The sequence below is a fragment of the Pteronotus mesoamericanus genome, unplaced genomic scaffold, assembly GCF_021234165.1.
Source record: "Pteronotus mesoamericanus isolate MK-2021 breed Mesoamerican mustached bat unplaced genomic scaffold, CSHL_Meso_final contig_73, whole genome shotgun sequence".
Taxonomy (NCBI): domain Eukaryota; kingdom Metazoa; phylum Chordata; class Mammalia; order Chiroptera; family Mormoopidae; genus Pteronotus; species Pteronotus mesoamericanus.
In genome coordinates this window covers 42,717-114,805 of record NW_026555245.1, presented here as the reverse complement: position 1 = coordinate 114,805, position 72,089 = coordinate 42,717, and the positions used below count along the sequence as shown (strand labels likewise).

Sequence of the window (72,089 nt, the reverse complement as noted above, 5' to 3'; positions counted from 1 at the left end):
TTTAGTATATTTCTTGCCTATTTCTATTTTTTTTAAAAAGCTTTAAAAAAAAAAGCTTTTTGGTATTCTTTGCCCATTTATTGGTTAAAGGTTTATAGAACATTTTTCCTAAAAAATACCAAAAAAACCCAAGAAACAAAAAACCTGTTAACCATGTTTTAGATATGTTGCAAATACTTTTCTATTCTATTCCTTGTCCTTTAACTTTTTTAATATGTATATTACTATATTTTAAATGTTTAATATAGTCATATTGTCAACATTTACTTTATAGCTTCTGGGTTTGAATATTTTACTTCAGGTCATGAAAAATATTAATTCTATTTTCTTCTAAAACTCCTTAGATTCTACATATTGATTTTTAACTCACTTGAATATTTCTTGTAAAATGTGTGAAATAAGGCTCTATATTTGTTTTATTTCAAGTAATAGTGGTACATGGATCTTATTTGTTGAATAAGCCTCATTTTAACCATTGATTTGAAATATCAACTTAATCATACATATATTAATCAGATATATGTTTGTCTCTAGAATGTTCATTATATTTCATTGATCTACTTGATTATATCTGTGCTGGTGTCATGTTAGTTTAATTGCTCAGACTTTATAATGGTTTTAAATTTTTTTAAATATTTTTTAATTAACTTTGACATTTAAAAAATAAATAAAATCAATCTACATTTAAGAAAGAAAGAAAGAGAGATGGAACTCCTACCTTTTGTGACAACATGGATGGAAGTGGAGAATATTAAGCTAAGTGAAATAAGCCAGTTGATGAAAGACAGTTACCATATGATCTCACCTATAAGTGGACTCTATTCAACAAAATAAACTAATGAACAAAATAAACCACAGGCAAGGAAACATGGAGCAGACTGAAAGTGACCAGAGGGGAGGGGGAAAGAGGACAATGGTGGAAAGAAGGGGAAGGGACTAGACAAAGAATATGTATGAATGACCCATGGACATGGACAACAGAGTGGGAATTGACTATAGGAGCGGGGGGTGGGGGTGGGATGAGTGGAGGGGATAAAGGGGGGAAAATGTAGACAACAGTAATAGAATTAACAGGATTTATAAATAAAATAATAATAATAAAAAGATCACATTGAAAAACTGGACTTCAACAATACCCTAAACTTCTGCCCTTTGAAAGACATTGTTAAGAAAATAGAAAGCTAAACCACAGGCTAGGAAAAATATTTGCAAATCGGATATTTGACAAAAGACTTATATCCAGAATATATAAAGAAATCTCCAAACTGAAATTTGAATCAAAGGTAAATGGAGTTGCAGAAGAAATAGCTGACCATGGATGACACTGTCACCATCTACAGACCCTAGGTATGCAGCAAGAAGAATGAAGTAAAGATGAACTTTATAAACATAAATGGAAAGGAGTGATCAGAGGAAGTGATACTGGCAAAATCCTTTAAAGTTTTCACATTAAAGAAACTTTCATATTGAAAGTGCCAAAGACAAAATATTGGAAGTGGATCCAAACTTATAAAGGAATATGGTAATTTACAAAGGACCAGAAAAAAAGTTCACTCACTATCCTAAGTTACATTATAAGAAGGCAAGCCCTATTCAAACCATTTCTGGTAAGTTTTTTTTGGTAGAAAATGTTTAATGAAATCTTACCAAGACAGTCCAGAGGGTGTATGAGAGCATTATCTCCACTGTTGTACTGTGCAACTTTCTTAAAAGGATAGTTTTTCAAAGAGAAATATATATTTTCCGTGTGTTATGGGAGAAACTCCCAGAAACTTGGTTCTTCTCGCCAATGCAGTGAAGAATTACAGATCAATGAGCCTATTATCCTGCAAGCAGGGTTTATGGGTGATAAGTTCTCACGGAAGAGAACTGGCCTTGCCGAGGTGGGGGAAAAAGGCAAGAGCAAGGGTGGCAAGGGCAGGAGTGGCAAGAGCAAGGGTGGCAAGGGCAGGGTTGGCAAGAATAGGGGAGAGGTCCTTTGTTCTGAGGTCTTATACACTTGACAGGATTGGGGAGGGTGAAGAAGTTAGACATTGATTAACAAATAAAAGGTGGCGCTAGCTTTCCAGGATGAGGCTTCTTCCTTTAAGCACTATGGGCCCTTTTTGGCCTTTCAGGGCTTAGGAGAAAAGCACAGTTTCAAGGCTTTCTTTCCCAGATAATGGAAAAGGTATATAGAATTTCAAGGACTACTGAGTCAGTGGATGGGACATCCCTACTTCTCCCTGCCTTGGTATCTATCCTACCTTGCTATCTTGCTTGCTTACTTCTTGCTATCTTAACTTTTGACATCCTTACTTCTACTTTCTATCTATCCTACTTAACACATGTACAGGGACAATACTATTGCAAAAAGAAACATCACATTTTCATATATAAATTACCCTATAACTTTGAAGATTTTTCAACATCACTGAATAGTTTGATTAAATGCTAAGCGAAATAAGCCAGGGGGCGAAAGACAAATACCATATGATCTCACCTATAAGCGGAACCTAACCAACAATGCAAACATGCAAGGAAAATATGACCAGCAACACTGAAAGGAAAAGAAATCAACAGAGACAAGAGGGAAGGGGGGCAGGGAAAGGGAAGGGAAGGGGAAAGTCAAGGAACATATAGCAAGGACTCATGGACAAAACCAAAGGGGAAGAGCTGAGGGAGGGAAGGTGGGAGGGGGCAAGGGAAAGAGATGGGGAGGAGGCAGAGACAAATGTATTTAAAAAGTAAATAAATTTAAAAAAAAAAGAAAAAAAGAAAATCAATAAACAAAACTAAAAATAAAAAAAAATACATGAAAATGTACTGACTGTATATGTTGTAAAAGTGCGATTTAAAAAAGTGTGATCAGTAATAAACCATGTATACACATTCTTAAGAGAAAAAAAAAACTCAGATGTTTTTGAATACTAGAGTATTCATGAAGAAAATCATGGGGGATTTTTCATTTAATGAAGTTATAGTAGTGTTCACACCTATGAAATTATTCTTCAGTGTTGAAGAAAAATATATAAAACACACCCTCCACAATGTCTCCAGGAAAGATCAATCTGTATGCCTTCAGATATTAGTTAAGAATTTAGAGATGAAGGAAAGGAAAATTTATAGTGATCGGTAAGTTTTCTTACAAAACAAAACACTTTAAGTCTCAATTTTTCCAATTACAGTAAATATTAGTTTTACTACTTTATTCTTTCCCCTACTCATTATTACTGAAAAGAGAGTTTTAAATGTTATGACAAAAAAGTTTAAAGGTCACTAAGTAATTATAATTTTTCCCATTGATTATTAAGATCACTTTGCATAGTTTCAGCTTTGCACAGTCCTTTTCATGGCCCCACATTACTGCCACGTAAGGTAAGAACTACCGGTGCTAGGCATTTAATTATCTTAAGAATCACTTTATAATGATTAGACCAGTAGTTTCATGTTGTGCTCTCAAAATCCTGGGTTCTAGTAAAGTGTTTCAGGACTTCCAAATATTTCATAAATGTCTTAATTTCGGGCTTTTTTTTTTTTTAATGTGCGTTGTGTTGCAGTGTGTGTGTCTTATGTGGAAGATAGTGACCCTGGTACTCATGCGTGTGTGGCCACAGTGTGTACTCTCCTTAGTGACTGACTGTGACTCTGGAACTCATGTGTGGTGCCTCATTGTGTGCTCTTTTGAGTGACAGCCTGTTAAGCTAGAACTCACATGTGTGCTATCACTGCAGGGTGACCTTTTATCCCCCCATATATTTTTTCTTTGTTTTTTTCTTTTTAAATATTTTTATTGTTGAATTAAAGTTGTCCCCATTTTCCCCCATTACTCTCCCTGGCCTTGCCCATCCCCCTAATTTTGTTTTTAAAATGTTTATTTTTAAAAGGTACTTTAACTATTTTTTTATTTTTTAAAGATTTTTATTTATTTATTTTTAGACAGAGGTGAAGGGAAGGAGAAAGAGAATGACAGAAACATCTATGTGTGAGAGATACATTGATTGGTTGCCTCTCCCCACCTGCATACCCCTCCTCTCAACAAAAGCACTTCCTTTTATTTCATCTTTTCTGGAGGGAGTTTCCCATTTATCATATGTTCCTTCTTTAGGTGGAGCATATTGGTGGAATGGTTACAGGGGAATATGACTGGATTTAGGAAACACGATCAAGGTTAGGATGTATGTGAAAAAAATTTTACATTAGTTTATTATCAAAATATCATCTCCATTTAAACTATCTGGTTATTGTCTGTCTCCACCACAAGATACAAGCTCCAAGAGGGGTGAGATTCCCTTATCTGTTTTCTATATTGCTAATCTCCAGAACCTAGCACAGAATCTGTTACTTAATATTTGTGAAAAGAATGAAGAAATAATATAAGCAAACCAATAAATTAATGATTTGTGTTACTGGCCCTGGGATCCAATGGGAGATTTTGAGCACAGAATGGAAGCAATCAAATTTGCAGTTTATTAAATATCTTTGTTATGGATTGAATGTTTGTGTCCCTCCTCACCCCCCATTCAAATGTTGAAACCCTAACCCCAATGTGATGGTATTAGGAAGTGGGGCCTTTGGGAGGTAATCAAGATTACACAGAGTCTTGAGGATGGAGCCCTCATAAATGGGATTAGGGTTCCTACAAGAGCCTTGGGATAGCTTGCTTCCCCCTCTCTGCTTTTTGCCAGAGGTTACAGCAAAAAGACAGCTCTCTATGAACCAGGAAATGGGTCCTCACCCAACACTAAATCTATGGCCTTGATCTTGGACTTCTCAGCCTCCAGAACTGTAAGAAATAAATTTTTATTGTTCATAAACCACCCAGTCTATGGTATTTTGTTATAGAAGCCAAAACATACTCTAAAACAAGCTTCAAGCTGTCATGGTCATCATAAGCAGCATTATGTATTATCCCAAGTGATAACTATTAAATTTATTCTCAAGCATACATACTGCAGTGGGAGAACTCACAACTGTAAATATTCAAATCCATAAGAAGAGCTGAGGAAACATCACAAGCCTAAGACTGCCTCCCCTCCTTTATATCCTCTCTTTTTACCCCCACCCTCCTTTTCCTAATGCAGAGGCACTTTTGTCATCTTAGGAATGGTTCTAAGAATTTCAGTTGAGATCTGGATACCAAGCCTATTCTAATGTGTTATCTGCACTTCATGTTTAATTTGTTTATAATATTATAAATTTTTTTAGAAAAAGAATTATTTTTTTAATCCTCATCCAAGGATATGTTTATTGATTCTTACTCCTATATTTCTACTGTTATGATCGTAATACCATTTTGGTACTTCTCCTTTGCATGTAAAATTAGCATTTCCATGTAAAATAAAAAATTGTTGGTAATCTCCTTAATGTGCCTAAAACAGCAATTTTTAGAATTGATTTTAGAAGACAGGGAATGGGGAGACACACACACACACACACACACACACACACACACACACACACACAGAAAGACAGCAATTTTCAGCCAGTGTGCTGCAAGAGGCACATGACAAGAACTTTTTAAAACATGCGATACCTGACTGTTTAGTCAGGGGCACCAACCTTTTCCGTTGGATTGTCAAATTTAAAAATGCAACAGCCAACACAACAATAGCCATCGGGTGTGAGTGAATCAAAATTATACCTATTTTTTGCTGCGTAGTATTCCATTGTGTATATGTACCATAGAACTACTAAACTTTGCAACAGCATGGATGGAACTGGAGAGCATTATGCTAAGCGAAATAAGCCAGGGTGCAAAAGACAAATACCATATGATCTCACCTATAAGTAGAACCTAACCAACAATACAAAGATGCAAGGAAAATAAGACCAGCAACACTGAAAGGAAAAGAAATCAACAGAGACAAGAGGGAAGGAGGGAGGGGGGCGGGGAAAAGGAAGGGAAGGGGAAAGTCAAGGAACATATAGCAAGGACTCATGGACAACACCAAAGGGGAAGAGCTGAGGGAGGGAAGGAGGGAGAGGGTAAGGGAAAGTGGTGGGGGGAGGCAGAGACAAATATATTTGAAAAAATAAATTAAAATAAAATTTAAAAAAATTATACCTTTTTTTTTTTTTTGCAGATTGGGAAAAAATATATTTTGGGATATGGTGCAGAATTTTAGTAATTGGTTTATGTGTGCCACGAGATGAAAAAGGTTGAAAATCACTGGTCTAGAGACTTAGTCTAAACCTGAAATCTAAGTTCTCAGTATGTGACATATGCCATTTGTTTGTGCACATTTCTCAGTGTACTTAAGTGCTGCAGTTAGCAAAGGCTTGGGTCTCTTCATGTCAGAGGATGACCTAGTTGACTTTTCCTTTGGTAAAAGAGAAGGAACCCGAGATTAGAAACACCATCTGGAAGTTTTCTCCTGAAATGGTTTAACATCTCTTGTTCCTTAGTCTTATAGGATTTTCCAACAGAATGGCAGAATCTGGAGGCCTTCTCATTAGAGGAGGTGCCAGGAATTCTGTGGGCCTAGTGTCCAGAATAAAGAAAGCTTGAGGGTTATGTGACAAGTGCTCACCTCTAGAGCAAAATCAAGGGAGCATCTCAGGAAAGGGGCTAAAAGGAAGCAGAAGAGACCCAAACACATTTCCATGAAGATCAAGGACATTTAATCCTATTTATGAAGATTTCTAGTGATTGAGTGACTGTTATTTTTATTTTATGGAATCTTGCCAAGAAACTAACATTATTTTTTAATATATATTTTATTGATTATACTATTGCAGTGTCCCATTTTTTTTCTCCTCTTTATTCCCCTCCACCCTGCACTGGCTCACTCCTGAGCATTCTGCACCCTTACTTCATGTCCATGGGCTATACATATAAGTTGTTTGGCTTCTCCATTTCCTATACTATTCTTAACCTCCCCCTGCCTATTTTGTACCTACTATTTACGCCACTTATTCCCTGTACCTTTTACTTTATTCTTCCCCTTCCTCCACCCCTCTGTTTTACTGTTCATAGTTTTTGATCTTTTTTCTTAGATAAATCCCTTGACATTTCATATAATAAGGGCTTGGTGATGATGAACTCCTTTAACTTTTCCTTATCTGGGAAGAACTTTATCTGCCCTTCCATTCTAAATGATAGTTTTGCTGAATAAAGTAATCTTGGATGTAGGTCCTTGCTTTTCATGACTTTGAAAACTTCTTGCCAGCCCCTTCTTGCCCGCAAGGTTTCTTTTGAGAAATCAGCTGATAGTCTTATGGGAACTACTTTGTAGGTAACTTCTCCTTTTCTCTTGCTGCTTTTAAGATTCTCTCATTATCTTTCATCTTGGGTAACTTAATTATGATGTGCCTTAGTGTATACTTCCTTGGGTCCAACTTCTTTGGGACTCTCTTAGTTTCCTGGATCTCCTGGAAGTCTATTTCCTTGGCCAGATTGGAGAAGTTTTCCTTCATTATTTTTTCAAATAAGTTTTCAATTTCTTGCTCTTCCTGTTCTTCTTCTGGCACCCCTATGATTCAAACATTGGGTCATTTAAAATTCCCAGAGGTTCTTAAGTCTGTCCTCATTTTTTTGAATTCTTGTTTCTTCATTCTCTTCTGGCTAAATGTTTATCTCTTCCTTCTGCTCCAAATCATTGATTTGAGTACAGTTTTCCTTCCCTTTACTGTTGGTTCCCTGTATATTTTTCTTTATTTCACTTTGCATAGCCTTCACTCTTTCCTTCATTTTGCAACCATACTCAACCAATTCAGTGAGCATCCTGATTACCAGTGTTTTGAACTGTACATCTGATAAGTTCACTATCTGGTCATCGCTTAGCTCTATTTTTGGAGCTTTGATCTGTTCTTTCACTTGGGCCATATTTCTTTGCCTTGGTGCTCCCGTCACATTTTAAGGGGCAGAGACTTAGGTTTTCGCCAGGGTGGGGCAACCCAGGTCACTGAGTTGTGATGCTGTGGGTGGGGGAGGGGTCCGAGAGGGAGCAATGCGGCTTGCTCAACTCTTGGGTGGCTTTCAGTCACTTTCCCTGATACCCACAAACAAATTGGGCCATTCTAGTGCTGATTTCTCAGATGGGTGGGTTTGTGTACATTCTAGGACCCTGTGGGTCTCTCCAATGGACTCTACTGTGAGGCTGGAAGTTTCTCCTGCTGCCACAATCCCCATAGGTTTTTACCTCCAGAGGTTTTGAGGGTTTCTTTTCCCACACTGGAACCCTGGATTGGGTGATCTGTCTCACTCCCCAGCTGTTCCTCCTGGTTTATCCACATGCAAATGTGGGACTGCATGGTCTGCCATTCACAGCCTCACCTGCATAGTCCTCCAGCTGCCACCTTGCTTCAAGGCCTCTCTGCCCCCAGTGGCCTGTCTCTGCCCCTCCTATCACTCTGGATGAATGTTTCTTCTTTAACTCCTTGGTTGCTGGACTTCCATGCAGTTCGATTTTCTGGCAGTTCTTGTTATATTTTGTTTTTAAATTTGTTGTTGTCCTTCTTTTGGTTGTATTCAAAGTATATCTACCTATGCCTCCATCTTGGCCAGAAGTCCCAAGGAACTAACATTTTAACCAGGACAGACTTTTAAGACAGAGTCAGGGACTGGAGAGGAACTTCCCAGATGACTTTATTGACATCTCTTTCAATTGTATAATTCTAACTGTTATAATCTAAAAATTGTTTGTAAACTCCTTTCAATGTCTGAAGAGTGAGGAATAATTTAGGGAACTTCATCCCAAGTTAGATGTATGAAGAAGGAATCCCCAAAAACCAGAATTATCTTCTGGACAGCAGGCCCCTTGTAGTACAGGCTTCCCCAACTAGGTGAGTCTAGGAATCCATCTGTATCAGCGTACCATCTGGCATTGTTGTGAGAGGCTGCATTCAGCTTCAGTGAATTTTTTTTGAATACTCTTTCAACATGTTTGCCCATTTCATGATGGGTGATTTAAGAGCGCACCTGCCCACACCGCAATGGGTGTTCAGCAGTTTTTGACAAAAAAACAACAACAACAAACCTTGCATGACCCCTGTGGCCCACCCTCCCTATTCATCGGATCTCACCCTGAGCAACTTTTTTTTTATTTCCCTGGATGAAAAATGTCCTCAAAGGGAAATGTTTGTCAATGTGGAGGAGGAGAAACAAAAAACAGCAGCACTAAAAGGCATCAAAATCAATGAGTTCAAAAACTGTTTTGAGCAGTGGAAAAAAGTCTCAATTAGTGTATTGCATTAAATGGAGAGTACTTTGAAGGTGACTGAAGTTTAAACATGTAAAAATAAATACACAATTTTTAATAAATAAATCCTGGGTTTTGGGGGGGGCCCCCGCTTGTATCTAGGTAAGAATCCAGCCTAAGAGGATACAGGCTATAGCTGGAAGAGAGAACAAAGAGCCAAACCTATTGACTGTAGAACTCAAAATTACCTGTGTCAGGGTTACCTTGGGAGGGACTCTGGCTTGCATCTCAACCCACAGCCCCAACATAAAAAGTGAAGGTCTTTATTTTGGGGTGGTAGGGGGAGCTATTTCTCTAGAAACCATCTGAGGTTAAGAACACAACAATGAGAACCCAGGGCTCCCCTCTATTAGGGTGGTTGATGATGTAGCCTGTGAAAGAATTCACAAAGAGAAGAAAATGCAGAGAAAATTCACAAAGAGAAGAAAATGTAGAGAATAAAGTTTTTATTCACTCTCCTAGAAAGGAGAGGGGCACGGTATGGAGAGATACACCAGCCTTGAGTGGTTGGAGCTTTGAGCTTTTATTGGATTATAATTGGATTAAAAAAGTATGGAGGGGTTGTTATTGTGTGACCCCTGGGCTGTTGGGGCTGTTGTAACATGAGGCTGCAGTTTGTTCCAATGTTATCTTCTGCCCGTGGCTGTAGGGAGAGGTTAGCTCTGTTCTTGCTTACAGTAATTTCTAGCTCTGGGGGCAAGCTCAGAAGAGTAAAATGGTGGTCACGTTTAACAAGGTCACAGTCCTCCTCAGCAAATGGTGCCACAATAGCAAATGGGACTCGCTTTATCCTTTCACTCTCTATCTCTGAAAACTTCTCTCAGATTTTCAGGCACCGGGAATGTCCCAGGGATTTATTTAATCCTGTTTCAAGACAGATAAAGAGCTTCCCAGACAAGAAAAAGCTAAAGGAGTTAGTTCATCAACACCAAACCAGTATTACATGAAATGTTAAAGGGTCTTCTTTAAGAAGAAGAAGAATATCAAAAACATGAACAATAAAATGGCAATAATTACATATCTATCAACGACTGAATCTAAAAAACAAAATAACCAAACAAGAAGAACAGAAACAGAATCATAGATACAGAGTACGTTTTGATGGTTGCCAGATGGGAGGGGGATTTGGGTGGGGATGGGCAAAAAAGGTAAAGGGATTAAGAAGTACAAATTGGTTGTTACAGAATATTCATGGGAATGTAAAGTACAGCATAGGAAATATAGTAACCAAATACTAGGTATGCATGACCCGTGGACATGAACAATGTTGTGGGGATTTGCTGAGGGAGTGGGGAGGTTTGGGTGGAGGGAACAAAGGGGGAAAAGTGGGACAACTAATAGCATAAATAATCCTGTTTCAGTCTACTATTCTTTACCTGCTCTTTTCAGCATGGCCAATAGTCCTCTCCCTTCATATCATCCCTTCCAAGCAGGCCCTGGGCTATGAAGTTCAGAGTGTCTTTATGTGACATTTTCTCCTACTGCTGCCATCCCACTGAACGGTCTGCCCCTCGAAGCCATGCTGAAATGTCAGGGAACTGAGCCCATTTTTTTCTATACTGTAGCAGCATGGGAAAATGCTTGGTAAATGGTGAATAAACTATGTACAAATACATACTAACACAATTTAGAAGGAATGATATTTAATGAAATCATGAATAATTTTCCCATCTTTTAAATTTTCAGTGTAGTGGTGTTATAATTTTTATTATAATAAATAATATTCCATATAATGAATTCATACATCTATCTTAAGATATAACATACAACTATATATTTAAATATTTTTATTAAAAGTGAATAGCTTATAAGTTTATATTTATTTCTATAAAAATACTGTTTTTATATGAAAATTCAGAAAAAAATTCCCCACACATTTTCTAAATGTACCCTAATCGTGCATCTGTCATTTCTGTCCCACTGGAATGTATGTCCCTCCACCAAGATAATGTGAGTCCTCCCCCTGCTTCCAGAATATAAGATTCATGAGAGCAGAGATTCATGAGAGCGGGACTTCCTTTTTTGTTTACCACTGTATGCCTAGCTCCAAGAACAATGCCTGACAAATAGTAGTCAATAAATCCTGCTGAATAAGTGAATGTACATCTGCATCTTTATCCAAAGACAGGAAGACTTAAAGCAATCAAATGAAAGCAAGAAGAATGCATATGTTACATGGGTCTTATTATAGTATAAATAATGGATAACATTTATAAAGCATTTATTAAGTAAATATGCTAGGCACTATGCTAAGCATTTGATATGTAAAAATAAGACATAGACACTATTATTAATTTTATTTTTTAAAAATATGTAGGAAATTGAATTTTTGAGAGGTTATTACACACATACATATGATACCTTTTTTAATTTAGCAGAGCACCGAACCATCTCCATGAGTTATTCATCATAATTAAATTATAGAGTAAGACAATGTTCAAGTTCTCATTATTTGCCTCTTCAAAGTCACACAGTGAGTATAAAGAACTACAATAAGGATTTTGATTCCTTAATCCTAGTATGTATCCAAAACAGCTCAAATTTCCTCCCAGAAGGAGGAAATACAAACATCTGCAGTAATGTTGCCTATGTCACAAGGTTCTGGTGGGGAAGAGTTAATAAGTGATTACAGAATTCTTTGTAAATACAAAGTGCTGTAGAAATGCAAAACATCTACAACAACAGTAATTAATTTTAATCACTATCTCTTTTCTGTGTGCAGCTGTCTCTCAAAATTCACTTTGGGAGTTTAATGACCCCATTTCAACAAATAAAGTAACCTCCCTCTTTCTCAGACCCTACTAACAAGCTGCCTCTCATTCCCCACCAGCTACTGAAGCTCTTCCCTTCCTCCCCCTACACACTTTCTACTCCCAGATGATTAACAAAGACTGAATGCTGACATTAATAAGAAAAATATTCAGATTGAGCCTTTCAAAATTCCCAAATTTCAAATAAAATTGGGCACATAGGAGAAATGAACAGACATTTCAAAATAGAATTCCCTTCCCTCCCCTACACAGGAAGGAAATTTTTCCTCCCTCTGAGTTCCAGTTATGCTCAGATAACTATGCTAAAATACCAGGTTGACAAATTAGTGTTTATTTGACAATATGAGGCTCATAATAAGCACTAATGACAATGAACATTTCAACATTCATTTATGTCTATGGTTTCTTGAGTAATTACAACAGAAACCATATGGCCCCAAAACTGAAAATATTTACTATCTGGCCCTTTATAGAAGTAGTTTGCAAACACCTGATGGGCTGAGTCCTGAGTTCTGGGGCACTCCAATATAGTAAGAAATATGACATAAGAACTTAGAAAAGGACCAGTTCATAATATGGGCAGAAAACCAGGGGAATGTGGTGTCTCAAAGGCAAGTGAAAATCATTTTTAAGGTAGGAGGGAATGATCAAAAAGCAAGATGGGGACTGAGTTGAATGTGAGATTTCATAACCTGAAGGTTATTGTGGACCTTCACAAGAGCATTCTCAGTGGAATGGTAGGAATGAAAGTCTCTTTGAGGTGGTGGGTTCATGAAATAATGCAAAGAGAGGCAGTGGAGTCAAACAAGTTTTGCTAGAAAGGAGAACAGAGAAAAGAGCCATAAACTGAAAAAGATTATAGAAAACAGTGTGTTGGTCTTGTGGTTGTTCATGATTGTGTGCTAATGAGAACATGGAAATGATCCAGGAGAGATAAGCATGATGATGAAGATGGATGAGCAGAAGAGGTTAGATTATGATACAGATACACTATGGAAGCTGCGTCCCTACTGGTAAGAGAGAGAATTTCAGTAGTGCCAAGTGATTCCCTGTGTAGAGCACCTAGGATAAATAAAATCAGAACAATTTAAGGCAGGCCCTGAAGTAGAAAGCTTGCTCCAGTAAGACGTAGTGGTTTTCACCTAATAGAGGCCCACCAAGGGCTAGGAAGGATAGAACTTGGATGAGCTGCCCAGGGGTGGAACACCTCCTGCAGACTCTGAAAATAAAGCTGACTTGCAAGCCATGATGCCTACAAGATTCATGGCACTCTCTAGACTGGTTGCTCTTTTGTTATCCTTTACTAATGTCTTAGTCAGATATTCCAGCTTTTCATGGAGAATCTCAGAAAAGCCCTGAGTCCACATGAGAATCAATGTTACAAAGAGTACTGCCTCCTTGTGGCCAGTGTGGTGAGGGAAACCACGATCAGGGAATGGTAAAGGAATCCCACAGGCAGTGCCTGCGTTCCAAAGCTAGACAGCCCTTGATTTTCATGTCTGTGTCAACCTCAGAAATTTTATGTTTTATTTAAGAAGAGGAAACCTTACAAAAATCAAAGAAGCTTTTGTGTGAAGGAAGGATATGTTCTAATAAGATAATGGGTATAATGGCATATAATTTCTCTTATAAAACTAAACTCTCACGGTTTAACTCTCCAGGAAGACTCTCTAGGCAGGAAGTGGAAGCTCAGCAAAGCTGCTCCAACCCTCTCCCCTGAGTATCTCCTTCCCTGGAGAAACTCTTACCTCAAGAATTGTTACAGACCCCAGGAGTACAATGCCGTTCCTTTTTAACATTATGCTACAATTGTAGTCAAAACCTCCTCCTGCTTTTGCAGGGTAAAGACAAGATTAGAATATTCAGAAGCTTTTCCAGGAGACTAAGAGGAGAATGAAGCAAGGAAACAGGAAAACAGAAATATGAAATCTAGGCACACAGGCTTTGAAGTCAAGTAATCCTGAATTTAAATTGTGGCTCTGACACCTATTGCTGTATACGCTTGTGCAGATTAATTAACCTCTCTGAAGCATAGCTTCTTCATCTGTAAAATAGGTAAATTTATACCTACCTATGTTAGTTCAGGTCCTCCAAGAAGTAAACAGCAAGATCGGATTAGATTGCAAGAAACTGGGGGAAATGCCTATGAAAAAAATGGGGAGGGAGCTGGAGAAGGTTGACATCTGTCAGACAGTGATGCACATCTGACCCATGAGAAGGGGAGGGGGAAAGAAGGAAGTAGAAGGGGGAAAGCCTTAAAATTCCATGAAGCTTTCAGAAAGTTTCTGCAAAGCCAATGTATAATCCTCAAGCCAAAAGCAGCAGTCAGAGGAGTCCTCTGTCTCACAGAAGTGGGCCTGCCATAACATCCTGTTGTATACTGTCACTGGCTGGAAACAGACCATGGGAAACATGGCCGTGGAACAAATGCAGTATTGTATTTAGAACACAGTAGCTGGGGGCATCAGCCAGTTTTGCTCCCCGCAGTAGGAGATCTGAGAGGCACATTCTCATGGTCACACCCACCTTCTCCACAGGGTTTGGGGAGCAGCTTCTCCAAGGTTACCAGGGTCCTCTCGCTCTCTGAGAAAGAGCCAGTTTAGTGGAATAACTACAGCTTTCATGACTGCTGTTGATTTCAAGCCTACAACTGGTACTCATAATCTGACTTCTCTATTCTAAAGGCCCCTCACTGTCATTTATCACCTTGGCTGGTCTTGGTGGCTCACTTGGTAATGTCACCCAAGTCTTCATTCCTGAAGAGTCTGGTAATTTACTCTTGGTAATCATACCCTTCTCAGGCTGGAGTTGCTGCCTGTGTCCATTCAAGGGGAAAAGGGAATACCAAGAGATGTCTAACTGCATCGCAAAGATTACATACCTACTTCCTTTCTTCCCTGTCCCCCTTGTATAAAAATTAACTTCATCTTCTCCTGATGACCAGGGCCAATGACCTTTGCCAATATTGTGAATCCTCTTCTCTAGGCCTGTCCCTGAACACACGGAGTTTAAAATGTCCTGGTGGCAGCCATAGGTTATAGTTCAGAGGGATCATTGCTATATCCCCTGGCAAGAGTATACCTTCTTTGGGGATCAGGACCTCCAACTCTGCAAAGCCTAGCATGGCAGAGACAATGACTCCACTGGGTCATTGTAACAGTAAGTGGGGTTACTCCTGCTTGTACCCCTTTTTTCACAGATCCATGTATTCTTCCCATTGGGGACTTAGCACCATATAAAGTTCTCTCTATATACCAAGTGGGGAAAAGTAGGTTTATAGTTGCCCATATGGAAAATAATACAATAATTAATAAATAATAATACAGAATAAACTCTGTTTTGCATACCTACAACTATAAACCTATTTTTGTCCACCTCTGTATATGGCATCCTGAAGTATGTTGCCCTGTCTTTTCACAGTTACAACCGAGCTGGCACTTTACTTGTGCCTTTAAAAGTTTGTTCCAACATTTTCTGAGGCTAGTGGCCCCTGGGTGATACAGTATGTGATATGGCCAGTGAACCTATGGTCATGAGCCCACTTCACACATTCTTCAAATGGTCCCATGTTTCAATGCTATACTGTGTGAGAATCCTTGACTATAGGTCAGGCATTCCACAAGCCTCTAATAAATAGTGATGCTGGCTGAGGTACTCTGGGTAGGAAATGCAAACCTATACCCAAAATAAGTCATCTATCCCTGTGAGGATGAACCACTGGCACTTCCCTGTGGAAAAGGCCCATTGTAGTTGACTTGCCACCAAGTAGCTGGTTGGATCCTCAAGAAAGAGGAGTCCCCATCAAGGGCTCAGCATTGGTCTTCATTGCTGACAGATTGAATATTCAGGGGCAGTGGTAAGAATTCCAAGTGCCTGCATTATGATTCCCCAACTAGAGCTTAGTATAAGCTCCATACCGCATCTTTTCCTGCTATGAACACTTCCAACCCCATACAGTCCTCTGGATCCTATTGATAGAGCTCTTTTCTTTTCCAGGTCTCACTCAGAGGTGGAATCTCCTTCCATGTCATATGAGCCAGAACAATGATCGTAGGGAGAGAACATACTGCTTTCAGAACCTGAATACTACTACTGGCATTGTGCTTCCATATTTATAGCAGGAATACAAGATGCAGAAATTTGTTCTTTACTTTGGCGAGCTATCCCAAAGTAAACTCCTGACCACTGGACTCCTAAAAACCTATCTGAAATGGCAGGGCCTGAATCTTTGTGGGGTTTATCTTCCACTCTCTGGAACACATCAACATGATATCAATGAAATGGATCAATGTGATGGTTCTGTGGGATGCCCACGCAGTCCAGATCTCATCACACTATATTGTGACAGTGGGCAGGAAAGTTACCATTGCCATGAGGCCAAACTGTAAATGAAGATTATTGGCCATCCATGTGAATACAAATTGTTCATGATCTTCTTTCCTAACTGGAATTGAAAAGAATGCTTTTCATTTTGAGGTGACTTATGGTCAAGATGGTAGCAAGGTAAACATGGCTCACCTCATCACACAACCACATCAAAATTGCAATTAAAATATAGAACAACCATCACCCAGAACAGCTTTCTCCTCGATAAAAAGGCAGGCAGAGCCAAAGAGCCACCAGGCAGGTGCCACATCTGAGGCTCCATCAACCTGGCTAACACTGTTTTCCTTGCCCTGGGGGTTCCCTGAGTTTCTGTCCCACACACTTATAGCTGTTAACAGCTGTTACTTATAGCTGTAGCTTTTCCACTTGAATGGCTGGCCTTGGCTCCCAACTTCCTAAATTCTATCAAACAAGGAACAGCTGGCCTCAGTGAGTCCCCAACCCCCCATCCCTCCTGCTAAGTGGACCCCAGCATGGCACCAGAAGCAGCCAGCCTAGATTCACAATTTGGTTTTGCCTGGGAATTTCCAAGCCTAGTACAAGTAGCAGCTATCTCAAATTGCTCTATAGCTCAGGCAGGATGGCCCCAGGCGAAACACAGGTGGGGGTTGACTATGGTCTGTACCACCCAGTAAACCCCATGACCTGCATACCTAGTGGACAGCCACGGACCATGTCAAAGCACCACCAAGCTTCCCCTGTACAGCTGATCCTCCACAGAGGGCAGAAGTTGGAGGTCAGTGGTCATAGCAAATCCTTGCAACTGACTGGCTGGGTAAATCCCTCGCATTGACCTGCACAGCAACCAAGGCTCAACTGCAAGAGGAGGCTATACTGAGCCCACATGAAGGGCACACCTCAAGTGCCCTGCTTGGGTGATAAGGGAGGCTGTGCCATTGTATGCTACAGGACACTTACTACATTAGGCCATGCTACCAAGATAAGGAGTCATAGCAGCTCTACCTAATACATAGAACCAAACACAGGGAGGCTGCTAAAATGAAGACACAAAGAAACATAGCTTAAATGAAAAAATGATCAAAACTCAGAAAAAGAGCTAAAAGAAATGGAGATAAGCAATCTATCAAATGCAAAGTTCAAAACACTAGTTATAAGGATGCTCAGTAAACTTAGTGAGGACGTCAGCAGCATAAAAAAGACCCAGTCAGAAACAAAGGATACACTCATTGAAATAAAGAACAATTTACAAAGAATCAACAGTACAGTGGATGAAGCTCAGAATCAAATCAATGATTTGGAACATAAGGAAGCGAAAAACAAACAATCAGAACAACTAGAAGAAAAAAGAATCCAAAAAGTTAGGATAGTGTAAGCAGGTTCTGGGACAACTTCAAGCATTCCAACATTCACATCATATAGGTGTGAGAAGGAGAAGAGAAAGAGCAAGAAATTGTAACTCTATGTGAAAAAATAGTGAAAGAAAACTTCCTTAATTTGGTGAAGGAAATAGACATGCAAGTCCAGGAAGCACAGAGAGTCCCAATTGTGATGGATGTGCGTAAAGAGGCCTACTCCAAGACTTGTCATAATGAAAATGCCAAAGGTTAAAGATAAATAGAAGAGCTTAAAAGCAGCAAGAGACAAGCAGTTAGGTACCTACAGGGGAGTTCCCATAAGACTATCTATCACCTGATTTCTCAAAAGAAACTCTGCAAGCTAGAAGGGACTGGCAAGAAATATTCAAAGTCATGAAAAGCAGGGACCTACAGCCAAGATTGTTCTACCTAGCCAAGCTATCATTTAGAATCAAAGAGCAATAAAGAGCTTCCCAGACAAGAAATAACTAAAGGAGTTCATCATCATCAAACCATTATTACATGCAATGTTAAAGGGACTTATTTAAGAAAAAGAAGATGATCAAAAACTATGAACAATAAAATAGCAATGAATACATATCCATCAACAATTGAATTTAGAAAACAAACTAAGCAAATAAGAACAGAGAGAGAATCATGGATATAGAGAGCATTTTCATGGTTGCCAGATGGGAGGGGTGTGTCAGGGAATGGGTGACAAGTTGAGTGGATTAAGAATTACAAATAGGTAGTTACAGAATAGCCATGGGGATGTAAAGTACACTATAGGAAATGGAGTAGCTGGTGGAGGGGGGCAACCGGGGAAGAATTGGGACAACTGTAATAGCATAATCAATAAAATATAATTTAAAAAATTTAAAAAAGAAAAAGAAGGAATATTACATAAAAGATAGAGCAATGTTTGTGAAATTTGGATTCCAGAATTGAACAATTTTGTAACCATAGGGAGGGTAATAATTAACATTTATTAAATGTATACTGTATGCTAAGCTTTATACTGAGGGCTTTATATGCGTTATTTTATTTAACCACCATTTCACACATGAGGAGAAGACTGAGACTCAGGGATATTAAGAAACCATAACCAAAGGTACATTATCATATCAATTAAATGCACTTTTGGGATCTGAATCTAGATCTCTCTGATTCCAGAACTCGTGCCCTCTACCAATGTATTTCTTTATATGGCCTCTCTTGAGGTAAATTGGTGCTTATTATGTGAGGCTAAATGCTTTAAAATCACATGTAATTTCACTAAATTTTATAATTACTCACTGGAGTTCTGGAAAACTATTGAATAAATATGAATATCTGTTTTTCAGACAAAATTCAGCAAAAGAAACCATCAACAAAATGAAAAGACAACCCACTGAATAGGAGAACATATTTGCCAATGCATCTGATAAGGAGTTAATATCCAAAATTTATAAAGAATTTATTAAACTCAACACCAAAAAAACAAACAATCCATTCAAAAAATGGGCAAAGGACCTGAATAGACACTTCTCTAAAGAGGACATACAGATGGCCAAGAGATATATATATGAACATGAGACATATGAAACATAGAGACATATGAATGTCACTAATCATCAGAGGTGCAAATTAAAACCACAATGAGCTATCACCTCACACCTGTCACAGTGACTATCATTAATAAATCAACAAACAACAAGCTTTGGAGAGGATATGGAGAAAAAGGAATCCTCATGCAGTGTTGGTGGGAATGTAGATTGGTGTAGTCGCTAGGGAAAGCAATATGGAGTTACTTCAAAAAAGTAAAACTGGAACTTCTTTATGACCCAGAAATTCCACTTCTGGAAATACATCTGAATAAACTCAAAACATTGATTCAAAAGCATATATGCACCCCTATGTTCATTGCAGCGTTATTTACAATAGCCAGGATTTGGAAGCAGCCCAAGTGCCCATCAGTAGATGAGTGGGTAAGGAAACTGTGGTATTGGGTTGGCCAAAAAGTTAATTCACTCTTTTTCCATAGCTGGCTCCAATAGCACTTAGTTATCTTTAATTTTTTGAAACAATTCTGTTAGATTGAGTTGTGACAGATGTCATATGAGTGTGCATTTAAAAAAACATATCGAAATTGGTGGATTTTTGTGTAGCCGTTTTAATATTGAAGATGGAAGAAAATATGCAGCATTTTTGGCATATTATGCTTATTTAAAGAAAGGTAAAAACACAACTGACATGAAAAAAAGATTTGCTCTAATGTGTCAAAAGTGGTTGGCAAAGATTCATGTTGGAGATTTCTCACTGAATGACGTGCCATGGTCAGGTAGACCAGTTGAAGTGGACAGCAATCAAATTGAAATATTAATTGAGAGCAATCAATGTTCTACCATGCGGGAGATAGCCAACATACTCAAAATATCCAAATCAATAAAGTTATTGGTAAAAATGAAAAATGTGTCTTTTATTTTACACACTTTTTGGCCAACAAATACATTTACATGATGGAATACTACCTGGCCATAAAAAAGAAGGAAATCTTACCTTTTGGGACAGCATAGAAAGACCTGGAGAGTATTATGCTAAGTGAAATAAGCCAGTCAGAAAAAGACAATTACCATATGATTTCACTTATATTGTGGAATCTAATGAATAAAATAAACTAACAAAATAGAAACAGACTCATAGATACAGAGAACAGACTGAGAGCTGTCAGAGGGGGGAAGGTAGGAGGTTGAGTTGAAAAGGTGAAGAGATTAAGAAAATAAACATGAAAAAAATAAAACAACAACAAAAACCCTCATAGACAACAGTATGGTGATTACTAGAGGGAAACATGGGTTGGGGGAGGTAATAAAGCATAAAGTGGGGGATAAATGGTGATGGAAGGAAACTTGACTTGGGGGGGTAAACACAATACAATATATAAATTATGTATTATAAAATTGTACCCCTAAAACACATGATTTTATCAATAAATGGCACCCCAATAAATTCAATTTTTAAAATTGCTAGCTATATTTAATAACTTTGAGGGCTAGAATATGGAGCTTCCACTTTCTCTTAAGTCTAATATTGATGATTTTACATTGACAATGAAACCTATTTGATATAAATGGTAAATCTGGTATAGAAGAAGACAAAAATCTGTACTTATTCTCTGGGGGATCCTCTTTTTCATCAGAATCCCCACCCAAAAGCCTGGAAAATAGTTCCACTTTCCCTGCCTTTTGCAGTCAGTTTTGTCCAACGTATGTAAAGGAAATTTACACAAAATAAAAAATCCAGAAGCCAAATAAGGTCCCCAACAGGCAGAGTAGGATAAGGAAAAGGCTCTTTACTTTCTTCTCTGTCTCCAACATACTTAGTATAAGTCCTCATTGTAATTTATTATCTCAGTGACAGATATCTTCCATGTGAGAACCCATTAGACATGTGGGAAACTTTTGCTGAATATGGTGTGCTCACCAATTCCTTCTAATGTGAAAGTTTATCAGGCTGTTAAATTTTGGTAGGATATATCGCAGAATTCCCATTGCCTTCCAGAACTGCCCAGTATGGTTCCAATGCCACCAGCCTCTCCACTGAATTTACTTTTGCCAAGTTCCCAGCAACACCCATGTTCACTAATTCAACAAGCACTTTTTAATGCTCACCTTTCTAGAATTCAGCAACAATTCTTGAGTTGGTCACCTCTTGCTCTGTTTTTCTTCTGCCTTTCTCTGTCTTCCTTCTGGTTTCATCCTCTCCCAAGACTTTCTTCTTTCTGTCCAGTTACTCCTTCAGTCTCTTCCCAAGACTTTTCTTTTTTGTGGCCCTTTAAGACAATTTGTCCATGGTTTCTTTCAATGTTCGGTCTACACACTCAGCCTTGATGATTTCAACACTATCCAGCACTTCAAGAACTATCCTGATGACTCCCAAATCTATACCTCTCCAGTCCTGACCTCTCTCAGGAACTCCCAACCCATATATTCTTCATCTCCATCTGGATGTCCCACAGTTATTTCAAAACTAACATAGCATAAATGAACTCATCTTCACACCAGTACCTTAACCTTCTGTATATATCTCTATTAATGTCTTCATGGTCCACAGTCATCTCACTCTTGCCTCAAGAACTCATTCCAGAATCTTTCTTCACTTATCTTTTACTCATTCTTCTTGTTTCAGCTTGGACATAATTTTCCTCAGGAGCTTTTTGCCAACCCCACAAGTCCATGTAATTCTGTATGTTCATACAACACTTCAAACTTCCCCTCTCATAGCACTTAAGACAATATAATATTGTAATTGCCAAGTTATTTGTCTGTATGTTTCAGATACCCCAAGCAGAGACCTTATCTAAATTGTTCATTGGTATATTCACAATGTATAACACAATCCCTGACACTATAGCCACTCATTAAATATTTGTTGATGTGAACAAAGGAATAACTATAGTCTTCAGCAAGATTCAACAGTTCAAGAATGTTCACAGTTAATCCTGGCCAGGTGACTCCGTTGATTGAGCATCATCCTGTACACCTAAAGTGGCACATTCAACTCTCTGTCAGGGCACATATTTAGGTTGCAGACTCATTCCCCACTTAGTGCACAAATGAGAGGCAACCAATCAATATTTCTCTCACATCTATGTTTCTCTCTCCCTCTATCTTCTTCTCTCCCCGTCTTCCTCTCTTTCTAAAATCAATAAACATATCTTCATATGAGGATAAAAAAATGTTTACAATTCAAAATGCACTGTGCCTATCATATGCCATTTTACTTCCTAAATGGTTTATTGGATATGTTCCCTTATCTCTAATGATATTGTCTTAGCTCAGATTCTAGTCATTTCTTCATTGGACTACTGCAAAATTTACTAACTCAAACCGCAACCCCCTCTGCTCTATTCTCCACAGTGCTTACAGAACACTCTTTCTTAAATCAAATTAGAGCCCTGGCCTGATGGCTCAGTTGGTTGGAGCATCATCCCATGCACCAAAAAGTGGTGGGTTTGAGTCCTGGTCAGGGCACATACCTAGGCTGTGGGTCCAATCCCCATTCAGGGCACATACAGGAGGCAAATGATCAATGTTCTCTCTCACATAAATGTTTGTGTGTTTCTCTCTCTTCTCTTCTCTCTCTCTCTTCCCCTCATCAATGGGTGTGTTCCCAGGTGAGGATTAAAAATTAAAAACTAAAATAAAATTAGAAAAACAAATTATATCATACCATTTCCAAGCTTAAATACTTCAGTGGATTCACTATAGCCTGTAGAATAGTCCAAAACTTAAGCTTGGTGTAACAGAAACCTCCATCCTTTGGCTCCTGCTTACCTATTCTCCAGCCATATCACTCACCACTCTCAGGCTCCTGCCTCATCAGGATGCTAGTCCCTTCACACAGACACTATCCTCAACAGTCTACTCTGACTCACTCATATTTTCTTCAACAAAATGTTTATTGATCACTTGACATGTGCCAGGCAATGTTCTAGGTACTGGTGATGACATAGCGAATAAAAAGATAAAAACCCTTAACCTTCTAGTAAATGAATTCTCTCTCTACTCAAATGGCACCTTCAGCAGGATGTCTTTCTTTAGTATCTCTGCAGAACCATAAGAATATTTTTATGATATTTTATCATAACATGCTGTAGTTGTTGATGTAGTTGAATACAAGGGTGTATCTATGTTTTATGAGCCATCTAGGCTCATTTATGGCATTTGGTTTTGTGTGTGTGAGGGGGTATCCTTAAGAAAAAATATTACTAAAATTGCTAAGCCCTCTCCAGGGCCTTAGAAGGAGCTGTGCAAGTCACTTCATAGAACCTCCACTCCTACTTATCTGTCTTTCCCTCTTGACTGTGCACTTTTCTATACACCCACTCTATAGTCACATTCATGCCAGCTCAGAGTCCTTTATCCCAAGCCTATTATCATTGTTTACTGCTTTCCCAGAAAGGCTAATACATAAAAAACATCTTGCCTAGGAGCTATGTCTACCTGTTTTCTCTTAGGGGTGACAATGCCCTGGAGCTTGCTCCTGAGCTAGTGGATCGCTAATTCTAGCACTTCATTCTAATTCTTGCATGCTTTACTTGCAGTAGGAATCCTCTCAAAGGGCCACTCACTGCCTCTCCAGGGCCTTCCAGATACTTCAATTAGTTTTCAGTCTATTTCCATAAGGCATAGGACCTCTTAAATCAGATTGAGAACATGTATAAGAGTGCTCCAAACAATCACCAAAGGATTTCAAATTGCTTACAACAGGGGCTCTCATGTACACAGAAGGCAGACCCAGAGTCCAGACTTAGAAAAACTTTCTAGCTTCTTCACTCAGCCTCCACAAGACATTAAGGCTATCTAAATCTGCAATATTCCTGGTCCAAAAATCACTTTGTCTTCTTCTTCTATAAGTATATATTATATTGGTCCAAATATTTCCTGAGCTGCCCAGAATCAGAGAATCAAAAAAATTTAGAGTAATAAGGGACCTAGAGTAAAATAAATTAAAAATATATAGCCACTTCCAGTCAAGATAGTGACATAGGTAAACCCATCTCATCTCCTCATACAACCACATCAAAATTACAACTACACTACAGAACAACCATCATTCAGAACCATCAGAAATTGAGCTGAATGGAATTAAAGTAGAAACCTCATGGAGACTGGTCAGAGGGTCTGTGACGTAGAACTGGCTAGTTCCACACCCAAGTGTGGCAGATAAAAATTGGGAGGGTTATCTCAGGAGTGAGGGCTCCCAGCCCCACACGAGGACTCCCAGCAGTCCAGGAATCCAGTGTCAAGAAGATAAATCGCCATCACTTCTGGTATAAAAATCAGCAGGGATTGAGACTGTGGAAGACAGTTCTGGAGTCCTCTTAAAAGGCCCACATGCAGTCTTACCTGGATTCACTTCCTCTGAGCTCCAACACAGGAGCAGCAGATTGAAAAGTATCAGAGACATACAGGGAGGAAATGAGTTGTCCAGCATCAGGGCAAGAGCTGGGGGGCAGCTTTTTCCCAGACAGTAGTGCTGACAGAGGCCATCATTCATTTTCTGAGCTCCCGACCTGCCACAGAGCCACACAGACAGTAGGAGGGTGCCATATCTGAGACTCCATCAACCTGGATCACACTATTTGCCCCACCCTGGTTATTTCCCTGAGACCCTGCCTCACACAACTTTTGGGCCCACCCAAGCTGTTACCAGCGGTTTTTCCATATGAATGGCTTGTCTTGGCCCATGTTTCAGATTTTCCTAAATTCTCTTAAACAAGCAGTATCTGGCTTCAGTGAGTGACCACCATATATCTCACTAAGTTGCCCCATGCCGGCACTAGCAGGATCCAACTGAGGTTCACAGTTTGGCCTTGCCAACTCCAGCACAAGTTGCAGCTACCTACAGATGGCTTTGTAGCTTATGCTGCATGACCTCGGACAGAACACCAGGTAGTAGTTGATCTGGACAGGCCAACAGCAATCAGGGCTCAACTACAAGAGGAGGCTATATACAGCTCACACACTGGGCTCACCTTGAGTATCCAGCTTGGGTAAGATGCCACTCTACCAAGCCTGGGAGACATAGCAGCTAGCAGCTCTGCCAAATACATAGAAATAAGCAAAGGCAGACTTCCAAAATGGGGAGACAAAGAAGCATGGCCCAAATAAAAGAACAGATCAAAACTCCAGAAAAATAACTAAATGGAGACAAGCAATCTACTGCATGCAGAGTTCAAAACACTGGTTATAAGGATACTAAATAAACTTAGTGAGAACCTCTACAGCATAAAAAAAAGATCCAGTCATAAATGAAGGATACACTAATTGAAATAAAGAACAATTTTCGGGGAACATAGTAGAGTGGATGAAGTCGAGAATCAAATCAATGATTTGGAACTTAAGGAAGCAAAAAACAATCAGAACAGCAAGAAGAAAAAAGAATCCAAGACAACAGCAATAGTGTAGGGAGCCTCTGGGACAACTTCAAGCATACCAACATTTGTGTCATGGGGGTGCTGGAAGGAGAAGAGAGAGAACCAGAAATTGGAACCCTATTTGGAAAAGTAATGACAGAAAATTTCCCTAATTTAGTGAATGAAATAGAATGCAAGTCCAGGAAGCACAGAGTCCCAAATAAGATGAACCCGAAGAGTCCCCCACCAAGACACAGCATTATTAAAATGCCAAAGGTTAAAGATAAAGAGAGGAGCTTAAAAGCAGCAAGATAAAAGTAGTTAGTTACCTACAGGGGCGTTCCCATAAGACTATCTATAACCTGATTTCTCAAAAGAAACTATGCAGGCTAGAAGGGATTGGTAAGGAGTATTCAAAGTGAGGAAAACCAAGGAACTACAACTGAGATTACTCTACCCAGCAAAGCTATCATTTAGAAAAGAATGACAGATGAAGAGCTTCCCAGGCAAGAGAAAGCTAAAGTTCATCAACACCAAAGCAGTATTATGTGAAATGTTAAAGTGTCTTCTTTAAGAAGAAGAATATCAAAAACATGAACAATAAAATGGTAATAAATACATATCTATCAATAATTGAATCTAAAAAACAAAATGAATGAACAAGCAGAACTGAAACAGAATCATAGATACTGAGAACATTTTGATGGTAGCCAGATGGGACTGGAGTTGGGGGGATGGGCAGAAAGGGGCAGGGGTTATCAAGTACAAATTGGTAGTTACAGAATATTCATGGGGATATAAAGTATAGCATAGGGAATAAAGTTGCCAAAGAATATATATGCATGACTCATGAACATAAACAACAGTGTGGGGATTGCCTTAGGGATTGCCTTAGCGGGGGAGAGGGCAAAGGGGGAAACATTGGTACAACTGTTATAGCATAAACAAAATATAATTAAAAATAATATATACAATATTTTGCCATGTATAATATGCACTTTTTGTCCAAATTTTTGAGGGAAAAGTAAGGGTGCACATTATACATGGGTAGTATTAATTCTGTATCTATATAAATGTTTTAAATTCTTTTATTTATGCTTATGTGTTAAAAGTGTGACTCTAGAAGGCAATGACAATATCCATATGCAAAATAATACCCTGGAATATGATAATCAGTTTTGTTACTAAATATAAATTAATAAATAATTGAATTAAAAAATCAAAATGAAAGATTTTTTTTCCTGAAAGTTTGGGCCAAAAACATGGGTGTACATTATACGTGTCAAATATGGCATAGTAAATATTAGTATACATATTACGTTTGAGCTATTGTGAATACAAAGAATAACATGATTCCAGTTCTCAAAGAGCATATAAACAAGCCTTCAACAGCCAGATTTTTATTACCTATATTGTTATTTCCCCATCTTTTTTATTTTTCTAGTATTTTACTGAACTTTAAACCAGTCTCATTAATAATCACATGCTTCTAGAACAAATTAGAAATAACTGCGCAAAAATTAGCATATTTATCAACTACTCTCCTAAGAGTGGAAGACATACTCAAACAGAGAAAATTGATTTTTAATATCCTAGAACCAGGCTACATATCCTAGAAATTAGCTAAATTTCATTTGCTGGAAACTAAGCAACTGAGCTCTAAGGAATAACTAAGGGCTTCCATTGGCTTCTATGGCCTCAGTTAAGAGGCAAATAAAAAAATTTAAGGACATAAAAAGTAATATCCAGCCCTGTCTGCTGTGGCTCAGTTGGTTGGAATGTCATCCTGTGGACCAACAGGTCATAGGCTCAGTTCCCACTCAGGGCCCATACCCAGGTTGCAGGTTTGATCCCCAGTCAGGGTACATACAAGAAGGCAACCAATGATGTTTCTCTCTCACATAGATATTTCTGTCTGCCTCTCCCTTCTTCTCTCTCTGAAAGCAATGAAAATGTGTCCTTGGGTGAGGATTTTAAAAAAGTAATATCCACCAAACACTTATGTTAGTACCATTGAGTACTCACTAAATCTCAGACATCAAGAATAAAACATGGTCCCTGCCCTTGAGGAATTCATGTTCTAGTTAGAGGGGCAGAAATAGTAGAAATGTTAATAGGGTGCTACGTAAATCCAAGGAGGGGTACCAACCCACATGGTGTGAAGGAAATAATACCTCATCTGATTTTTAAAAGATAAGTTTTAGTTAGCAAAACCGTGGGGTAAGGTAAGGCAGGGTGCATATATCAGTCAGTTTACCAATGAATCAACAGAAAACAACTTTAGTTTAATTAGAAACAGAGTTTATTGGAAAAGTACTGTGTAGCTCAGACAATCCCCTGAGCAACTAAATAGCCAAGATTTAAAAACTGGAACAAAAAGATACTGCTGAGAGTAAACACAGTCAAAGTCACACAAGAGAACTAATCAGATGAAGATGCTGCTGCTGTTGTTATTGAACCCTGCTGCCTTCAGGTGAAGTTGCCAGTGCTATTGTACTGGACACTGGAATGCTGGCACTAGACAGTGGATGCTAGTACTGGATACTGGATGTCCAGTGAAAGACAGTGGCTACCGCATTGGCAATTGTTAAGACTCATAGAATTGGTGATTCCTAAACCATAGGAAAGAGTTTCCAATGCTGACAACTTAAAAGGGGGCACTCTAGCAATATTCCGAGGAGATGAGAAGGCAAGAGAAAATGTACAGGTAATGCCTATAATTGATAAAGAATGATCCCAAATCAATCACCTAAACTTTAAACTTTTTAAATTTTTTTTTTTAAAAAATGAGTCCTATTTATTTATTTATTTTTTAATCCTTACCTGAGGATATGTTTATTGATTTTGAGAAGAGAGAGACAAACATTGATGTGAGAAAGAAGCATTGATCAGGTGCCTCCCATACATGCTCCAACTGGGAATCAATCCCACAACCTAGGTACGTGCCCTGGCCAGAAATTGAACCTGCAACCTTTTGGTGCATGGGATGATGCTCCAACCAACTGAGCCACCTTGCCAAGGCCTAAGCTTTAAACTTAAAGTAGGAAAAGATATGCTAGCTAAACCCAAACCTCATAGCAATTAAAAGTTATAAAAAAATGATACAAACAACTTTATGACAACAATTAGGACAACTTATGTAATATAATTCTATATAATTCCCAGAAAGACACAAATTACCAAAAATAACTCAAGACTAAGTGGAAATAGACCCCTAACAAGTAAAGAAATTAAATCAGTAATTTAAAATCCCTCCACAAATAAAAGCCCAGGCTCAGATAACTTCAAAGCTGAATTTTATCAAAATTTATTAAGATTAAGCCCTGGCTGGTGTGATTCAGGGGACTGAATACCAGCCTGCAAACCAAAGGGCTGCTAGTTCGATTCCCAGTCTAGGGCCCATGCCTGGGTTGCAGGCCAGGTCCCCAGTAGGGGGCGTGCGAGAGACAACCACACATTAATGTTTCCCTCTTTCTCCCTTCCCTCCCTTCTAAAAATAAATAAATAAAATCTTTTAAAAAGATTTAAAGAATAAATGATACCAATCTTTCACAAACTTTCCAGAAAATAGCAGAGGAAAGATCACTTCCAAACTCATTCTGTTAAGTCAGTATATCCTTCATGAATATAAACACAAAAACTCTCAAGAATAGGAAACTGAATCCAACAAAATATAAAAAGGATTGAATGACAAAATCAAGTGTTGGCGAGGATGTGCAGAAAAGGGAACACTTGTGTGCTATTGTTGGAAATGTAAATTAGGGCAGCCACTATGTAAAATATGGAGGTTCCTCAAAAAATTAAAAATAAAAGTACATCATGGCCTAATAATTCCATTTCTCAGTATTTATCCAAAGAAAACAAAAATACTAAATCAAAAAGATATATTCACCCTCATGTTCATTGCAGCATTATTTACAATAGTCAAGATGTGGAAATAACCTAAGAGTCCATTGGTAGATGAATGGATAAAGAAAATGTGATAAATATATATATTATATGTGAATATATAAACTGTCATTAAGAAAATGAAATTGTGCCATTTGCAACAACATGGATGGAACTTGAGGGCATTATGCTAAGTGAAATAAGTCAGACAGAGAAAGACAAATACTGTATAATATCATTTATATGTGGAATCTAAACAAAAACCAAAAAAAACCCCCAAAAACCTAAGCTCATAGATACAGAGGACAGATTGGTGGTTGCCAGAGGTAGGCTTTGGGGGGTGAGTGAAATGTGTGGAGGGTGTCAAAAGGTACAAACATCCAGTTACAAAATAAATAAGTCATAAGGATCTAACATACAGCACGGTGACTATACATAATAATACCATATTGCATATTTGAAAGTTGCTAGAGAGTAAATATTTAAAAAGTTCTCATCACAAGAAAAAAACCTCTGTAATTATATATGAAAATGGATCTTAACTAAATTTATTGTGGTGATCATTTTGGAATATATACAAATATTGAATTATTACATTGGATTCCTGAAACTAACAATGTTGTATCTCAATTATACCTCAATAAAATTTTAAAAAATAAGGATCTTAAAATGGAGAGATTATTCTGCGTTATCTGGGTGTTTCCAATGTAGTCAAAAGGGTCCTTATAAGAGACAGAGACAGGTAGGTGAGTCAGAGAAGGAGATGTGACAACGGAAGGAAAAGTTAAGAGTGATATGATGTGAGAAAGATTTGACTAGCCATTGCTAGCTTTGAAGACAGAGAAAAAGGCCACAAGCCAAAGAACATGTGGCTTCTAGCAGCTAGAAAAGGCAAAGAATTGATTCTTCCCCAGAACCTCAAGAAGAAATACAGCCTTACTGATAACTTGATATTATCTCTGTAAGACTCATTTTGGACTTCTGCACTTCAGAATATGAGATAAATTTGTGTTGTTCTAAGCCACTAAGTTTGTGGAAATTTGTTATAGCAGCAAAAGGAAACTAATAATCACTGAGGAAGAAGACACTTACAAGCTCACTCCAATTGCTGGCCTAACTCACTTCCTATGGCTGTAAGAGCCAAGACATTGAATTCTTGCGAGCTGTTGGCAGGAGGCAATCCTCAGGTTTTAGAGGCTCCCTTAAACTGAAAAAGAACTTCTCTGATTCATTTAGCACAATTTTCTCCAGGTCTACTCATGATGTTGCAAAAATGTAAGAGCTTCCATTGAGTAAATGTACCACAGCTTTTTTATCCACTCTACTGATGAGCACTTACACCGTTTCCAAATCTTGGCTATTGCAAATAGTGCTGCTATTTACATAGGGGTACATACATTGTTTGTATTGGTGTTTCAGGATCCTTGGGGTATATTCCCAGAAGTGGAATAACCGAGTCAAAAGGGAATTCCATTCTTTTTTTAATTTATTATTTTTTAATTTATACATCATGTTTATTCTATTGCAGTTGTCTCAATTTTTACCCCTTTACCGCCCTCCACCCATCCCACCCCCACCCCCAGCTCCCACAGTCAATTCCCACTCTGTTGTCCATGTCCATACATGTTCTTTGTCTAGTCCCTTCCCCTTCTCCCATCATTATCCTCTTTTCCCCATCCCCTCTGGTCACTTTCAGTCTGCTCCATGTTTCTGTGCCCGTGGTTTATTTTGTTCGTTACTTTATTTTGTTCAATAGAGTCCACTTATAGGTGAGATCATATGGTATTTGTCTTTCATCAACTGGCTTATTTCACTTAGCTTAATATTTTCCACTTCCATCCATGTTGTCGCAAAAGGTAGGAGTTACATAACTGTCTTTCTTTCGTAAATGCAGATTGATTTTATTTATTTTTTTAAATGTAAAAGTTAATTATAAAATATTTAAAAATTTTTAAACCATTATAAAGTCTCAGCAATTAAACCAACATGACACCAGCACAGATATAATCAAGTAGGTCAATGAAATATAATGAACAATCTAGAGACAAATGTATATATCTGATTAATATATGTATGATTAAGTTGGTATTTCAAATCAATGAATAAAATAAAGCTTATTCAACAAATAAGATCCACGGACCACTATTACTTGAAATAAAACAAATAGCCCTATTTCACACATTATACAAGAAATATTCAGGTGAATTAAAAATCAATATGTAGAATCTAAGGAGTTTTAGAAGAAAATAGAACTAATATGTTTCATGACCTGAAGTAAAATATTCAAACCCAGAAGTTATATTGACAATATGACTATATTAAACATTTAACTATATAGTAATGTACATATAAAAAAGTTAAAGGACAAGGAATAGAATAGAAAAGTATTTGCAACGCATCTAAAACATGGTTAATAGGGGGTTTTTTGGGGGGGGAAAAGTTCTACAAACCTTTAATCAATAAATGGATAAAGAATAGCAAAAAGTCATTTAAAGCTTTTTTAAAAAAATAATAGAAATAGGCAAGAAATATACTAAAACAGGTTTAGTTTCAACAAATAGTAAAGGAACAATTAAAATAACATCAGTGTCACAATAGATTAATGAGTATTAAAAATATTGGTAATATAAAGTATTGGCAACTCCAAAAAGAACTGGGTATTCATAGAAACTTTTTCTTCATCTTAAAGCAGTCCCTTTAGCACATTTTGCAGTGCTGGTTTGGTGGAGGCGTATTCTTTTAGCTGTCTTTTTTCTAGGAAACTCCTTATTTCACCTTCCATTTTAATCGAGAGCCTTGCTGAGTAAAGCAGTCTTGGTTGCAGACCTTTGCTTTTCATGACTTGGAATATCTGTTGCCATTCCCTTCTGGCCTGCAGTGTTTCTGTTGAGAAGTCAGCTGCTAGCTGTATTGGGGCTCCCTTATATGTTACTACCTCTTTCTCCCTTGCTTGCTTTAGGATTCTCTGTTTGTCTTTGATATTTACCATTTTAATGATGATGTGTCTTGGAGGGGGCCTCACTGGGTTCTTCTTGAATGGGACCCTCTGTACCTCCTTGACTTGTGTGAATTTTTCTCTCCTCCAATTAGGGAAGTTTTCCATCATGACTTTTTCAAACAAGTTCTCTATCCCTTCCTCATCCTCTTCTCCTTCTGCTATCCCTATTATACGGATATTATTAAGTTTCAGGTTGTCCTGCATTTCTCTAAATGCCTCTTCATTCTTTTTGAGTCTTTTTCCATTTTCTTGCTCTTTCTGGGAGCTTTTTTCTACCTTGTCCTCCAGCTCGCTGATTAGGTCCTTAGCTTCTTCAAGCCTGCTTTTGATTCCTTCTACTGTGTTCAATTCAGAAATTGTATTCTTCATTTCCTCTTGTCTCTTATTGATAGTGTCTATGTCCTTTTTCATGCTGATATAGTTTGCAATAAGTTCCTTCTAGTTTCCCTGTAGTTTTTGGTAATGGTCTCTGAGCTCACTGAGTTCATTGAGCTTCCTTAGAACCATTGTTTGGAACTCAGTATCTCATAGTTTACTTGTCTTTATTTCATTTACTTCTCTTTGTGGGGATTCCTCATTTCCCTTTGAGTGGGGCATATTTCTTTGTCTTCCCATTATTTGACAGAGACTCTTCTCTGTTGTTTCTGCTTCTTAAGTTGATCTGTCTTGATTTCCTGACTTTGTGGTGTGAAATTCTGTTTGGAGACTGCTGTTTTTACTTTCTGGATCTGCCTCTGATGACGTCAGATGTTGACCCTGTCTGACCTTAGGCAGTCTATTTGAGATTTCCAGTAATCTACTGTCTGTGGCTGTCTCCTTCAGCTGTTAATCTATTCACTCTGCACTCAGCAGGCCGCCTTAGACAGCTCAGGGAGGGGCGGAGTCCCTCTTGGGGGCAGGGTTATTGGGTTCACTCACACTGCTGCCATACGGGGGAGGAGTCTGCACTGGGATCCCACCAGCTACTCTCTCCACTCTCTCAAGTGTTGCCAGATGTCTCTGCGCCTTTAGCCAGGGGATCTACTGTCTGTGGCTGCCACTCTGCACTCAGCGGGCAGCTTAGACAGCACAGGGCGGGGTGGAATCCCACCTAGGGGTGGGGCTATTGGGTCCTCTGATGTGGTGCCACTCAGGGGGAGTGGTCTCTGCCTGAGCAAGATGGCCACTGCCAGATGGGGGATGAGTCAGCACCGAGATCCCACCGGCTACTCTCAGTTCTCTTCCCAAAGCCTCCTTCCCTAGTCTCTCCTCAGGCATCTCTAACCCACTCTGCCCCCATCTTTGCCAGCGACCAGGGTTAGTGGCTGCAAATAAAAATGTATGCGATGGCCCTTTAAACAGTTCTTTGTGTCTCTAGCCACCTGTCTCTGGCAGAGAGCAACCCTGCTGCTTTTCGCAGCTGGCTGTTTTCTGTGTATCTTTTGGGCTCTGGTGCTGTGGGCTAGAGATCCCCACTTTTGGTTTAGACCCCGTTCTTCTTGGGGGGATCCAACTGGCTGTTTCAATATCCTTCTGGTGCTGCTGCCTGTGGGCACCCCACCTGCTCTCTCACGTCTGTACCACACTCCTTACCAGTTAGATTGCACTAAAGCTGATTCTTCTGTCTCCGAGGTTACAAGGCTCCTCTCTCACCACTGTTAAGTTTTTTGTTCCAGGTGATTTCTCCACAATTGAGTTGTAATTCCAGGTTGGTCCTAGGAGGAGGTCAGTGTGACTTCCACTCACTCCTCTGCCATCTTGATTCTCCCGTTTTTATTTTTTTAAGGATACTTTATATTGTTTTCTACAGTGGCTGCACCAAGACTGCACTCCCACCAATGAGGCACTTACATGATCCCACTTATATGTGGAATCTAATGAACATTATAAATTAACAAACAAAATAATAACAAAAGCTTAGATACATAAAAAAGTCTGATAGCTGCCAGAAAGTCAGGGGATAAGGTGAAATGAAAGATGGTGAAGGGATTACCCAAAGAACACTTATGCACAACCCACAGCCCTAACAACAATATGGGGATTGACTTGGGGAGGGGGGAAGGTGGGGCTGGGGGGTGATGGGGAAAGGGAGAATAAGCAGGAACAGCTGTAACAGCATAAACAATAAAAATAAAACTTAAAAAATAAAAATAAAAAGAACATCTCTGAAACACCTATAACTAACATACCTAATGTTAAAGAACCTGAATGTTTTCACGTTAAGATTGGATGTCTGCTCTTACCACCTCTATTTAACATCATGCTGGAAATCCTACCCAATGCAATAAGGGGGAAAAATAAATAAAAGCTATACAGATTGGAAAGAAATAAATAAAACTGTTCTATTCATGGACAACATAATAGTCTACATGAAAAATCCCAAAGAACCTACAAAACAAATTCCTAAAACTATGTGACTTTAGCAAGGTCATAGAATACGAGAGTAATACAAAAACCAACTGTATGCCTCTATAGTAGCAGTGAATAATCAGAAATTGAAATTATGAATATTACACAAAAAACATGAAATACTTTGGTATAATATACCAAAATACATGTAGGATCTATACACTGAAAACCGATAAAATACATCAGAGGAAACCTAAATAAGTAGAGAGATTAACCATTTCATGCATTGTAAGAGTGAATGTTGTAAAGATTACAATTTTCCTCAAACTAATCTAAAGATTTAACACAATTCCAATTAAAATGCCGATAGGACTTTTTTGTACAAATCAACAAGCTGATTCCTAAATGTATATGGAAAGGCAAAGGAACCAGAATATCCAAACCATTTGGGAAAAGAATAAAGTTGAAGGACTCACACTACCTGATTTTCAGACTTACTATAAAGCTACATGAATGAAGATGGCAATGTGGTATAGGTGGAAGGAATGAGACATAAATCAACGGAGTGGAACAGAAAGTCCAGAAACTGACCCATACAAATATGACCAACTGATTTTTCTCTTAAAGTATAGTTGACATACAACACTGTATCAGTTTCTGGTGTATAACATAGTGGTTTGATATTTATATACCTTTCAAAGTGATAACCATGATAAATCTAATAACTATCTGTCACCAAAGTTATTTCAATATTGACTATATTCTCTATGCTGTGCATTAAATCCCCGTGAGCTAAAAAATGGCCAATTGATTTTTGACAAAGGTGCAAAGGCAATTCAATAAAGTCTTTCTAACAAAGGGTGCTAGAACAACTGGACATACATATACAAAATAATCTCGATTTATATTTCATACCTAATGAAAAAATTAATTTGAAATGGATCATAGACTTAAGTGTACACAAAACTATATAATTTCTTTTCCTATAAAACATAGGACAAAAATCTTTTGTGATCCTGAGTTAGGCAAAGAGTTCTGAGTTATGTCACCAAGAACATAGCCCATAAAAGATAAAATTGATAAATTTAATTTCATCAAATTAAAAACTCTGCTCTGCAAAATACACTGTTAAAAGAATGAAAAGACAAACTACCTAATGAGAGATAATTTTTGTAAATCACATAACTGAAAAAGGACTTGTATCCAGAATGTATAAAGAAACTCTCAAGACTCAATGATAAGACAAACACCCAATTTTTTAAAACGGGCAAAGATCTGAGCAGACACTTCACCAAAAATGTTAAATTGATGGCAAATAAGCACAGGAAAAGAAGTTCAACATTATTAGTAACCATAAAAATCCAATGAAACTCAAGATACTAATATATACTTACTATAGCTAAAAACACAACAAAAAAACTGACAACATCAAGTACTGGAGAAGATGTGGAGCAACTGGAACACTCATACATTGATGATAAGAATGCAAAATGATATGTCTGTTTTGGAAAACGCTTTGTAAGTTTCTCATAAGGTCAAACATACACTTACCATACCACCCTGCAATCATATGCCTAAGTGAAATGAAAGCTTGCCATACAAAAACACATAAAGTCACTAGAAACATTTATAGTGATTTTATTCATAATCACCAAAAACTGGAAACAGCCTCAATGTCCTTCAGTTGGGCCGAAGCTAAGAAAAAGAGATGTAAGGAAGAAAAGAAGAACCAAGGTTCAGGAATAGCAGGGACCCTCACAGCCCTGGGGTCAGAGCAGCAGCAGTGGGTGGGTCTTCTCTTCAAGACACACTCTCCCTAAGTCAGGTCCAGCAGTTTCAAAGGTCCGTGTTGCTTGCTTCTGAGTTTCAAATTCCTATGAGATAGTGATTTTACCAACTGAAGTTGGATGTCTATCTCTGGATCAATTGGAGGCAGCTAAGGGGCAAGTTGCCTAAGTCGAGACCTTGTCCCTGTGCACTGGAGACTCTGTAAAGGGGAACTGTGTGCTAGGTAGTTGCCCCAAAAGATGTATATTATAAGCAAAAATGGTTATTGGTTCTTTTCCACTGAAGGTCACTGTCAGGATATGAAAGGAATAAAATAGGGTTCAGTGGCATTCTGATTATCTTTTCCCCTACTTCTCTTTAATATCCCAACAGGTTTTTGTCTAAGGCCTAAGAGAAATTATCCTCATTCTGATATTAACATTTTAAAATTTTGTTTAAACCACTGACAAAAGTTCACACATACTCTCATTCAGTCCTTTATCTGAAAGATAGTGCTTAAGATGGTCTTTAACAAGCCACAACCATGCTCCAAAACTTGCAGGGGCTCCCTATTACATACCATATCAAAACATCTACAATTTGAGTTCCTTATCAAAAAGTTCCTCTCTACCTTTCTCAACTCATTTACTAAACCTTTGTTGAATATAGTACTACTTTCTAGACACTAACATGGATATGGTGGCCATATTTGTCAATCTTATTGAAAAGAATTTTGGGGCACAGATATCCCAGAATATCTGTGGCATATGTTTGCTATAACTAAAGGATATGCCAAAAAATAAATAAATAAATAGTACAAACACAGTCTATTTTGCAAAGGCCTTAGTTCTGTGTGGGACAGGTTAGTCTATAGCAACTTTTGACCCTGTCCAGTCAGAGTCCTGGCTGCCTCCATACCTACCCTATTCACCCCCATCTTGCTTTTTCTTTTGCTATTTTTTTGACCTTGAAAATCTTTTCTTGCGCATTATTGTTCTATTCTGTGCCCTGCCCACCACCTTGAGGAGATAAGGTAAACTATCTTCAAAAATTCTGTGCATATTAACTTCTTCATACTCTGAACAATCATTATAACATACTATAAATCTGTCTTTTCTGAACATGAGAACTTTGCATGTGATCTTTTTAAAAAAAAAATATTTTATTTATTTGAGAGAGGGGAAGGGAGGGAGAAAGAGAGGGAAAGAAACATCAATATGTGGTTGCCTCTCGCAGACCCTCAACTGGGGACCTGGCCCACGACCCAGGCATGTGCCTTGACTAGAAATCAAACAGGCAACTCTGGTTCACAGGCCAGCACTCAGTCCTCTGAGCCACACTACCAGGGCCTGTATGTGATCTTTGTAAAAAAAAAAAAAAAAGAATTTAATAAATTTTATACTGTTTGCAATACTTTAGTATCAACAGTAAGTTATATAATAATTATGCACTTTCCTTAACCTACACACCACCCCTCATGAAGTAATCTATCTCCTCTTAGGAACTTCCACTGCATTTTATTCCTTTACTGAGCACAACTCATTTCCTGTTTTGTATTAGGGTTCTCTGTCGATGCTTGTTTCCTCTGTGAGATTACAGCTCCTTGAGGGAAATAAAGTACTGTGTCTTGCTTTTATTTGCACCCCTTCTAGTTCTCAGCACAATGCCTGGTATAGTATAGGTGCACAATACACATTTTTTGAATGAAGGAAGAAACTAACCAACAGAAAACTCTATGGTGATATTATACCCTTGTTTTCCATATAAGTCTGACAAACAGTCTAGAAATAAAACACTCACTGAAAACAGTTCAGAGAATCCTGTGAAAATTGTTGATGTCATATAATTTTAAAGAATGTTAGAGTATGTGGAAATCTGCCTGCTCTTTTGTGTTACTTTCACAAGCAAAAAAAGTATAGTGGTTCCTGAGAAGTAAGTGTGTACTAACTTTAGAACTCCATATATTTATTAATGGTTAGCAGCCTCACTGTTCCAAGTGGCAGTACAGTTAAAAAAGTTAGGAACTTGTAGTATGAGGTCAGAATACCTGGATTTCAATCTCATCTCCACTGTGTTAGCTTTGTGGCCTTACGCAAGTTGTTTAATCTCCCTGTGCCTCATTTTCATCACCAGCAAAATGTAGAAATTAACAATACATACCTTCCAAGGTATGGTGTGAAAATTAATGACTAATGTATTTAAAGTGTTTAGACTAGTACCTGGCACTTTGTTTAAAAGTGATAGAATATTTAGTATCATATTTACCTTATATCCCTCATTAATAAGTTCCATGATGTTAAGAACAAAACCAGGTCTGTTTGGCTTTTTTTTTCCAAAAATCTCTGCAGCACCTAGAACTATGTGTAACAAATACTAGCTGTTCAAAATATGATGGCGTGATTTGTATTTGAGATATTTAAACTGAATGCCCAAGAAAATGAAGGTATGTTAAAATGCAAATGTAGCCCTTGTTGGTGTGGCTCAGTGCATTGAGCACGGGCCTGCGAACCAAAGGGTTGCTGGTTCAATTCCCAGTCAGAGCACATGCCTGGGTTGCAGGCCAAGTCCCCAGTTGGGGATATATGAAAAGCAACCACACATTGATGTTTCTCTCCCTGTCTTTCTTCCTTCTTTACCCTCTCTCTAAAAATAAATAAATAAATGAAATCTTTTTTAAAAATGTAAATGCAATTATACTTCCAGTCAAGATGAAGGCATAGGTAAACACGCTTGGCCTCACACAACCACATAAAGAATTACAACTAGACCTCAAACAAATAACACCCAGAACCATCAGAAAATTGAGCTGTATGGAAGTCTGGAAGTCTAACAACCAAGGACTTAAAGAAGCCACATTCATCCAGACAGGTAGGAGAGGTAGAGATACAGAGACAGACAGAGAGACATGGAGACATGGTGTGGCACAGAGAGTTGACAGTGGTGGAACAGGTGGTCCTACATTCGTGTGGTGGATAAAAATCGGTAGGAATACCTTGGGAGTGTGTGATCCCAGCTCCAGGCCAGACTGTACAGCCCAGGGTTCCAGTGATGGGAAGATAAATCCCCATAACTTCTGGCTGTAAAAACCAGTGGGGGTTGGGGCAGTGGGAGAAACTGCCAGATTTTCAGGAGACTCTGATTAAAGGGCCCACAAAGACTTAAAATGTATGCAGACCTAGCCCCTCTGGAATTCAGCACTAGGGCAACACCTGGAATGGTGCCAGTCACACAGGGCAAGTGCCAGGCAAATCTCCAGATGCCAGGCAGCAGCACTGTCCCCTCTCTGAGCCCTCTCCCCACACAGAGCCACAAAACAAAGACACAGGTTGTCCCACCTGGCAACTACCTAAGCCTCTGCCCCACACAATTTACAGATGCCTTTCCTACCATAAGCCACACTACTAAGACAGGGAGTAAAAGCAGCTTTACTTAATACACAGAAACAAACATAAGGGAGGCTGCCAAACAGAGGAAACAAAGAAATATGGCCCAAATGAAAGAACAGAACAAAACCCCAGAAAAAGAACTAAACAAAACCGAGACAAGTAACCTATCACATGCAGAGTTCAAAACACAGGTGATTAGGATGCTCAAAGAACTCACTGAGTACGGCAACAACACAAAAAAGACCCAGGAAGAAATGAAGGTTACACTAAGTGAAATAAAGAAAAATCTACAGGGAACCAACAGTGGAGGGGATGAAGCCAGGATTCAAATCAATGATTTGGAACATAAGGAAGAAATAAGCATTCAACCAGAAGAGCAGGAAGAAAAAAGAACTAAAAAAAAAAAAAAAAAAAAAAAAAAAAAAGGATACTATAAGGTGTCTCTGGGACATCTCCAAATGTAGCAACATCCAAATCATAGGGATGCCAGAAGGAGAAAAGGAAGAGCAAGAAATTGAAAACTTATTTGAAAAATTAATGAAAGAAAATTTCCCTAATTTGGTAAAGAAAATAGACATACAAGTCCAGAAAGCACAGAGACTCCCAAACAAGTTGGATCCAAAGAGGACCACACCAAGACATATCATAATTAAAATGCCAAAGGTTAAATATAAAGAGAGAATCTTCAAAGCAGCAAGAGAAAAGCAGAGAGTTACCCACAAAGGAGTTCCCATAAGACTGTCAGCTGATTTCTCAAAAGAAACTTGGCAGGCAAGAAGGGACTGGCACGAAGTATTCAAAGTCATGAAAAGCAAGGACCTACATCCAAGATTACTCTATCCAGCAAAACTATAATTTAGAATGGAAGGGCAGGTAAAGTGCTTCCCAGACAAGGTAAAGCTAAAGGAGTTCATCATCACCAAGCCATTATTATATGAAATGTTAAAGGAACCTATTTAAGAAAAAGAAGATCAAAACTATGAACACTAAAATGGCAACAAATTCATAACTATCAACAACTGAATCTAAAAATGAACTAAGCAAACAACCAGAACAGGAACAGAATCATAGATACGGAGATCATTTGGAGGATTATCAGCTGGGAGGAGGAAGAGGGAGAATGGAAGAAAAAAGGTGCAGGGATTAATAAGGATAATTGGTAGGTACAAAATAGACTGGGGAACGTTAAATATAGTATAGGAAATGGAGAAGCCAAAGAACTTATGTGCATGACCCATGGTCATGAACTAAAGGGAGGATTTTGGGGGGGAATAGAGGTGCTGGGCAGAGGGAAGCAAAGGGGAAATATTGGGACAACTGTAATAGCTTAATAAATTAAATATATTTAAAAAATAAAATGTAAATGAAGTTAATTTAAATAAAAATTATCTTGGCACATAATTTACTTATCTTCAGTTTTTTTCTTTATAATTAGTTGCTAGGTGCTTAATGACTTGATCTTTTTCTCGCCTCTTCAGAGATTGTTGTTTGGTGTAGTGTATGTTATATGCATTTCAGAACTGCTGGCCTCCTGACAAGCTGGCTGTTCAGACCCTCTGAGGGAAGAGATTGCTGCAGCAAAAAGTGGGTTACATTACAAACAGTCCTATTTTGCCGTTGAAAACAAAAGGCCAATAACTGAAGAAAACACCTCAGGAAAAGTTAGGCCAGCCAAGCATTTTGTGATAGTTCATTTGGACAGACACTCCGTAGTCGGGTACTGCAAAGGTGAGTGTCCCGAGGCCAGGGTCGTGGGCCCGGATTCCTGAGTGAATAGCTGGTCTTGACAGGGGAGGCAGAGCCCAGGCCGAGGCCGCTGGATGAGTCATTCTCATTTTCCTAACCAGGTGCAGGCGGCAGGACGCTTTGCCTGGGAGCGACCTCAGCCTCTGGCCGTGCCCCTTCTCGGGACGCCTCCTCCCCGGAGGACACTGACCTTGCCGCGGGCGGCCGGACTGGCGCAGTTCCCGCGCCGCAGAGCCGGGGACTGGTGGAGGGCGCCCACTGGCATCCGGACCGACGGCTACCCGGAGCCGGCCGCCGTCCTCCCGGGGTCCCTCAGCGCTTTATTTCGCTGCGAGATCGCCAGCTGAGCCGCCAGGCCAGCCTCGAGGCGCAGGGGGCGGGGCGGGGCGCACCCACCGCTCCCGCGAGGGGTCTCGCGCGGGCGCACGCGCCGCAGTTGCGCCTGGCGGAGGGCGGGGTGGGTGGGTGTGCTCCAGGCGCGCGCCGGCGCCGCCGCCTCAGCCTGCTCCTCCACCCGCGCCGCCTGCTCCCGGTTCTCGGCCCCGGCACGCCGGCTTCCAAGTGGCCATGGGTGGCGGGGGGCCAGCGGTGTAGTCCGCCAGTCTTGGACCCGCGTCCCGCACCCTGACAGTCCCGGTAAGCGGGGTCGGGGGCGGCGGGGACCCGGCCGGCACCCTACAGGGCGGGTCTTCGGGCCGCGGAATACCCTCGGGGTCCCTGAGGTGCTGTGCGGGAGCCGCCCCCAAGGGGTCCCTGTGTAAATGGACAAACCCTGACTGCTGCCTCCACCCTTTGGGGGATCCCCTAGGCGTTGTGTGGGAGCCGTCCCCATAAAGCGCACCCCCCCCACCCGGGTGAATGGAGACTCCCAGGGCTCGCTCTGCCTTTGCTGCCATGGGGAGGCGCGGTGCGGAGGGCACAGTCCCAAAGAGGACGCCTGTGTTAACTATGCGAGGGCAAGGGTAGCCTCTGGAGTTGCCTCAGTGGAAGATCGTTTGGGTACAGGAGTGACCACAGGGGAGCCTAGGGAACCTGCACGATGGGGATGGACCCGTACAGAGGAACCTATGTAAAGGAGGACCTTAGAAGGTGCCCTAGAGGTCTGAAAGGAACCTCTGCCTGGGAGGAGAGGATCCTGCCATGGGATCCAGGCCAGGAGTAACTTCCTTTATGCCCAAAGGACTTTGGCCTTAACCTCCCTTTAGACTCAGTGTGCCCTAACTTGTGTCCTTCCAGTGTGGTCCAGAGGTGGGGACCTTGTGGAGCTGCTGCCTTTGTCCATTGCTCTCACTAGGATTTTTATTTTTAGTGGTAACCCAGCTGGCTGCAAGCTGGATTTTAGTGGAGGCAGGAACTTCTATAAAAGCATAGGGCGCAAGGAAGGGAAGGATAAGTGAGGCCTCTGAAGCAAAGAAAGATTTGAATCCCTGGGTTTGACCATGAGGAAGAAAGAAGTGAGCTCAGGTGGAACAACAGACTCTGGCAGGTCCTGTAAAGAAAGTCCTTAGAAGGAGGGAAGAAAGGATATGTAGGATTCTTGAGCACCAGTGTGTCGAGTTCTATAACAGAGATGTTTAACATCTTATATAATCCTTACAACAGCCTTATGAAATTATCTCCTTTTAAACACTAGTCACTTTAAACTCAGGTTTAGCAATTTGTCCAAGGTCACAAAACTTAAACTCATGAAGTCTGTTTTTTGAAGTATATTTGGGAAAAAGTACCAAGGAGAGACAAAAGCAAGAATGTATGTTTTTATATATGTTGCATTAAGGTACCAAGCACAGGGCTTTAAAATATTATATGCTCACCGAATGTGATGATTAAATAAGTGGATTAGGACATTTTAATTGAGGATGAGACTGCTGCAGGAACTGATTTCCACTGAATCTCCAGATTTCAGGGTGTGGCTTCTTCAACAGCAATCTCACTGTAAAGATGCCTCTGGGTGGCTCTGGACTTAATTGGGTCTGGGCCTCTGGGTGTGGTCTTTGACAGGGCTTGCTCTGGGGAACTTAGAGGAACCTTTCAGAGGATGGAGTCTCCTGAGACAACCCTCCCTGCTACAGAATTCTTGAGGGAGAGGAAAAACAGGATCACTTTTAGGAAGCATGATCCACGCTGTCCTGTGGCCAACTGACTATATGCACCAGCAGACATTGATCCACAGATACCACTCAGGACATTTTTGCCCCACAGTGCTTCATCATGAGGAGGGGATGGTGCAGAACTAAGGAAGACTTAACCTTGTGTGGGGAGTGCAAACCGTCTGCACCTGATATAGTGATGCACCTTAATCTTGCCCCCTCGGCTGTGGTAGGGCTTTCATTCCATCTGAGCCCTAAGCATGTGAATTTGGGATTAAGGATAGACTCTAGGTTTCTTGTCCAAAAACAAAAATGAAGTGGCGAGGAAGCTAAGCAATGGAATTCACCACAGTGCCATTCTGAGAATTTTCCTGTTCCTCTTCCCTTTCTTCCTCCCAGCCAAACGTAGTGACATCCTCCTATAATAGAAGTGGCTTTCTCAGGCTCCTGGGGTTACATAGTGAGAAGAACTATCAGGCTTGTGAAAGAACAGAACCACCTGGTTTGTCAATTGTTAGCTTTTGTTTTTAACTTGATGGCCGCCTGAGGCCTGGGTGTGGCACTTCCTGCACAGCTCAATGGAATAAACTAACAGGTTTATATTAGTTTAGCACCTCCCCACCACAGAGTTGTTTATAATTCCCCTTCAGTTCAAACCCATCTCATTAGCTTAACATACCAAAATAATCAAGGATATGTATTTTTAAAGAAAATCAGAAGAAGCAATCTGTAAGTGTGATCTTTGCTCTGATTCGGAGATTTGTCATTAGGGTCTTATTCCGAAACTGGTCTTTTCATTGTGGGCTCTTGGTGTCATACCCACTCATAACCCCAGAAAAGTTGCTAGATGCTCCAGGTGCTCCCCAAATATTGGATTTTGGGTATCACTGTCTAAGAATACTAACTATCCCCTAATCACAGCGTGAGTTTGCATATCAAACCATTCTAGAGTAGGTGTGAAGGATGTAACCAGGTGTCTTAATCCTCTCAAAGCAAAACAAAACAAAATCCAGTCTCTACAAAGGGAAACAAAAGGGGAAAGAATGGCTCAACCAATTTCACTTGAGTGTATACTAATATGCCTGGATTTTTCAGCCTTTAATCTTCCAAATCTTCTCTGACCACGTTTTTATGATTTTCTTCCTCACACATTTGCCATCTTTTTGACAGTGGTTCTTTTTCCTGGACCATGAATAATAGGACATTCCCCAACCCATTCCCCATACCCCCTGTATTTTATTCCCCAGTACACCTGTTTCTAAGTGGATCATACTTATGCAAATAGTTTTCTTTCTTTTAGCTACAGAATCTGTTATCTTCCAGTCCCACGTGCTTTTCTCCAGTAGTGCTCTTGGTTTCTGCTACCTTCATTTCCCATATTGATTTATTCATTTCTGATGGGACTATTATTATCCGCTCTACCCCTCAATCTTAATGACTAGCTCTAACAGGAATTGCTTACCAGCTTTGGACCAAGAAACCAAGACCATCAATGTCCAGCCGGAGACATGATTTTTTTTTCCATTATAACATCTCCCTCCATCCTTCCTCCCCTTCCAGGAATCCCTTCAGAGAATCACATGTATTTACCAAGTGCTACCTACTTGCCAAGCACTATGCTGGGTAAATATTAGAATTCCTTGCCTTTGAGGAGTTTGCAAAGAATCAGTCTGCATTTCTCTAATCGTTTACTATAAAGAGTAAGAAAACTAAGGGGAAAATTACAGCTTTACAGATTATCCACAGGAATTAATGTAGAGTATGCCTTTTTCCAGGCGTCACTGAAATGCAACTGTTGTTCTGTGCCGCCTCCAGCAGCTCCGTTCTTAGCTCCCCTGTCGTTGCCCTACACACATTACTTTCATCCATATGCTTTGAGTAACCTGGCCACACTCTTGGTTTCTTATGATAATCATGACACTATCTTATATTTGAATAACGTGTTACGATTTACAAAGCCCTTTTAGGTATATGCTCTCTGGTTTGAGAAATGTTTCATCTTACTGGAGTCTTCTCACTAAAACAAGTGTATAGGCTAACTGGCCTGCCTCCGTCCCTCCCTCCCTTCCTCCCCACCCTTTATTCTTTCCTTCCTACCTTCCTTTCTTCCTTCCCCCCCTTTCTTCTTTCCTTCCTTCCTTCTTTTTTTTTTTTTTTTTTTTTTTTTTTTTTAGCCTTCTAATCAGGCTTTGGGTCTCCCAGAGGAAAAATCCTAATGATTCACACCTCTTACCAGCTCTTAGGCTATGAAGAGGAGTTTCCTGTTGGGTCCAAAGGCCAAGCAATGCAATCACTCGTCATCTGTGAGACTTACCAGGGCTACCTTGCCTCCTAGCCTCAGAAAATCCAATACTCTGTTCTTTTTTGTCCCTGAAATCAGATTTATATTCCCTTTTAAACAAGTATCTTAAGCATACTATCTCAAACCAGTTCTCTGGACTGATTCTTATGTCAAGGCAGGTTTCCTCACCTATTTATATTCAGCACCCGGCTGGCTTCATACCATCTAAGCCATGATGGAATCCCCATATAGCTCCATGCCTTGGCATGTGCTTTTACCTCTTCCTGGAATGCTTTTTTTCCCTTATCCACTAGGGTAACTCCCACTCATATTTCAAAATTTAGCTCAAGCAACACCTTTTTTTTTAATCCCACACTTATGCCCCCTACACATGAACATACTCACAATGCATTCTCAGGCTGAGTAAGGTTCCCTTTGTCATTCTACTAACAGTTAAGTGCCTGATTTGTGCCTGACACGTAGTAGGCTGCACTCAGCAAATATTTGTACAATCAACAAACAAATCATGATAATTATGGTGTAATAAGTGCATTAAATGAGCCTGAATCTGTGCTTCAGGGCCCCAGAGCAGAGAACAAGGAGTGCCTCTCCATCCTGCTGAAAAGCTCTGCTTGCTAAGTGCAATTACACCAGCCAGTCACTAATGGTGTGCTGTTCCTAAACTGTTGCTCTGCTTCTGTGGGAAGCTAGCACTGTAGCTTTTCATGAAGACCCATCCCAGGCCCCCAGAGGCTAAAGATCATACCATAATTTTGTCCTCATGTATATTAGAGCTGTGTGGGCTTTTAGTAAATATTAAACAACAGCAGGGCCTCCCTCACATCTTATTCTCTTGAGCTCAGTGCAGGAAGACAGCTTTACTCATTCTTTAGCCCTTCTGCTCCTTGGAAACCCTTAAAGAGCTCTGTGCAGTTGGGATGACTATGTCTTCCTGGGCTGACTGAAGCCAGTGCTGCTGTGCTGGATAAACAAAGGCAAATGGAGGACAGGAAGGTACCAGGTAGACCCCTTTAAGGTCTGTAGACATGAAAACTAAAAGTAGTTTATAGGCTACTGCCAGGCAACAAAATGGCTGACTAGGACCAGGCTGCAAGAGCACGGTGGTGAGGTGCTGGATTCCCAAAGCAACACCTAATCACTGGAGAACAGCCAGACAGACCATTTTAGTCTTTAATTTCCTCAAAGACCAGCAGAGGATAAAAGGACTCTTTTTGTTGTGGGGTTTTTTTTTTTGTTTTGTTTTTTGTTTAGAGTCTCAAGACAGATGTGCACGGTGAACTTAAGGTCTGCGCTGTACATTCTGCATTTTTAGACCCTGGTTCTGCTTGTATTTCAATACCCTTGTGGCTGGTCACCTTCTAAGTTAGGTGTGTGGCTTTCTGTGAGGCCCTCAGACAATCTTTCTGGCACATGCTTCCTAGAACCAATTATCCAACATCTTGAAATTTTCACCTTATGTGCAGATGCTGCTCATGCTAAATGTCTCCAGACAAAACCAAGCCTAAGTGCTTCCTCCGTGTAGCCTTAGGGCAGCTGCCCTCTTGTGGACCAGGCCACAGTGCTCCATGCTGTAGGTAAATGTAGGGGACCTTAAATTTGGTAATACGAGCCTCTCTTTTCTTATCATTGTGGTTGTGGACACTGACTAAATTCCAAAATTTTGTAGCTCTCCTTTGTCAAAGAAATTACCCATAACTACTCTATGGTTACCTGTTCACATCTCTGCTAGGCCTGTTAAGGTCCACCTCTGGGAAAACAGAGTGGATGAGATGAGCTGATGATTCTGTAGTTTCTGGAATTGAGCTTTGAAGATTTGGTCTGATCAATCTCTCTGGCCAACCTTGAGGAAGAGAAAGGCTACTGATACCATGATCTCAAATAAACATGTTTCCCAGTCATTTCTGCAACATTAATTTAAAAATGTATAGAACACACACTCCATGGAAGGCAGGAGAAACCATCTCTATTTTTCTCGTTCTCGATCTCATGAAAAACTAGGATTCCTTTTTCCACCTGCTTAACACACTCTGGTTGGTTTCCCTGTCCCTTGACTCAAAGGTTTTCTTTGCCTTGTTCCTGCATAGGGAAGCCTGGTAACCTCCAAGCAATCACTTTTAATTGCTTTTGGGCCTTTTCCACACAGCTGCCATTCCCATATCAAGGATCAGCTGAAAGCAAGTAAGTAGCATGCCAAGTGTGGAGAATCCTACCCATTATGAGGGTTTCTTCCCAGGCTCATCACAACTATCAATCTTTATTGAGAGCTTTGGAAGAAAAGTCCCCTAGTTGCCTGTCCCCTCCTTATTTCTCCACCAGCTCTGGCTGCGGAGCAACCCCTCCTACTCCTACTCCCACAACTTTGACCTTATAAATAATCTCACTGCCGTTGTAAGCGTGTGCTCTGAAGAGAATGGGTATGTCTTGCACACATGCATTCCAGGCTGCCCACATATGTCTTACTGCCTGACAAAAGTATCCAGACAGACTTATCTTACCTGAAGAAAGATTCTGGTTGGCATCTGTTTTCTTTCCTCCAGATCATAAAGTCAGACAGCCTATTCTGCCTTCTACCTTCTTGTCCCTCTGTCATTCACACCACCTGCTCCTGTCCACTGAGGTTTTTTCCAAGCCTTCCCTAGATACCCCAGATTCTCTGACAGTCACGTCAGTCTTGGGACAATGTCTTTTTATCCCTCTTTCGTCCTTGTTAGAGAGGCAGAAAACACCAATTATACTCACCAGCCAAAGAAGTAATCTTTAGGTATAATTTATGGGATTTTTGCAACTTGATTTCCTTTTAACTGGAGCTTCTTCCTGGGATTTCTTCGAACACAGGAGAGGCCATGGTTTTCCCACCAGGCATTTGTTTTTACCCATCGCTAACCACTACTACTTGTTTTTCTAGAAATTAGAGCTGATTATGTTAATTTCTTGGATATTTCAACACATTTTTGCTTTGATTTAATCAAGGTGTCTTTTATATACAGGTTTGAGACTCTCCATTAAACTTTAAGGATTTTAGCCTCACTTTTGAATTGAATTTTGTTGCATTCTCACAGTTTGTCTCAAAATTAAAGCCATGTTGATTCAAAATGACTTGGTGTCTTGTTTGGATTTTGATGGTTTCTTTTTAATGGTTCTGTTCTATGTTATCTGCAGTATGGGTCTAGAAAATTGAAACATCACAGGTAAAATGGATAGCAGTATCCAAGATCTTGTGGTCAGGATTAGAAAGTCTTTTTTTAATTTGTTTTTATGTATGTTTGTTTTGCTGGTGGATGTCATCTTTAGTCTTCACTGAAATTCTTTAAAGATTAACCCAAAACCATTGCAATGGCATGATAAACAATTGAGATAGCTTAATAGTGATTCTTGCTATCCTTACCGAGAATGGTTATAGCAGGACTACATTGTGTTGGGAGATATCTGTGGTTAGTTTGCTGATGCACTATGAATGAGTTGGTTCACTTAGACCCTCCTAATTGACTAGTCTTTATTCAGAACACCTGTTAGAACACGTATTACATTATCTGAAAAAGCCAATATTTTCTACCAAAGAATTAGTCTTTAACAAGTGAATTTTGTATGGTTATCCCAGGTTTCCAAATAAGTGTTTCTCAATTCTCTTTTCAACCCATGCCCTCTTGCTGATAAATATAAATGTCATGACTGTTCCCTAAACTTTTGATACAACTTCTGGCAGGGGGTTCCCCAAACCATTTAGGGAGTTAGTACCTTCTGTGTATCCCCAAGAACCAAAAAGATACTATAAACTCTGATGTTTTGTAGTCTGTATTACAAAAGGGGCAGGGGATAATGGCTTTTAATATTTCTTTTTCATGTTTATTTGGAATATTATAATTGATGTACTTTTTCAATCCATTTACTTCTGCCCCTATTCCAGAAGTTTCTTTTTCTTTATTTTTAAGATTTTATTTATTTTTAGAGGGGATAAGAGGGAGAAAGAGAGAGAGAAACATCAGTGTGTGGTTGCCTCTCACACACTCTTTACTGGGGACCTGGCCCACAACCCAGGCATGTGCCCCAACCAGGAATTGAATCGGCGACCCTTTGGTTTGCAGGCTGGCACTCAATCCACTGAGCTACACCAGCCAGGGCTCCAGGAGTTTCTCATAGACACTTCCCACCTGCCCAGGATCCAGCCAGTTCACTATTTAAGAATCATTGCTCTAGACTGTGTATTCCTGTTGAGATTATTTCCACCTTTAAATAACTATAAATAGTACTCCAATAAATATTATTGTAAATAGATCCACAGGGCAGAGAATCAGCCTTTTATATAGAGTAGGGTTTTCTTCAGTCAAAGATATATTAGCAGCTGTCCATCTCTGCTAGACCTTTCAACCACATAGATTCTTAAGACAAGCTTGAAAATTCTTTTCTTCTATCACTTCAGCCAAGGGAAAAGTTACCTTATATCCCACAATGTTTTTCTTGTCTTTTACAGAAAACCATCTTTAAATCAAAAGACAAAATATAGTTCTGTAATCAAAAATGTAAAATGATTCTAAGACTTGTGTTTTTCAAATTGCAGGTGCAGACCCATTGGGAAGTCATGCAGTCATTTTAAAGAGTCATGATAAGGGTCATTTTAATGAAATAGGGTAGAGAGAATAGAAAATGTCAGGGAGGCACTAACCAGTGTGGCTCACTTGGTTGGAGCATTGTCCCATAAATACAAAGGCTGTGGGTTTGATTCCCAGTCAAGGCACATGCCTGGGTTGTAGGTTTGGTCCCTGGCTGGTGTACCTACGAGAGATCTCCTGTCAGGGCACGTACAAGTGGCAACCAATCGATGTTTCTCTCCCTTCCTCTCTCTCTCTAGAATCAATAAATGTGTCCTTGGCTGAGAATTCAAAGAAAAAAAAAAAGAAAAGAAAATATCAAGGAAGCATCACATGTAGTAAAAGTAGGATTGTTTCACAAAACTTTGGGTTCAGCTACAGATCTATGAACACATACAGGGTCACATTGTGAACTATATTTCTTACAATGAGTAAGTCAAAAATTTGGAAAATTTTGCCACAAGAAGTTTCTGAGAAAAATACTGTTGCCTTGGAAATAGTCATTGATCATGAGGAAGGTCCACAGTGAAGAGTTGTGTGTCAGTTTTATATTCACCCTCTTGGTGTAGTGTTCCTTTTCCTGTTCCTCTCACTGCAGGTTGGGACCTGCTTTCCCACGTAATCATAGAGCGTAGCTGTGTTCCTGAGGCATGTGGGCAGTGTCCAGGAAAAGTAGGAGACACCTCTTCAAGAATCCCCTGGGTCCAGCCCTGACCCAGGTGGCTCAGTGGGTGCAAAGTGAGGGGTCACTGGTTCAGTTCCTGGTCAGGGCACATGCCTGGGTTTTTGGGCCAGGTCCTGGTTAGGGGCATGTGAGAGGCAGCCGATCAATGTTTCTACTTCGTCTCAGTGTTTCTCTCCCTCTCTTTCTGCATCCTTTCCTCTCTCCCTCTCCTCCTCCCCCTACCCCCCCTTGCACATGCACTCAATCAATCAATCAATCAATAAATAAATAAATAAATCTTAAATTAAGATCCCCTGAGTCCATAGCCCCAGCAAAAAAGCTCTAACATGTACACACCCTCCTCTCTACCCCAGGCTCCAACCCCATCCAGGCTGGAGACCCTCATTAAGTCACATAGACTATTTATAGAATGAAAAAAAGAACATGAGCATTCTAAATGCTTAAGACTACATACCCCAAATACACTGATTAACAGAGAACTGAAGCTCAAAATGGTAAAACAACATGTTTGGGTCACAGAAGAGCAAATTTAGAACTAACGCATGTCACCAGGTTGCCAACTCTAGGATTTTTTTTGTTATATAATTAATGGGCAATGTAGGACTATTAGAAAATCCAGATTAACAAAAAGATGCATTCTTCCAAAAATTAGATCATAATATGAACTTTTTTTTCAAAAAGTTTATTTATTTATTTTTAGAGAGAGGGGAAGGGAGGGAGAAAGGGAGAGAAACATCAATGTGTGGTTGCCTCTCACATGCCCCCACCTAGGGACTTGCTGTGCAACCCAGACATGTGCCTTGTCTGGGAATAGAACCTGTGACCCTTTGGTTTGCAAGCTGGCACTCAATCACTGAGCTATACCAGCCAGGGCTAGCATCTTTTGTTTTAAATCCTCATCCAAGGGCATGCTTATTTATTTTAGAGAGAGGGGAAGGGAGGGGAAGAGGGGGAGTGAAACACTGATTGGTTGCCTCCTGTATGCACCCCTACCAGAGACTGAACCTGCAACCTAGACATGCACCTTGGCTGGGAATCGAACCTGTGACCTTTCAGTTTACAGGACAACAGTCCAGCCAACTGAGCCACACCAGCCAGGGCTATATGAGCATTTTCGTAACTTGCAGTTTTCATGAACATGTTCATATATTTTGAACACTTTTGCACGTTAATAAATATACTTTTTACCTCAATATTTTTCTTATTATTCACTTTCCCATTGTACTATAATTTAACGGTTCCCCAGTTGTCCAATATTTGTTTGCAGTTGGGGAGAAAGGATTTTTTAAATTACAATTTATTATTAATTGTTCACTGGGGCATGAACACCTTAAATGATTTCCTGAAGTTGATCAATAATCTTTCCTCAATAAGTCTCCTTTGCCACCACGCTGTAAAACACAGTTACTTACTCAAATTATTTATTAGTCATAGACTTTAATTTTACAAATTTTACAAATGGGGATAGGAAATCTTTATTATCAGTCAGTTTTTAAATTAAAAAATACAGATTGGGTATTTTTGGTAACAATTGACGGTAGGGCAAGCACCCAGGCAGGTTAGGAATTTGTACCACTGTAGCACAGACAAGAGTTATTTCTGGAAGAAAGATATGGCTGTCATCAGATATTATGTACATTAAGAATTCATTAAATATCAAAAAGACTTCTTCACAATTACCGTAATTAATTGGCAAATGTTTATTGTCTGTTCTCTTCCAAACACATTGCTAGGCAGTGGAGATAGGCACTGTGTAGGGTAAAAACAATCTAATAAAGGAAACTGACATTGATCAGATACTCATCCTATTGAATATGTAATGACAAATATAAGTGCTCTACAACAGAAGAGCATGGTGCTGTGAGCAGCCCAACCTGGACTGGGGAGTCAGCAGTGACTTCCCCAAGGGAGTGATATTTGAGCTGAGCTCAGAGATGAATAGGCACTATTCAGGCAGGAAGGAATGTTCAGAATCACCACCCCCCCCCCCCCCCCCCGCCAATTGAGGGAGCATGGCAAACAAGGACTGAAAGAAATCCAGTGGAGTTGGAACAGAGTAAGAAAAGATGATAGACAAGCAGAGCCTCATAGGCCACGACAGAGAAACTGATTTGGAGAACTTTATCCTGAAAGCTATAGAAAGCCATTGAAAAGTTTTAAGCAGGGGTTAATGTAACACCTGAATGTCCCAGAGACATCTTTAATTCAGTATGTACAAAACCCAATTTCATTGTCCCTCTTTCTTATTTTTCAGTTTTTGTAAATGGCACTACTGTTCTAGTTAGTTGATTTAAAACTGCCCTCTCACCCTGACCAGTGTGGCTCTGTAGATTGGGTGTTGTCCCACAAAGCAGTGTCACAGGTTTGATTGCCAGTCAGGGCACATGCCTATGCTGCAGATTAGGGGCACATTCAAGAGACAACCAGTCAGTTTTTCTGGCACACATCAATGTTTCTATCTTTCTCCCTCACCCATTCCCCTGTCTCTAAAAAAGGAAGGAAAAAAAAAAAAAAAACACCCTGTCCTCTCAATAAGTCAGACTGAGGGGTGGAAACAGAAAAGGGAAAAGGAAGATAAATGGTGATGGAAGGAGACTTGACTTTGGGAGGTGAACACACAATACAATATACAGATGATGTATTATAGAATTGTACACCTTACTAACCAATGTCACACCAATAAATGCAATAAAAATTTAAAAGTAAAGACTGGACGAAGTACTATATAATCTCACTTATATATGGACTAAAGACATTGAACTCATAGAAACCGATGGTTGCCAGGGACTGAGGGGTGGGAGGAATGGGGAGATGTTGATCAAAGGGTAGGAACATTCATTTATAAGATGAGTAAGTTCGAGGATCTGACTTGAAAGTTGCTATAAGAGTAGAGCTTTAATGTTCTCACCATAAAAACAATATGATAATTATGTGACATAAAGGTTGTGCTAACTAACCTTATTGTGGTAAGCATTTCACAATATATATGTGTATCAAGTCATCACGTTGTACACTTTAAACTTAGATAATGCTGTATGTCACTTATATCTCAATAAAACTGGAGAATAAATATAAAACTGGCCTCTCTCCCTTTACCTTCGACCAATCAGTTATTCTGTTCCTCTATTTTTCTATTTCTATTTCCATGGAATCAAATAGTCTCAGTCATTATCATCCCTGCTACCATCAGTTCAGTTGAAACCCTCTACATCTTGCCTTAAGTATTAGAGCAGCCTTCTAATTGGCCCTAACCATTTCTCCTACTCTCTGTCACCTTTCCCCCTCAAACAAAGGATAACTTCCTGCCCATCCTCCAAGGCCCACTTTGAATTCCAGTAATGCCATCTCACCTTCCTTTAAGTACTTTCAGCACTCTCTCTGTCTTAACTCTCCTTTGAGTCCTGATATTAGGTAGTTTGGTAAGACTGTCCTGTCTTCTATTTCCTATGAGTGATTAGTGCTTTGCACATAGTACTGTCCAATGAGCCTTGATTATAATGGATTGAGAGCAAGGCTAAAATGGATTCTCTGCTCCACTTTATGTAGACCAAGCATTCCCCAGCTGAATTCCCCTAAGCCCCGTCAGGCTAGGAAATAGCAAACAGCTTTGCAATATGACTTCACTTTCCAATGCTATGCCCTTCTGAGGAAGAGCAGGGATGACAATACTTTTTAACCTATAAAGGACGTGGACATTTCTTGAACAGTTCGGAAAATCAAAACAGGAAAATGTGAGAGTCACATTAATGAAGCCTTAGAAATGTGAGAAGCACCCTAGAGCTTGTGATGGGCCGGTTTTTCTGTTGTTGGGTCTGTTGATAGACAAACAGACCCACAAAGAAGCATAGCTACTAATTAGAGAGGCAAAGGAGTGTTTGTAACCTTGACCAAATGGATAGGGTGGTAGAGTTTCCTGACTGCCTATTCAGGAGCCCTCTAAAAATAGGAGTTCATTCACCTTGACTCAAAGAGTAGGCATTTGAGCCCTGACCAGTGTGACTCAGTGGTTGGGTATCAACCTACAAAGCAAAAGTTGCCAGTTTGATTCCTTGTCGGGGCACATGCCTAGGTTGTGGGTTTGGTCCCTGGTTGGGGCCTGTACAAGAAACAACTGATCAACTCACATTGACATTTCTTGCCCTCTTTCCCACCCTTCCCCTTTCTCTAAAAATAAAGAAATAAAATCTTTTTAAAAATCAATTAATCTTTAAAAAATTCTTTTTTTTTTTTAAGTAGGCATTTGATGTGGATTATCTGTGGATGGATTGTGCACAGCACTTATGGGAGGAGCTTTCCGTCAATCAGAAGTCTGAGATACAAGTATGTTGCTGTAATCTTGCTTTAAGCCTTCAGTCATGTTGCAGGGCAGAGGAGAGACTTGGGCTCTAAGGTCTCCAACTATTTCAAAGTAATAGAGTCCTGGGACCCCTGGACCTAATTGGCTTTGGGACAGGAAGAAAGATAGAAATACCATTTCACGTTTGTAGAGTGCTTTCCAATCTACTAAGCACTGTCAAGCCCACGAATCGTTGTCATCTTCATGACAGCCCTATGAAGTGTGCTGAGAAGAGAGCCCTCATTTCATAGATGGGGAAACCAAAGTCACAAGGCCAGTCAGAAGTAGAACCAAGGTCTTTTGATTCCTTAACAACTGCTCTCTCCACCTCACCACTACTGATTTTGGAATGAGGAAAACTATGTAATAGCACTTGTCACTTAGGTAGTTGCTTGAAACTGATTGGCTCAACATGGTCAGCCACTGGCTGAGTCTGGGCACTTCTACTTTTAGTTCACAGAGCCATGGGGGTGTTGATGTCCAAGCGGCAGACAGTGGAGCAGGTGCAGAAGGTGAGCCTGGCTGTGTCTGCCTTCAAGGATGGGCTACGGGACAGGCCTTCCATCCGACGCACAGGTGAGCTTTCAGGGTCCCACCATGGCACTGTAGAGGGCTCTGTGCAGGAGGTACAGGAGGAGAAAGAAGCAGAGGCAAGCACCCCAGCGCTCCAAGAAGAGAGCAGCAGCAACCGTGCAGCCTGGGAGAGGCTCCGAGACGGGCGTGGAGTGGAGCCTGAGGAGTTTGACAGGAACAGTCGTTTCACTCCCCCTGCCTTCATCCGCCCCACCCGGAAGCTGGATGATGACAAGCCTCCAGATATCTGCTTGGAACCCAGAGAGCCTGTGAGTGTCCAGTTAGGGCAGATTCCTCATGTTTTAGACCTGAGGAGCAGGGAGCAGGAGAGGGAGGCCTGGAAATGGTTAAAGTGAGACTCAACACCAGAAGTGCTGACTTCTGAACAACTGGAGTTGACTTAGTACAATCTTTGAGTTTCTTCCACAAGAACAACAATGTTACATTCTAGATTAGTCTTAGTGAAAGACTTGAGGCAGTAGGTGACAAGGAATGACACCATGGAAGGTCCTCTGCCAGCTCTCCCACCTAAGGATAGTACTACCCCCTGTAGGGAGCATTTGGAAACTTGTGGGGTGGGGAGACTTTGGGAAGGTCACAATAACTGTAGGAGTTGCTACTGGCATTTGGTGCCAAGAAAACCAGGATGCTAAGTGTCCTGCAATGCCTGGGACAGTCTCTTGCAACACATTATTCTTTCTCAAAATGGTAGTAGCATATCTGTTCAGAAACATGGTCACAGAGGGCTGAGCAGCTGGAAGAGCCTGCTGGTTCTTGTCTTCCAGAGAGACAAGATGGGGAATAGCGCCTTAACCCTGGCTTTAGTTGACGTGGTTCCACTAGGCTGCTCTAGGGGGACTCAGCCCTAGATGGGTAGCTCTGTGCTTGGTGGCCATAGGATCTGCCGCTTGTACTTACACATCCCTGTCCTTTCCTGCCATCTTTTTCCAGGTTCTCAACGATGAGATGTGTGATGTCTGTGAGGTCTGGACAGCCGAGAGCCTCTTCCCATGCAGGGTCTGCACCAGGGTTTTTCACGATGGATGCCTGCGACGCATGGGCTATATCCAAGGAGACGGTGCACCAGAGGTGACCAAGATGGCACACACGGAAACAGGCTGGAGCTGCCACTACTGTGTGAGCGTGGACTGCAGGGACAGTGGGCTGCTGCATCGCAGAGGACATGGCACTTTTCCTGGAGGCCTAGTCTTAGAACACTGGTTACTAGTCAGTAACCTAAAGAGTATTCCAATAGTAGACATAAGGGTCCTAGAGCTAGGACAGGATTTCTCTCTCAGTTCTATTGACATTTTGGGCACCATAATTCTTTGTTGTGGGGGCTGTGGCATTGTAGGATTTTTAGCAATCTCCCTGGCCTCTAGCCACCGTCTGAACACTAATGATTCTCAAATGTGTGTGTCCAGACCTAAATTGTCTCTGTCTCTTGGGCTTATGTTAATCTCTATGCTTCACATGCACTTCATATTCAACATGCCCCCAAATGAACTTATCCTTCTCTCAAAAGCTGAATACCACCTCACCCCACTCCCCAGTTACCAATCCCAAGTCATTTCTCCCCTTCATCCCTCTAGTAAGTCAATAGGTCCTGTTGATTCTACCTCCTAATATCCCTCAAATCTCTCCCCTATTTTTTCGTTCTCATGTCTTCAGCTAGTCACTCATCTTTTCTTATCTAAACTATTGCAACAGGCACCTAACTGCTGCTTATGCCTCCAGACTTTGCCCTTCTAATCCATTTTCCACACAGCAACCAAAGATCTCCCATGGTGCACCACACTTTAAAACCCTTCAGTGACTCCCCTTTGCTCTCAGAATAAAGGCCCGATTTGACCCCTTTATTGATCGGACATTTGAGGCACTTCACAGTCAGATTTCTGCCTGCCTCCCCTTCCTTTTATCATTCCTTCTTGCTCTTCCCCCACCCATATATACTCTACCCTCCAGCTACAGTGAACATCTCACAGTGTTAATATCATATACTAAGTGCTCAAAAGTGTTTATTGAAGGAATGGTGTGAGTTCTTTATGAAATCCACAAATGAATATTCATTAAATGTCTGCTTCTGTTCTTTGCTGGTATTTTAGTGGGGGGAATAACCTACTAGAAAGAATCTTTGATGTTCTAAAGACTGTAAATTAATGTTAACAAAATAACCTATCAGTGCTCTTTTGGAAGTAAAATTTCTCACACTGGCTGGTGTGGCTTAGGTGGCTGGGGCATTGTCCCATAACCAAATTGTTGTGAGTTCAGCTCCCAGTCAGGGCACATAAATAGGTTGCAGGTTTAATCCCCGGTCTGTGCACATATAATCTCTGGTCTGGTCCCATACAGGAAGCAATCAGTTGATGCTTCTCTCTCACATCAATGTTTTTCTCTTTCTTCCTTCCTCGCTCTCTAAAAAAGCAATGAAAAAAAATGTCCTCAGGTAAGGGTAAAACAAAACAAAACAAACAAACAAAAACCTAAGGCAGCACAAAAAACTTGATTTTAGGAACTTTGTATGATGGCATCTCTTTCAAAATCACTCTGGAGAAATTTAAAATGATACAACCCACTAAGAGCAGAGTTACAGTTAAAATGATTTTTCCAACTAGGATAACCCTTTGAGCACAGTCTAACACAGAAGGCAAATCCTTTAAATGGATAAACGTATAGCTTCTCTGGTTGATGGAGCCAAGGATTCACACCCCTACCCACTAACCCCCTTTCTCCCTTGCAGCAGCTTCCTAAGGCCCTTCCAAGAAAGCCCAAGCGTATCTCAAAAAATAATTTTAAAATGACTGTTTTAGTAAAAGGGACTCAGGGCTGGAGTCAGGATACCTGAGTTATGGGAAAGATTCTGCCCCACAACTCAAAACAAGCCCTTTCCCCTTTCTGGGGCCTCAGTCTCAGTTATGAATGAGAGGCTAGGATTAGATGATCTCATAATTGCCTTTCAATTGAAATACTACTTCCATTTCTCTTGACCTTTGGCCTTTCTTACTGGTCTATGTGGCCACTGACCCCTTTTTCTTTTTTTTCCCCCCCAGGATAACCTCAACTTACTGCTAACTGAGGAGGAAATGTATAGCCTCACAGAGACCTTTCAGCAGTGTAAAGTCATCCCTGGTAAGGCTGGATGGTACTGCTGGATGGAGAGGTGCTAGGCGGATTTCTCCATCATACTTCCTAGGATGGAAGGAGTGTCCTGGAATTTGAGGGGGGTGGGAGGGTAAAGGGTAAATAGGTCCCTGTTCCCAAGCTGTTGGCCAACAGGGGCACCCACATCTGGCCACAGCCTGAGTTATCCTGGTTACTGGAGACAACGACTCGGCAAGAACTGTGGATGTAGGGGCTCTAGCAGGTACTCTAGGGGGTAGAATGGAGGGCCCCAGAGGCTAAGGAAGGAGTGGGCATTGCTAGCATGTGATGCATCCCCCTCTCCCAGATTGTTCCCTGACATGGGAAGACTTCCTGCGCTACCGCCACCAAGCAGCAAAGCGGGGGGACAGTGACAGATCTCTAAACCAGGAGCAAGAGGAGCAGGTGGCCCGCCAGTTTGCAGCCCTGGACCCTGATCATCGAGGACACATAGAGTGGCCTGACTTCTTGTCCCATGAGTCCCTCCTCCTCCTGCAGCAATTGCGTCCCCAGGTAAAGGCCAGCTGGGGTGAATGTCTATGGGATATTGGGTGACAACACCTGGGAAGCAAGCTGGGCAGTTTGGCGGAGCATTGGGTACTCTCTGAGCAGGAACCAGTACCAGAAAAGGGGTCAGGTTCCATCCAATGACAGACGACTCAGTGCCTGGGCTGAGGAAACTGCCCAAGGAAGATAGATTTGCACTGGACACCACTGCAAATGTTGGCGCTAACAGAACGGCTCTGGGCAGCTTCAAAGGAGGTTGCAGAGGTGTTAATGGAGGTAGAATTCTCTGTAGCTTGACAGTTTACAAAATATTTTCATCTCCAAGATCTTAACTTGTCTCTTCTTCCCCAGAACTCTCTGTTAAGGCTTCTGACTGTCAAGGAGCGGGAACGAGCCCGAGCCACCTTCCTGGCTTGGGGTAGTGGGAGCACCATCAGTGAGGCAGAGTGCCGCCATGCACAGCACTCTTGGTTCTGCAAACGCCTCCCAGAGGCTCCTTCCTCCAGTGTCAGGTCTGCTCCCTACCAATCCCTGCCCCCACTCATGCACCAGCCTCCTTTTTCCATGCCAAATGACTCTAAATATGAAAGGTACTCTCTGTTTTTCCTGCCAACAGCCAGGAGAGGATCCTCCTCTGCATTAGACAGAGTCAGTGACTCCTGTAGGCTGAGGCATTGGGCAGCCTCTACTCCAAATTGTTGCCCCATGTCAGAGAGCCTAGACATGTACATCATCTAGAGCCATGGATTCACCAGAGTTTGGGAGGGGGCCAGGCCTTTCACTGTCTCACTTCTAACTACATGTCCTTATACCTACCAGCATCAGCCACGTGGGTCCCATAGCAGACAGCAGCCCAGCCAGCAGCAGCAGCAAGAGTCAGGACAAGGCCCTTCTGCCCACAGAGCATGAATCCAGGTGAGTGGGACCTCCTCCTCTGGATGTCTGCTCCCCTTAGCCCCCAACACACACAAGTAAGAGAGGGCATTACCTATTGTCACCTCAAAACAGCAAGTGCCCAGAAAGCAGGCTCCCAGAGTACACATCTGACCCCCAATCCATAGGGCCAGCCAGCTGGTCTGCCACCTTGGAAGCACGGCTGGCCATAAGCATGTCAGGCCATGCTGACACTGGGATCAGGTCTCATTAGCCTCTGGGCTCTGCGACTAACCTCACAAACTTGTTCTTTGATTCCACTCCAGATCTGTGGACTGGCCTACCTTCCTGCAGGAGAATGTCATCTACATCTTGGCTGCTCGCCCAAACAGTGCAGCCATTCACCTGAAACCCCCAGGATAGAATGGAGTAGAGAAGCTCAATTCGGGGACAGTGGCTTTCTCTCCTTTTCCTTTCTCCCTTTCTCCCACCAGCCTGTGGTACTGAGACTTAAGAGGATGGAACACTGCCAGCATCTCAATTTGTCAGCAAGCTTTATGGCACTGAAATCACCATTCACCTCACAACAGAGGCAGTAAATGCATTGCCACAGGGAGAAGCCCTGGGAGCTGTGGCAGCAACCAGTCCTGGAAACACACACCCCCACCCTCACATGATAGACTGGGCCTGCCACGGCACGGATATGTGGGCACACTCACCCACATACACTCCTAGCTGTCCATGCCTTCAGACACCTCGTCCTTTTGGTTTACCATTATGGTTTAAGAATGTCCAAAGTTGCTTTGAGAAGCTGCTGATATAGATGAGGGCGTCTCAACTCACCCTATTCTGTTGGCCAGTTCCAGTTCCATGAGATAAGACCCTGACCGAGTGATTCTTAATAAGGGGCCTATCAGATTCACATGCTCTCCTGGAAATACTGACAGGCTCCATTTTCCCCCCCTTGAAAATCCCTTCTGTGGTGAGCCACTGTTCTGGTAGGTGTGTGTTATATCCCTTAGACGTGTTGGGGTGGGAAAATGGTTCAGAACCACCACTGCATTTTAGCCCATTATTTATTTAAATTGCAATTCCTGGTAACAGAGAAGGTAACTAGTCTGTGGAATCCTAATTAGGAAAGGGAGAGGCAGTCCCTCCCAGGGACCCAGAAGTCTAGAACTTCTCAGCCAGGACATTCAAGCCAAAAAGTCTTTAGAAGAACAATCAAAATCAAAGTGAACCATCCTGGCCCTTGTTTTACAGATGTGAGCACATGACCCACAGTCTAAGGGTCCCTAATGGAACAAGTATGATGGCAGGAGTTATAGCCCTCTGCATTAGATGCTTCACCTAAATTAGCTACCGCAGAGAACTAAAGCCTGGGCTCCAGTGAGGACAAGGTCTCGATGGAAAAGAACAGGAGAAAGCCAATCCTTTTCCATCCTTCCAGTTCAGCTCAACTGTAGACCTTGAACAGTGTGCCATTGAACGGAGAACAAAGCCAGCCTCTTCACCAGCCCAACAAAGGGCAGCTCCACAGCTCTGAGCAGGGACTCCTTTCAACCACCCTGACAATGAAGATAAGAGGCAGGAGCTAAGGAGAAGATTTGCTTCTCAGCTCTCAAGCAGATAAAGTCCTAGCAAATCCTCACAGGAGGCAGTTTTCCCTTCTCCCCAGTCACTGAGACAAGGCCTGAGTCGCTACTTCTCCCCACTGTTAACTACATGTTCTTCCCCACCAGGCTAAGGCCTGGGCCTAGAATGGGAGGACTCTGGGGACAGGCATCCTGTACCCACAACACTTGACCTCTAAGTCCGAGCTATCCTAAGTTCTCAAGTCAGTGCATGCTGTGGATCAGCCCGGGCCCTTGGGTTCAGGTCTCTGTTTCTAACCTAATGACAGGTTTAGCCAGATATGACTACCAAGAGTTATTTGAGAGGGGGGTGGTTCAGTCATGCAGAAGCTAACATGTCACTATTGCTCAAATAACTTGTACTAAATAGAGTATTTACAGAAGCAGCAGCATACAGCTCAGTGTCAAGATGCTCAGGAGAAAGCGGGGAGCTACAACCAGGAGTGTGGTATATGGTCTCCTCCTGCAGAAACTGAGCTGGAAGCAGAGTGAGAAGCTTCTGGAGTTGGATTATTTAGGACCGAAATGAAGCAGACAGAAGACGAATCTGGGTTCGTGTATATGACCCCGAACATTTCAAAACACTTTCGGTAAATATTCCTTAGCCATACTGTCAGGACTGATAAATAGGAGGGGTCATTATGCAGTCCAGCCAAAAAAAAAAAAAAAAAAAAAAAAAAAAAAAGGAAGCACATGACTTAGGCTCAAGGACTGCATCTGAGGCAGCCAGGCCTGAGAAGATTAAAGCACATTATGCACAGGGCCTCTTGCTTACTCTCCTGGCAAATCACTCTGCATCAATGGCCTTGAGCTCCTTGATCTTATGAACAGGTCATTTTGAGCAAAGACAAGCTCTGGACTTTGAGGGCTGAACAGCTTTTTTCTCCTGCCTCTTCATCAGTCACAGGGACTAGAAGTCCACCTTCTTGTTTCCTGCCCTTCACAGATCAAGGGGATGCCTACCTCTCTGGAGCTGCTGCTTCTAGCTTTCTGTGGGTGAGTGGTGAAAGACCGTGGGCCAGATTAAGCTAGCTGGATCCCATGGCCTGACAAAGCAGGCCCTGGAGTTCTTCCACAATAAGATCAGTCCCATTTGGAATCACCTCTGCCTATTCAGGACAGCAAGCTTCCTTGGTAGGCGTATGCTGCAGAGGGTCCTGAGAACACTGCCCCCCACTTCTGCAAAGGATAGAGTCCCCAGTCCAAAAGAGTCCTAGGAGGCAGAAAAGCATAGAAATGCAACCAGCTTCTCTGTAGGCATTTTTTACCAAAGGAGAGGTTCCATAGCTCCCCCAGTTCAGAGTGTGGAAGACCCACCCCAACCTGCTGTCCAGGATCTCCCTTTGCAATGTCCTAATCCATGGAGACCTTTAGCAGTGTGTATGGAGACATTCAAACTTTTATAAACCTAATGAACTCAATTCTCCTTTTCATACCCTTCCATCACTGTGAGCATCTGAAATTCTGCCAAGCACAAAAATGAATGTCTGACTCTAATGAGGGTAGGAGAAAATGTTTCAGTCTTCTTGAGATCAGCGCTTTTCCCAAGCACTGCCCACCCCATCCCTCAACCAAAAGAAGCTGAGGTTATAAATATGCTCCTCTGAAGACCATCTGCCCTAACTAAGCCTGTGTTTCACCCAACAGTCATCTTCCCCATGCTCAAATTTGAAGACGGGTAACTGGGCGACAGTGAGGTTGTAGCAACAGAGTCAGCTGAGACAGTAGCCATGGACTCGTAACCTCTCCAGGTCTGCTCTGTGGCTTCCGCTCCTAAGACCAGACTTCCCCAACAGATGCAGGCTCTACAATTTTGAGCAATGGCCCCTTTGGATCCCAGGGATGGAGCTGTTCCCTCACTCCTAGGTACTGATCCCCTCTCAAGTGCTCTTCTTTGAGGACAGCTGAAGCCATGAGCACATTGCCTCTTTCTGCCCTTGGCTCAAGTGACTAGGGCTGCAGGGCTGACACTGGCCTCTCTAGCCCTGGTGCTCCCTGTGGAATGTCACCCTGGCCTTGTTTCAGTGGCCACATCTGGGGATTCCCTCATTCCTATCACCAATATGGGAAGCACAGAATCAAACTGCCTGGGGAGAGGGCATCTCCTGGGGGTTAAGCCCAGGATTGTGCCTAGACGTCTCAGCCCAAAGCATAACCTCAACCATTGCAGGTCTCAACTTTAGTAAGAGTAGTGCCAGGAAACCCTACAGCCAAGAGGGAAGCTTAGCAGGAGCTGTCTGGCAGGGCCCCAGGCTAGCCATGACCGCCCCAGAGCCAAAAGTAACCTCCAGGTAGCAGGCTTTAGTGACCCTGCAAGCATGTCCCCTTCCAACAAGCAGAGTAAAGGGAGATACATACTTGGCACTAAAAGGCAGAACAACCTTGATGCCAGAATTTCAGGACATCCTGGCAGCACCTGTAACCATAACCCCCTTTTATTCCTCTATTATAGTGGAATAAAATTGCTACTTCTCCATGCCACTTAGTTTGAATTTGCCCAAGATCTCTCTGGGTCCCTGCTTGTAGCCTAGACAATAGAGATCTTACTGAGTGGGCGATATTAATGCATCATGCCTGTTCATGACAGCTCAGTCCTAGAGTGGGGTAGGACTGGGCACTTTCCCTGTTGTTGCTTTCCTGCTACCACTGCTTTTGGCAACTTTGGAAGGGGAAAAAAAGGTTACAGAATTTCCACTAGACCCCACTAGCACTAAGGAAAATCCCTCTAGGCCACATACTCTGATGACCCAGGTCATGGAGAGGGTATCAGGTTTGGTCTGGGCCAGTGACTAAGAAGTGAAATCACAATGTGTCTAGAATGGGTTGGTGTGATCACAAATATGAACAAGATATAAGTAGCAAGGCCTTTCCATATCTGTGATGAAACACAAGACTTCAAGCTTATTCTTCAAGAGATGGCTTATGCTCTGTCTCCCAACCACACTCAGGCTTGTGAGGGGGTTCTGAGAGTATTCAATAACAATGGAGGATCCAATGCCCTGTGGTCCCTCATGCCTGTCCAATGTGCTTTTCTGAGGAAAGTAATGACAGTAAGCTGAGGGGAACATGCCTAAGCCCTGTCTTCCTATCACTCCAACTGCATGCTCCTCTCCACAGCTCAGCCTTCACTCCAGAAGGAGCTGATGCTCCCAGAAGCTGGGCACAGTGGAAATCATAATAAAGAGATTGTGATGCTATTTCAGCTTCCTGTTTCCTGTTGTTTGGGGCATCTGGTGAGTTTCCATGTGATTTCATATCATTAGCAAATTCCTGAGTCTGAGTCTGGGTCTAAGTCAAAGTAGAGAAGCTGTGGCCTCCAAGAAGAACACAGTATATATACTATGTCTCTCTTTCTAGAGCTTTCCTGGCACAGACCTTTCCAAGAATTAATTATTGGTGGGAGTAGGAGGAGACAGGGGTTGTATGGAGGTACTGAAGAGAGGTGCCAGAGGTTTTGGAGAAATTGAGGAAGAGATAATTCCTCTAAGCCTGTATTGCCCCACCATCCCCACCAAGGGCTCGTTTTAGACACTTTTCCCAATTCCAGCTGAGCTACAAAGTAGGGAACCTAGATGGTTTTTCTCCTGGTCTTCTGGGCCTTCCTTGGTCTGAGCGTTTCCTACCCATTTTTGCTAGTTGTTTTGATGTGATATAATAGGGTTGGATAAACCAGTCTGGAGAAGCTTTTGGACTATGGAATCTCCACTCGCCCCTTTTACCTAGTAAACAAAGCCAGCACTTATAGCAGGAAAGCATCTCTAGACTGTGGCTCAGAGGCAGATACTCGACCTCTAACCCGTAGGGGTCCCGAATATAAATACTTGTTAACATTTGTATCACTATGCACTGGAAAGTTCTAAGTGCTTGCATAAAGTAATGAGCTCATCTTCAAAGGAACCCTATGAGACTTGTATTAAAGATGAGAAAAGTGAAGAACAGAGGATGAAAATTTCTCAAGGTTATAGAGTCACACTGCTAGGAAGCAGGGGAACCTGGTACTCTGCCTGCAATACCCATGTTGTTAACCCACCCACAGTTCTAGGCATAGCTGGAGGTATATCCAATGGCCTCTGTCTAAAGTACACTAATGGCTGCCTGTCAAAGTGCACCTCAAGGAATAGCCTACTCTGTGGTCTAGCACCTCCCCTTTCTACTTACTGGGAATAGATATACACAAGTAGACAGGCCTACCACCATGTCACAGGTTTCTTTCCACTTGCACAATTCAACCCATTCACTCACAGGGCTTCCATGCCTTTCCTCCCTGGAGTATTCCCATGGAGGATCAGACTTGGAGGCATCTTAATATTCTACAGGTTCCCTTCTCCTTGTCTCCAGTTTCAGTGAAGCCAAGCACGGGGACAGAAAATGAGGCATAAAAGCTTGGGCCTCTGTAGGGCCTAATGACAAGATTTCCCCACCCTTGGTCCAGCAGTCATGACTTGCCCTCCCAGAACTGTTCTTTCTACCAATTGCCACTTGTCCCTGGGGCTGGCTAGAGCCTCAGGTCCACACAAACTTCCACCCACCGTCTCCTGCTCTGGCTCAAGTGCACTTCTTTTTATCTCTAGGGAAAGTCATTTCCCTGAGGGAAACAGTGGCTACTAAATTTGTTAAACATGGAGTAATGTGTTCTCTGTCCCACCCCACCCGAAGGATTACTTGCAGTTTGACTCGGCTAAACCTGTTTCCTCATCTGCAAAAATCTAGACAATAGTCCCTTTTCTGTCTGCCTCCTAGGCTCGTAATTGATTGAGGACAGAATGAGTTTGATAAGAGGAAAGAGATTTATACACTGTAAGGTACTGAGAGAGCAGCGTGGATTTCTGGCCCCATCGGAAGGCTTTGTGTATATCCTCTTCCACCCACCCACAGTCCCAGGCCATAGCTGTGGTACTGCCAATGGCCTCTGTCCACAGTGCTGAAGTCACAGCCAAGCCAGCTGGGAGTCTTCAATCCCACTTTATTTTTTATTTTGTATATACTAATTTATTCATATATACATTCACTTTACAACCTTACATTTTAATATTTATCAAAAACAAAAATATCGAATACTTTACAAATTTTCATGTCATCCTTACACAGGGGCCATGCTAATCTCTGAATCATTTCAATTTTAATATACAAGGGGGTATCCCCCCAAAAACTGGAATTATCTTCTGGAGGGCGAGCCCTTTGTAGTACAAACTTGCTCCACTAGGTGAGTGTTCTAGAAACCCATCTGTATCAGTGCACCATCTGGAATTATTGTGAGAAACTGTTTTTGGCTTCAGTGAATTTTTTTTAAGATTCTTTCAGACACGTTTGCCCATTTCATGATGGGTGATTTAAGAGCACACCTGTCCACACTGTGCTGAGTGTTCAGCAGTTTTTGACCAAAACTCAGCATCGTCCCCATGCTCCACCCTCCCCATTCACCCAATCTTACCCCCAGTGACTTTTTTTGTTTCCCTGGATGAAAAAAGACCTCAAAGGGAAATGTTTTGTCAATGTGGAAGAGGTGAAACAAAACAGCAGAAGCACTAAAAGGCGTCAAAATCAACAAGTTCAAAAACTGTTCTGAGCAGTGGAAAAAAGTCTCAATAGGTGTGTACTGGATCAAATGGAGAGCACTTTGAAGGTGACTGAAGTTTAAATATGTAAGAATAAACAATTTTTAATAAATAAATTCTGGGGTTTTTGGGTCCCCCCTTGTATGTGCTGCCAAAGTGAGCACTTCAGTCTCTCCTTGTCCCACCTTTAAGAAAGCATTAAGTACAGAGATTTCCAAGCCCAGGGACCACCCAGAAACTCAGAAGGTATTGCTGAAATGCTATTTATTTATTTCAAGTATTTTTGTTTTAAAAGTAAATATAACACTCCTTTCAAAATCATAACAGGTACAAATGGACAAGATGTGATTTAGCAGCTCAGAAAAAAAGAAGTTGCAGTCTTCACTTGGTATAGGTGAACAGTAGGAGGTGGCTACCAAAAAATTGATGTAATATGAGGCTACATGGAACCAAGTTCAGAGTCAGAGGAGAGAGCAGACTGGCTCATTTGTACACTGCATTGGCACACCAGGAAAAAGCTAAGCCAGGTAACCCAAAAGCTAACTAAGGCTCCACGAACTCAAACCCAGACATGGAAACATGGTCTTAGTGCCTGGAACAGAACAAAGCAGAAGAGGAACCCATGAAAGCCTGAGGGGTGTTCTCTGTGGAGGAGCAAGCAGACTTGAGAGATGCAGAGATTGACACCTGGCAGATGGGACCCATGTCAATGTGACCTCCATCACAGAGTTAGGACCAAAGGTGGGGTAGAGACAGATTTCTGCTCAATAGAACCAAGATAGCTGGATACCAGGGAAGGTAGTGAAGATGTATAAGCATATGACAGATGTGTTGAGTTGCGGGAGGGGGATACCTTGAGACCTCTGATGCCAGTAAATGGTTAAGGACCTTCTGGTGAGTGCCCAGCCCTGAGCCCAGCTGAGCTGTAGGGAGATCCATTACTGTATGAATCCATATGACCCCTCAAAGCATCAGCATCACTGGGTTAGGAGCTTTAATTTATTTAGTTCAACCATTAGACCATCTGTTGTGCCTGCAGCTCTGGGTCTTGACCTGAAAGAAAAGATCCAAGGTCTCAATACCCTGATATCTCCTTCCCAGGTTTGCTCTGGGAAGGTTGCCTCTAGAACCTGATGTTGCACGCCCTCTGCTGGTCATTCCTAGCACTGTCCTCTCATCCCAAGGCAAAAAATGACCTTTGAACCAATCCTTATAGCACTGGCCAGTGCAGGTTCAGAACAGGCTGAGAGATACCAGGCAAGTACCAGGGAGTTAGATCACTGTTCAGTGTTCAATCAGAGTACAAGATCAGAACTGAATTTTCAGATGAATTCAAATATCTGTAATCAAAATGAGGGCTGATGCATGTCTAGGAGGAGGGCTTACACTGAGGCTGGGTTTGGGGAGCTGTCTGGCTCAGGACTAAGACTAATAAGGTCAGTGTCTCAGGATGAGGCCAAAGTTGGGACTCAGAGTGGGACTAAAGTCTGGGCTCACGAGTCAGCATGAAGTATGTATCCAGGTGAGATGTTAAGACACTGACCTCAGGAAGAAGTCAGTCTGCATCCTGGGTAATGGGTAGCATTCCTATGCCAGGTGGAAGCATTAGGTAATAAGCACCAGCCACGGGGGAACTCATGCAGAGATGTTGCCAGGGGAGAAGTATCAGGTATGGGGAACAAAATGAAGCAGTCACTAATTTATAAGGGCCTCCTAATCTTAAAGATGGTAATGGGCAGGCTAGAGCCCCCCTTTCTTCTCCGAAGGTAGATCTCAGTATTCCAGTTCCAGCTTCCCATTAAAGCCCGCCCCCACCAACTCTAGTACTGCCACATACAAATTAAACGTACAACTTGGGGACAGGAGAGGTCAAAGGGCTAGTCCTGTCACTGCAGAGACCTGGCAGCTGTGGGAGTAGTCTTCCTTTCCCGCAGGATTCTCTGTTTCTACTGGCAACAGTGCCTGGCAGCCTCCCACATCCAGATCTTAGCAACCGTGGGAGCGCCTGGCAACTGCTGCCATGGTGACAAGACAGGGAGCTGAGAATGAGCTGGAGGGGGGAACACTTCCTCTGGAGCCTTCAGAATATGTGCAAGATAGGGGGCTCCCCCTCCCATACACAGTCTGGGAGGGAACATGTGCTCCTGTCTAAACACCTCCTCACTGGCACCCACCCCCACCCATGCCCCCAGGGTTCCGGTTCCTTCAGGGTGAAGAAAAGGAGAGACACATAGGATTATGATGTCTCGATGGGGAGGGAGGCTAAGTGAAGTGTTTGCAACTGACATGATCACACATGCATGCATACACCAGCAGACACGATGTCAGTGTGTCAACAGCCATGAAGCTACACGTCATCTACCGTCATGTAGACACAGGCCTACACAGTCATTTAATCACATGTACACACTAACACAAAATCACACACCTACAGCAAATAACACAGAATCAGGCACACTACCACACAGAAATAATTACATAGACACACTCTTACAAATTACATTACAGACATAACAGCACAAATAACTCCCAGTCAGAATCAAACATTTACAGATGCACCCGGATTATTTGTGAACATTCAGAGTAACAGTTAACTTTGTAAGCATTAACTATATGCCAAGCTCAGAACTAGCTGCATTACAAGTTACCTTAATTAACCCTCACAATAACCCTATGATCTACTGCTATTGTATATCCCCATTTTACAAAGAAGAAACTGAGGCGCAGATGGGGCCTCATAAGGTCAACAGTCTGCCTCCAAGGCCAGCATTCTTCTACCCTAGGCATCACCCTGATTCCTCACACACACACACACACACACCTCACACCCAGGGCAATGGGACAGAGGGCAGCAATAGCGAGCCCGGCAGACGGTGGAGTCATGCCACCAATAGTTGAAGGCACAGCCCTGCACCCTCAAAGGTCTACTAAGCCTACACATTAGCATTTGCAGGGACCAGGTTGAGGGCCGGTGACTAAATTTTCTGCCTCCATGTTGGCACAGGCAAGGCTGGAGGAGGCAAAATACACAACTGAAATAGGAGGAAGCAGAGCCACCCACAAACCAGGCCTCCATGAGTCTGGAGGTAGAGGAGTGAAAGCCCCCAGATCTAAGGAGCCAGCACCAGTCCCAGGCCCCCTTATCCATGTCACATTATTCCATTCCCTCATGACCCCACCTCCCCTCCCTTCCTCATTCTTCCTCATCCGGTATCTCTTTCCCATCCTCTTGCTGTTCACCCTGTCTCCCATCACTTCTATTCCTTGTTCCCCATTCCCCCTTCTCATCACCACCCCTCTTTAACTATTACCCAATCTCTCCTCCCCTCCTTTCCTCATCCCCCAAACCCAACCTCCTCTCCCTCCTCCTCTTATCCCTCTTCCTTTCCTTTCTTCACACCTCACATCCCTTTACACCTGGGATCCCCACAGTGAGTACTAGAAAGAAGACAGGTAGTGGAGACTATGCAGACGTGACCTCAGGACCCCTAGGCCTCTCTCATGCTCTTCTCTGCTTTACTCTGCTCTGTAGCCTAGATACTGATTTTCTCCAAGCCTCAGTTTCCAGCTCTATACAGTTTGCATGACCTCACGGGTGTCCCAAATCTATCTCTGAAAAAACGGCCAAGAAAGAGAAGTGAGAGCTTCTGCTCTGGTCCTTTGTCCTCACACCCTCCAAGAATTCCGTCCCCCTCTTCACCGGGAGGTTACCCCCTCCCCACCCCCAACTCCCTCTAGCACAGATGGGCCTGGGAGACAGTGACGTGGGCGCCAGGCACCAGGCACCGTGTCTGCTCAAGCGTCGGCTTCCGCTGGTGACCGCCTCCGCAGCCCTGCCTGCTCTGAACAGCGGGGACACTGGGTTGAGATTTAATGGGGTATGGGGGTGGGGGTGAGACTGAGATGGGAGATTCTGAGGGTGTTAAGAAAGATCATGTGGAGCTGAGATGAAGGGTTAAAAAGCAGAGCTAGGATAGGAGAGAGCATGGGAGCAGAAAGAATTAAAAATAGGATAAACCAGAAAGTCTTGGGGAAAAGACTGTAAATTATATGGGGCCAAGAAGAGGGAGAAGCAAGGGGGAGGCAGAGGTGGGGGTGGGGTTGGAGGGCGCTAAAATATAAGAACTCAAAAGGGAAGTATG

The 72,089-nt window shown here is 41.5% G+C and overlaps 1 protein-coding gene and 1 pseudogene across 1 annotated transcript; one reads left to right on the top strand and one right to left on the bottom strand.

Moving 5' to 3' along the window:
- The first annotated feature begins 42,165 nt into the window (after positions 1-42,165).
- PHF24 (PHD finger protein 24) lies at positions 42,166-63,058 on the top strand. Its single transcript, XM_054582892.1, has 9 exons — positions 42,166-42,304; positions 55,562-55,648; positions 56,118-56,506; positions 57,189-57,374; positions 59,288-59,366; positions 59,686-59,891; positions 60,237-60,397; positions 60,705-60,800; positions 61,085-63,058. Exons 3-9 carry the CDS (start codon positions 56,129-56,131, stop codon positions 61,179-61,181), a joined length of 1,203 nt encoding a protein of 400 aa, XP_054438867.1. The 5' UTR covers positions 42,166-42,304; positions 55,562-55,648; positions 56,118-56,128; the 3' UTR covers positions 61,182-63,058.
- A 4,377-nt stretch (positions 63,059-67,435) lies between these two features.
- LOC129078523 (uncharacterized) lies at positions 67,436-67,535 on the bottom strand (annotated as a pseudogene).
- Between the last annotated feature and the right edge of the window lie 4,554 nt (positions 67,536-72,089).

Excerpts from the sequence above, each read along its gene's own strand:
- PHF24 (XM_054582892.1), top strand. The coding sequence starts at position 56,129 with ATGGGGGTGTTGATGTCCAAGCGGCAGACAGTGGAGCAGGTGCAGAAG. Across the intron at positions 57,375-59,287 it reads GCTGGAGCTGCCACTACTGT|GATAACCTCAACTTACTGCT; the intron begins GTGAGCGTGGAC and ends TTTCCCCCCCAG. Across the intron at positions 60,398-60,704 it reads GCTCCTTCCTCCAGTGTCAG|CATCAGCCACGTGGGTCCCA; the intron begins GTCTGCTCCCTA and ends TATACCTACCAG.